We start from the raw sequence: 71,321 nt of genomic DNA, 5'->3' as shown, positions 1-71,321 counted from the left end.
GTCTCCAGGCAGCAGTGAAGATGGTGGAGGGACCTGGAGAGCAGTAAAATAATGAGGGTCTGCAGGCAGCAGTGAAGCATGGTGGAGGGTCCTGGAAAGTTTGGGGCTGCATTTCAGAAAATAGAGTTGGTCAGGATTATTGGTGTCCTCAATGCTGAGAAATACAGGCAGATACTTATCCAACATGCAGGGAGACGTCTGATTGGCTCCAAATTTATTCTGCAGCAGGACAACGACCCCAAACATCCGGCCAATGTCATTAAGAACTATCTTCAGTGTAAAGAAGAACGAGGAGCCCTGGAAGTGATGATTTGGCCCCCGCAGAGCCCTGATCTCAACATCATGGAGTCTCTCTGGAATTACATGAAGAGACAGAAGGATTGGAGGCAGCGACATCCACAGAAGATGTCTGGAGCAACCTCCCTGCCGAGTTCCTTCAAAAACTGTGTGCAAGTACCAAGAAGAATTGATGCTGTTTTGAAGGCAAAGGGTGGTCACACCAAATATTGATTTGATTTAAATTTTTCTTCAGTTCATTCACTTTGTATTTTGTTAATTGATAAAAAAACAACTTTTAACACGTCTATTTTTAAATCATTCTTACTGTGCGGCATTTCTCCACAACTGCCTAAAACTTGTGCACCGTACAGTGTGTGTGTGTGTGTGTGTGTGTGTGTGTGTGTGTGTGTGTGTGTGTGTGTGTGTGTGTGTATATATTCACTCCTCGACATTAAAATTCCAACACCAAGAAGGACCAGCCGTAAGGATGTGCAGGTCACAGGTGTCGCTAAGATCTGCAAATGATCACATTTTCCAATTGCTCTAATCTGTGGCATGTGTGAGGGGCATAAAACCCAGATTGAAAACAACGTTTTTTTAGCCTCATGAAACCTCAAAAGTCGGATCACGTGGTGTGGGATGATTGTGCGATGCCTCCTGTTCGTCGATGTGCCAGTTATCGCCACTTGTCCCAAACTGAGAGGGACAGAATCCTCAAACTGAGAGACCCCGGCAGATTGCTATGCGCCTAGGCCAAGATGTCAGCACTCTTCAACGTTGCGTGTCGCGGAGGTTGGGAGGACAACAACGAACTGGAATATCAGCAAGAGGTGCGCAGGGAACCTCTGCACGGACAGATCTTCTGATTGGAAGAATGGCGCGTAGTGATCCATTCTGTACTTCAAGTGAAATTGGACGTCACATCCCAAGCCTACGGCGGCAACCAGTGTCAACACAAATTATCAGAAGACGTGTGCACGACATTGGGCTACGAGCCAGACGTCCAGCTACAGGTGCTCTATTGACCACACGCCACCGCTCTCAAAGACTATCATGGTGCACAGCAAGACGGCAATGGAGGCTGGAATGGAGGTCTGTCCTCTTCAGAGATGAGTCCCGCTTTTGTCTCAGGCGCAATGATAGCTGGAGATCGGAAAGGAGACCACGTGGGCAACGCCATGAAGAGGCCTCCGCAAGGGAACATCAAACCGGTCCTACTCTCGGGATTATGGTGTGGGGTGACATATTGTACCGTAGCCGGACCCCTCCAGTCTTGATTTCAGGTACACAAACCGCTCGACAACGCCAAACTGCACGTTGCTCGTGCTACTGTGAGCAGCCTGCGTGGCCTAAATGTGCTACCATGGCCTGCAGGGTCTCCGGACTTGTCTCCCATCGAGCACAGCTGGGATGTCATTGGTCGGCAATTGCAAAGTGAGATGCCAGCAGCCAATCTTGATGATTTGCGTACTCCATACTGAATACATTTTCAATTTTTTTTATCATTTGCAGATCATTACCATGTCTATCCTCTGATTTCCACAATTCCAAAGCTTTTCCTTCTTGGTGTTACAATTTCAATGATGAAGAGTGTAGATATATTGTGTGTGTGTGTGTGTGTGTGTGTGTGCAGGGGCGGACATACCGCATGTGCAGCCGGTGCAGCTGCACAAGGGCCCCGCGTGGGAAGGGGGCCCGTTCAGTGGCGTAACTACCACAGTAGCAGCCGTAGCAGCTGCTACGGGGCCCGCGGCATGGGGGGGCCCGTGTCGCCCTGACAGGCACATTACATTTTATGTACCAGGCCTGGCGGCACGGGCCCCCTCATGCCTAGTAGCATCACAACACTAGGCATGAGGGGAGGGAGGGGGCGGGGGCCCGGTGATAGCCGCCACACTGCACTACCAATCGGGAGGGAGGGGGCGGGTGCCCGGGCCCGGTGATAGCCGCTACACTGCACTGCCAATCTGGCACAGATGAATAGGACAGGACGGCGATGCTGGTGGTAGGAGGAGCGCTCAGGCAGGGGAGAGGACAGGGGGCGGTGCGACGTAAGACTTCGGGCGGCTGGACAGTACAGTCAGGACTGCCGGAGAACTCATAGGATGAGCGGAGGACAGACACAGGACGAGTGGAGGACGTGCAGACTGCAGAGGACAGGTAGATGAAGTTAAAAAGTTCATGTCAGAAGGGAGAAGTTTTTATGTAGAAAAATCTGCCTCATAATTCCTTCCGGAATTTTGAGGCATATTTTGACCTGCCGGTAGAACACTTCCCGCGTTTTTCATTGCGTTTTTTTGTGGCGTTTTTCGGCCATCGGGCCGTGGGCAGGGAAACGCAGCAAAAAACGCATTTTCTGCCTGCCATTGTTGTCAATGGGAAGTCAGAGACAGAAACGCCCGAAGAAAGGGCATTGCGCTTCTTTTTCCCGCATGCGGTTTTTACTGCTCGCAGGAAAAATTTCATGGATTTCAATGGGAGGCACTTTCTGACGTTTTTCGCGAAAAAAACCTCAGTGTGAACTCCCCCTAACACAGGGGCGTAACTACTGCTATAGCAGCCGTAGCGGCTGCTACGGGGCCGCGGCATGAGGGGGCCCGCGTCACCTGCCGGCACGGGCCCCCACCTTGGCCGGAATCTCCGCTAGCTGCCGCTATGGCTGCTACAGCGCGATGCCACGGAACACTACGGCAGAGCAGGGAGTATCTCCCCGCTCTGCCATTAAACATAAGACATGTATCCCCTATCCACAGGATAGGGGATACGTGTGTGATCGCTGGCATTGATAGGGAGAACGGGGGACCGAAAGTCCCCTGAAGTTCTCCATCACAAACCTCGGACTTCCGGGGTCTGTGTCGGCAGCTCCGTAGAAATGAATGGAGCGCCGGTCACACTTGAGCTGCGCAGACACCGGAAGTCAGAGGTGAGTGATGGAGAACTTCGGGGGACTTTCGGTCCCCCGCTCTCCCTATCAATGCCAGCGATCACACATGTATCCCCTATCCTGTGGATAGGGGATACATGTCTTTTGTCTTTTCACACTGTAGGTCGCATTTTTTTGAGTGATTGGGGGTGTATGGCGTTCCCTACAGGGGGGGGGCTGTATAGCGTTCCCTACAGGGGGGGGCTGTAAGGCGTTCCCTACAGGGGGGGCTGTATAGCGTTCCCTACAGGGGGGGCTGTATAGCGTTCCCTACAGGGGGGTCTGTATGGCGTTCCCTAAAGGGGGGTCTGTATGGCGTTCCCTACAGGGGGGGGCTGTATGACTTTCCCTACAGACCCCCCCTGTAGGGAACGCCATACAGAACCCCTGTAGATAACGCCATACAGACCCCACTGTAGATAACGCCATAAAGTCCCCCCTGTAGATAACACCATACAGCCCCCTGTAGATAACGCCATACAGCCCCCCTGTAGATAACGCCATACAGCCCCCTCTGTAGATAGCGCCATACAGTCCCCCCTGTAGATAGCGCCATACAGTCCCCCCTGTAGATAGCGCCATACAGTCCCCCCTGTAGATAGCGCCATACAGTCCCCCCTGTAGATAGCGCCATACAGTCCCCCCTGTAGATAGCGCCATACAGTCCCCCCTGTAGATAGCGCCATACAGTCCCCCCTGTAGATAGCGCCATACAGTCCCCCCTGTAGATAGCGCCATACAGACCCCCCTGTAGATAGCGCCATACAGACCCCTCTGTAGATAGCGCCATACAGTCCCCCCTGTAGATAACGCCATACAGCCCCCTCTGTTGATAGCGCCATACAGTCCCCCCTGTAGATAACGCCATACAGCCCCCTCTGTAGATATCTTGAGATTCAGTCCTGCTTGATAGGTAACAGTGCAGTAAGCTAAGCATGATAAGATCATCTAAATTATTGCATCTCAGTTGCATGAGTGCTTTGTGTTATATTCAATGATTCAATTTAACCTAAGTCTCTAAATGTGGGCAAAGAAAATAAAAAAACTATACTCACCTCCTCCCTCGCCTCCGTTCACCCGCCGCAGCCCCCATCCTCCTGTCTCGGTCTGTGTTACAAGTGTACAAGGCTGCACTGGTGACGCGCTGCCGATGGCACGTGACCGCTGCTGCCAATAACTCCTCATTGGTGTGCTGCTGAGGACAGTAGTTCCACAGCAAATCGCTGTTGAGGGCATTGATTGGCTGCAGCGGTCATGTGCCATCGACCGCGCGTCACCACAGCAGCTTTGTAAACACAGAAAGGGATAGGGGCTGCGGAGGGGGAACGGAGGCGCCGGAGGAGGTGAGTATAGGTTTTTCATTTTCTTTGCCCACATTTAGGGACTTAGTTTAGATAAGAATTTAACCCGGAAAAAAATGTGTTACTTGTGTTCTAAACTGGTAATAAAATGTACAATATAAATCTTCCTTCATAATTTTTATTAGTAAGGTTTATTTTTATATGCATATATATGTTTAGGTAACTTTGTCGGTATTGGGGGGGGGGGCGGGGGGGCCCTGGCACATTATCTGCACAGGGGCCTTTTGCAGTCTGTGTCCGCCACTGCGACATTGGGCTACGAGCCAGACGTCCAGCTACAGGTGCTCTATTGACCACACGCCACCACTCTCAAAGACTATCATGGTGCACAGCAAGACGGCAATGGAGGCTGGAATGGAGGTCTGTCCTCTTCAGAGATGAGTCCCGCTTTTGTCTCAGGCGCAATGATAGCTGGAGATCGGAAAGGAGACCACGTGGGCAACGCCATGAAGAGGCCTCCCCAAGGGAACATCAAACCGGTCCTACTCTCGGGATTATGGTGTGGGGTGACATATTGTACCATAGCCGGACCCCTCCAGTCTTGATTTCAGGTACACAAACCGCTCGACAACGCCAAACTGCACGTTGCTCGTGCTACTGTGAGCAGCCTGCGTGGCCTAAATGTGCTACCATGGCCTGCAGGGTCTCCGGACTTGTCTCCCATCGAGCACAGCTGGGATGTCATTGGTCGGCAATTGCAAAGTGAGATGCCAGCAGCCAATCTTGATGATTTGCGTACTCCATACTGAATACATTTTCAATTTTTTTTATCATTTGCAGATCATTACCATGTCTATCCTCTGATTTCCACAATTCCAAAGCTTTTCCTTCTTGGTGTTACAATTTCAATGATGAAGAGTGTAGATATATTGTGTGTGTGTGTGTGTGTGTGTGTGTGTGTGTGTGTGTGTGTGTGTGTGTGTGTGTGTGTGTGTGTGTGTGTGTGTGTGTGTGTGTGTGTGTGTGTGTGTGTGTGTGTGTGTGTGTGTGTGTGTGTGTGTGTGTGTGTGTGTGTGTGTGTGTGTGTGTGTGTGTGTGTGTGTGTGTGTGTGTGTGTGTGTGTGTGTGTGTGTGTGTGTGTGTGTGTGTGTGTGTGTGTGTGTGTGTGTGTGTATGTATATATATATATGTGTGTGTGTGTGTGTGTGTGTGTGTGTATGTATGTATATATATATATATATATGTGTGTGTGTATGTTTAAATATATATATATATATATATACAGTCCAAAGATAGATGAACACAGCACTCCAATGGTTACAGGAAATCAGGCCATGTGCTCGTTACCTGGGGGTGAATCAATTCCCCAACATCCAATAGAGAGAGGTATAGAACACAGTAAGGGTATGTTCACACGTAGTCAACAAAAACGTCTGAAAATCCAGAGCTGTTTTCAAGGGAAAACAGACCCTGCTTTTCAGACGTTTTTTTACCAACTCGCATTTTTCGCGGCGTTTTTCACGCCTTTTTCGCTGCGTTTTTTACGTCCGTTTTTGGAGCTGTTTTCATTGGAGTCTATGAGAAAACAGCTCCAAAAACGTCCAAAGAAGTGTCCTGCGCTTCTTTTGACGAGGCTGTATTTTTACGCGTCGTCGTTTGACAGCTGTCAAACGACGACGCGTAAATAACAGGTCGTCTGCACAGCACGTCGGCAAACCCATTCAAATGAATGGGCAGATGTTTGCCGACGTATTGGAGCCGTATTTTCAGACGTAAAACGAGGCATAATACGCCTCGTATACGTCTGAAATTTGGCCGTGTGAACTCTCTCTCTCTCTCTCTCTCTCTCTCTTCTCTCCTCTCCTCTCTCCTCTCTCCTCTCTCCTCTCTCCTCTCTCCTCTCTCCTCTCTCCTCTCTCCTCTCTCCTCTCTCTCCTCTCTCCTCTCTCCTCTCTCCTCTCTCTCCTCTCTCTCTCGTGCTGCTGTCCACCATGCTATTTCTGAGGATTACATTACATCAGACTGGGTTTGTCTGACTTTACATCGTGACACCGCTCCTGATATCGGGATTTGTGCTGCTTCAAATACTTTAATTTTGAATAGTCATTGTTATGTCACAATCATCACTGTTATGTCAAAATCATCACTGTTATGTCACAATCAGCACTGTTATGTCACAATCAGCACTGTTATGTCACAATGGTCGTTATTGTGATGTCACATTGGTTACTGTTATGATGTCACAGTGCTCACTATTGTGATGTCATAATGGTCCCTGTAGTGATGTCACAATGGTCATTATTATGTCACAATCATCACTGTTATGTCACAATGGTTACTGGTTGTGATGTCATAAGTGTCATTATTGTGATGACGCAATGAGGACTTCATTTTGATGTGTATTTTGCACCCGGGTATTTAAGCAGATGGTTTTACACCTAGATATTTATCTTGGCAGAGGGTTAAACACCCGTCTATATATATCTTGATTGGAGGGTTATACACCCCGATACTAATTTTGATGGGGGTCATGCATCCGGGTATCTTGATTCGAAGACGGTTATACCACCAAAGTATTTTTCTTGATTGGGGAGGTTTTAAACTAAGAAATTCATCATACACCCGGGCATTTTTCTTGACAGAGCGTTATAAATGTGGGTATTTATCTTGGCAGCGGATTATACACCTGGGTATTAATCTTGATGGGTGTTGGTGACTCAGGTATTTCTCTTAATTGGAGGAGCTTATAAACACCTGGGTATTTATCTTGGCAGAGTGTTACATACTCGGGCATATATCTTGATTGGAGGGTTATATAGCTGGGTGCTTATAATAAAGACGGGTTATACAGCCGGGTATTTATCTAGATGAGGGGTGATGCATCCGAGTGTTTATCTTGATATGAGGGGGTTATACACCCGAATAACTTTTGTGGTGAAGGGTTATAAACCCGGGCATGTATCCTGGCAGAGGATTATACACCCGGGTATTTATTCTAATTGGATTTAAACGTCCGGGTTATACCCCTGGTAATCTTTTTTATGGCGTGTTATTCTCCCGGGTATTTATCTGGCTTTTACACCTAGATGTTTATCTTTGGTAAGGATTATACACCCGGGTATTTATCATGGCGGAGGGTTATACACCTGGGTTGTTATTTGTATTGTAGGGACATACACCTAGATATTTATCTTGATTGATGGGGCTTATACACCTGGGTATTTATCTTGGCAGATGATGATACACCCGGGTGTTTTTCTTGATTAGTGGGGTTAAAAAATTAGGTTTTTAATCCTAGCAGAGGGTTAGAGGGTTATACACTTAGGTATTTATCTTGGCGTTGGGCTCCGACACGGGTATTTATCTTGATGGGGTTACACACCTGGGTATTAGTGATTGTTAGGCTGGGTTCACACGAGCATGTTCGGTCCGTAAAGGACGGAACGTATTTCGGCCGCAAGTCCCGGACCGAACACACTGCAGGGAGCCGGGCTCCTAGCATCATAGTTATGTACGACGCTAGGAGTCCCTGCCTCGCTGCGGGACAATTGTCCTGGACTGTAATCATGATTACAGTACGGGACAGTAGTTCCACGGAGAGGCAGGGACTCCTAGCATCGTACATAAGTATGATGTTAGGAGCCCGGCTCCCTGCAGTGTGTTCGGTCCGGGACTTGCAGCCGAAATACGTTCCGTCCTTTACGGACCGAACATGCTCGTGTGAATCTAGCCTGAAAGTGCGCTCAGCCAGAGGTCGGTTAAACATTTGCGCCTGGGGGAGCAGACAATGACAATGTGGTGACGCACTTTTCCCAGCATGCACCAGCCGGCTGTAATGGACTTGGATTTCATTGAGTTTTGATGGGATATGGAAACACGTGCTCCACCTATCAGGGGCGCTGTGTCTACAAATTCCTAGGTCAGGATCTTATTGGGTGTCATCACTATTAAAAAAAAAACTAACAATAATTTCTTGTTTCTGTAGATTCCACTGGGGGGAGCTGTTCTATGTGACTCTTGGACGAGCAGTTCATAATAACAACAACGATAGGAGACAAGTCCTATGATAATTGTGGAGGTTGATGTGACATTTGTTGTAATATAAATCCTGACGCATGTGGACGCCGCTTATTTCTATCGCGATCGATGTAAATTCCACCTTAGTCATTGGTGTCTGTCCCTTCTGGGAGTTTACCCCTCCGGGACTGAATTATAGCAGAATTTATGTTACATGGTACCAGCCCTATGTCTATTTAAAGAGATTTCATAAAAATAAAGTGCCCTTAAGTAATCCCTGCCAGTAAGCAGCCATGTATACTCCCTCCACCAGTCAGTGACCAGGCTCAGGTATATCCTGGTGGTGAGTGAGGGGCAGACTGTGCGTCACAGGGTATATAGAGAGAAGAATCCCATGCTCTAGGTCATGAATTTCATTCCCTCGCCACTTGGATCCGCCTACCTGGCAGCCATTTTGAATAATTTACCTTTCGACCAATAGAAATGTGTACGATTTGCATAATTTCCCAGAATGCATTGCTGTAATTCTCCCTAAGTCTACTGAGACACAAAAATAATAAATTAAATGGGGGAAAAACTTGAAAATGCCGCTTCTGTGGGCCGGCGAGGTTTCTGGTGGGGATTTTGGTGGATCGAGGCACAGGTGCTCGTAGGCCACTCCCCGATATGCCCTGGCCCGTATAGACACGCCCAGCGATCCTTGGAAATTTTATAAAAAAAATAAATATTAAAATATTTTTTTTTGTACATTTAGTAGGAACACACAAACTCCATCATTTAAATTTTTTTGCAATTAGTCTACAACTTGGAACATTGTCATTTACTATTAAAAGCATTTACAGCGAATGCTCAAGCTCGGCCGGACTGCTCATACCAGGAGGCCTCTTGCCACCACATAGTGGCAGCTTAAAACCTCAACTAGTGAACACGACTCCAGCCCACAAGGCCTTCACAAGTGCAGAATAATACACTGTATACCACAACTAGAGCACTCTAATAGGGATACATTCAGAGGGAAATTTATTTAAGTTATGGCGAGTTTCAAGCAATGCACCATGGGAAAATATGCTAATCTAAAAGGTGTACGTTATATCCTTGTTACAGAGCAGGAAGAGGAGGGGTCACAGAGGAGGGGAGGTGCATCCCATGTTTCCATACAGTTTTTTCAGTAGCTAGGTTATGGCCCCAATTCTGGACCATGGGGTATTTTTTGGTACGTCTTGCAGGGAAACATCAATTCAATTACTTCAAATTTATTTCCATTAGTCTATAATTTGAAACATTTCACTATCTAATTAAGCACTTATATCACATGCTTAGAGAAGCAATAGATTTTTTTTTTGTACATTTCGTAGGAACACACAAACTCCACCATTTCAACTTTATTGCAATTAGTCTATAACTTAGAACAATGTCATTTAATATTAAAAGCATTTACATCACATGCTTAAGCTTGGCTGGCACCACACATAGTGATAGCTGAAAACCTCAACCAGTGACCACGACTCCAGCCCACAAAGCTTTCACAAGTGCAGAATAATACACTATATAACACAACCAGTGCACTCTAACAGGGATACCTTCAGAGGGACATTCATTTAACTTAAGGAGAGTTTCTAGCAATGCACAATGGGAAATTATGCTAATCTGAAGAGAGAGGGAATGTAGAGAGATGAAGCCCGTGTTCTAGGGCCTGAATTTCATATCCCCGCCAAATGAACCACCTACCTAGCACGATTCGCATAATTTCCCAGAATGCATTGCTGGAATTCTCCCTAAGTTTACTGAGTTTTAAAAAGAATAAGTTAAACGGAAACATATCGCATTCTTCTGTGGTCTGGTGAGGTTCTGCTGCTCTCAGTATATGCCCACACAGGATATGCCCACAAGCAGCAATCCATTTGATGAAAATTCTTTTTTCCTGTGTATTTAGCAGGGGAGCATAAAATCCATAATGTGAAATTTGTTGCCATTCTAAAATTTGCAGCCAATGATACATTTACATTACATTCTTAGAGAACCGATAATAGCCCATAAGCTTGTCTGGATAATCTCATACCAGGAAGCCTCCAGCCACCTCACAGCAGCAGCTGAAAACCTCAACCAGTGCACAAGACTCAAGCTTGTATGACCATCACAAGTGTAGAATAATACACTATAATATTACCACAGCACTCTAACAGAGATACCTTCAGTGGGACATTTATTTACCTTAAGGAGAGTTTCAAGCAATGCACCATGGGAAAATATGCTAATCTGAAGGGTGGCAGGTATAGTTGTTATATTCAGAGCAGGAGGAGTCACAGAGGGGCGGTGCATCACATGTTCCCTTCCAGTTTTTTCAGTAGCTCGGTTACAGCTACCGAATCAGCACCTTGGGGTGCGGCCAATGGATTTGACTAGATCAAGGCTCAAAGGGGATTGTGTCACTGATTTATCGTGTCAATATACTGAACAGTACAAGCAGCTTCACATGGTCAATGGAGGTCCTGTCCACGTTTAGTCAAGTTTCGCAGGAAACCTTTATTGATTTTCTGGATTGACCATCAATTGTCTGTCATTGGATCATCTTGTTTATTCACAGAAAACGTATTAGAAGCGCCAATAGTCATTGACCAAAGTCATCCCGCCCTCATAAGCAGCGGCAACCAATTGATTATGCGACAGACCACTTCACCCTCAAGAGCGCGAGACAGCCAGCTATATACTAGCATTATAGCCTCTTGGTATACCTAAAGTGGGACATTTATTTAACCTAAGGAGAGTTCAAGGTAATGCATCATGGGCATTTTTATTTTTTTTGCCTAGCATTGGTTTCAGAGGTCAGAGGCAGAACCACGGCAAGAAAGAACATGCTGCTTGTTTTCCCCCCACGAGCCGCCATTGAAAAAATACCACCACCGCCTCCAAATGAAATCAATGGGAGCCGGTTTTGGACGTTTTTTGGCGCTGATTCCGACGGTTTCCCCAGGTCAAAAAAAACTTACTGTGAACTGGACCTAAGTTTCATTCTTCTCCAATGGAGATGGCACTAAACAGCCGGGGGTGTCACACATTGAAGACTGACAGTGAATGGGTTAAAGAGGTGTTTATTAGATCCGCACGCTCAGATCTTTACACTTCTCCGTTTTTCTGCTTCTAACATCAACTTCAAGAACTGACGGGTCACTTGCTGCCTGATACCCCCTCCCCTCCCTTGGCTGATCGGTTATGTACACTCTTTCCAAAAGTATGTGCCCCCTTAGAAACTTCCAGAAGACACTTGGTGCGATTTGTGCTCATTTGTTACTTTGTCATTCATGTTTCAAGTGCAACAAAAAAAAAATCCTCTGTGCTGCGGCACATATAATAATAGTAATGATAATGATATATTTCGGCTTGATGTATAAAACGTCACTTTCAAGCCGGATCGGGAGCCGCGTGTGACTGTAATGTCACCTCGGTTTACTCTTACCGTCTTTTATCCGATACCGCGCCCTCCGCACGTACAGAGTGACAATGGAATTAAACAGTTAACCCTTTCCTGTTCAGACAGGTGAGTGAATCTTGCAGTCGCCAAACCCTCAATTTCGCGCCAATTATTGATATATGTGTGTGTGTGTGTGTGTGTGTGTGTGTGTGTGTGTGTGTATATTTCTGTTTTTTTTAAAGCAAAACACACACTATTTCGTTTCCATGCAAAGGCACTTTTTATTATAAGGAAGGGTCCTGGTGCAGAATCAGGGACATCCCCATGCTATGAAGTCACAGTGTACAGAGCAAAAGGGTATATAGATATGATACAGCTCACAGCATAGAGTATACACCCATAAAGACCATTCAGGGATTATTGCACCAACATAATATCTCTGTGAGGAGGAAATATACACGGTAATACTCCCTACAAAAATCTAATGGGTCCATATTACATATGGATTTATTAAAGGGACACTCTGGGCAAAAGTTGTGGAGGGCCTGAGTGGGCGGAGCATGACACAGGGATTCTCTTTGGTGTTCTTTGAATCCCTGTCATGCTCCGCCCTCTGCAGTAAGTAGAACACGGTATGAATTTTGCCTGGAGTGTTCCATTAAATGCTGCAACGCTATGTAGAAATGGACCCCAACAAATCTTCATGAACCCCGACTGATTTATAACGGGGTCACATTTGGTAACGGCACACAGCGCTAATGTTAACAGAACAGAGGAATTTCACAACGCCATAAACAGGAGACTGGGCAGAGAGAACCAATAAGGAAACTCCACTGAGACTTTTGGCTTCGACCATTCAGTAATCCGGCATATTGATGACGGATTAAAGGAATTTTGCTAAATACTAAAAAGTTTCCTTTATACAAAGATTGAGCTTTATTGACCGAAATCCGGAAAACCTTTTCAAATTCGACAGTCTTGGTTACGTGATCAGGTCACCAAAAATCACCAATGTCGGGCAAATATCGAGCTGGCGACGGGGCAAAGTCTTGGATGATCGGTTATTCAGCCTGTGAGATTGTATTGTCCTATTTATCTCCATGTTCCATGAAAGGGTTAAAAGTATCCCAGAATGCCCCCCTCCACCTGACAGGCCCCCTCACCTGTTCCTGCACAGTTTAACTGGACGGTCAATGATTTGCCCGCTGTCCAGGAGGGGCGCAGAGTCCGCTCGGAGCAGCTGATGTTTTCATTATTTGGCCATTTCCAGTATGTGCAGAGATCTCGCCATCACTTCCTAACGAGTGGAGGTCCGACTGCTGGGACCCCCATGATCCTCAGAAAGTGCGCTAATTAGGCCGGGTTCCCACGTAGAGTAAACGCTGTGGAATTAACTCAACGGGTTAACGTGCTGCGGGTTCCAGGTCAGAGACGCTGCGTAGTTTTACCCGTGGGAACCCGGACTTGAGCGCCGCGGCTCCTTCAATAATTTTCCCTACACAGCGACACTTCCGGTCACCAAGGAACATCTGTCCCTTTGTTTTAGGGATCGGTGGGGATCGACAGGTCAGACCCCCACTGATCGCTCTATCAATACGCCGCAACATTCCTTTAACCAGCCAATAGATGGACGACTGATCTCCTGCCGATACCACCACCAACATTTACAACCAGGCAGAGTTAAATATTGTCGGGCGCACCGAGCGCCTATATTAGGATTAAAATACACAATGAGAGATATTTATCAAACCGGAAAAAACAGGTCATTCACCCACAGCAACCAATCAGATCGCTGCTCTCATGTCGAAAAGTGCTTCAGAAATTGCTGGTTGCTATAGGCAACTAGCAGGTACCCGGCGTAGCAGCTTCCATATTATAGGACGGCAGCACTCAAAGTCTTCATAGATCTTAATGGGTACGTCGGAAAATGCAGAACACGCACGTTCAGCCCCATGCACGTGATTGCGTCTAATTTACCGATTATAAAACCCTTTAACCTTATATTCTGTGGTAGGAAACTTCTAAATGATGGAAATTGTTATAATTTATTGTCTGTATTAAATCTTAAAAACAGACAAATGTACAATTTGTATAGAAAAAATACGAAAGAAATAAAATAAAATTAAAAAAAAAAGTCGTTTGGAGATCATAAAAAAAAAAAAAGATCCCCCCCCAAAAAAAGCACCAAAGACATCACAGAAAAAAAAAAATCACTAAAACCAGATCTGGTCATGATGGCCCTAAATACCCCCAACCATGAAAGGGTTAAGTGGTTGTAGGGGAGAAGGGGGTTTAGGTCACATCATAGATGTTAGGCCTGGTAGCCAATGGCAACCAATCAGAGCGGAGCTTTTATTTCCTATACTGCTCTGTAGACATGAAAGCTGGACTCTGATTGGTTGCCATGGGAAACTGGTCTCTGAGGCAGTTCGGGCCACATGAGGCCTAATATTGTTGTCCCTTGGGGTATAATTCGGAACGTCCGGCCGCACAGCGCTCTCATGGTACAAGATTTAAGGGGTCGTCTGACATTTCTTTAAAACGCCCAAGATCGTTGGCTGCCATTAACCCCGTAAGGACAAGGCCCTTTTTCGTTTCTGCCCTCCCCGCTATAACTTTTTGGATTTTTCCACGGAGCGGTGTGAGGGCTTATTTTTTTGCAGGCCAAGCGGTCGTTCTATTGGCGTTATTTAATGTACCATATAATGTCCGGGGAAACTGAAAATAAATTCTTTGTGGGGTGGAATTACATAAAAACTGCGATTCCTCCATTGTTTTTTTTAGTTTCATTTTCTCAGCTTTCCCCGTGCGGTAAAAACAACAACTTAACTTTGTTCTGCGGGTCAATAGGATTACGGCGATACCAAATTTATATCGTTTTTTTATGTTTTACTTCTACAAAGAAAAAAAGAGCACTGACGTTTTTTTTTTCATCGATTGGGGGCTTCATTTTTGCGGGACGAGATGTACTTTTTATTGGTACCATTTTATTTTTTTTGGTACATACGATTTATTCATCACTATTACGTTTTTTTTTTAGAACTATGATGGCCAAAAAACATCACTTCTGTCGTATTTTTAAGGTGTTCACCCTGCGGGATAAATAATGTTAAGCTGTAATAGTCCGGAGTTTTACGGACGCAGCGATAAAAAAAAAAAAGTTTTTTTTTTTTAACACATTACTTTAGATTAAAAATAGGAAAAAGGGGGATTTTTTGGAACTTTCAGGCCTCAGTGACGTTGCATCTATAGTGGCGTAACGTACGATCTGTGTCACGAGATGTTGCATCACTATCTGATGGAAGCCTCGGCATATGGCGCTGTATAGAGTGGTATATGTCGCCCGCAGGCTTCTATGTTACAATAAAATGCGTACCGGGCCGTATATGCTTTTTTACGTGATGCCTCTATAAGGAATAGCGAAGTCGACTATACTATTCCATGCAGTTAAGAAAAAAACGTGTACTGACCCGACAGATGCCCACAGTAGTCTATTTGGCATCTGTCTTGTGAATGGGGCCCGTGGATATGTTTGGTGTACGCAGCAGGACCCTTAATGTATACACAGGTCCAAATGGGAATGGTGTGAAAGACCAGATCGCAAAGCAGTCACCCCCCCCCCCACCCAACCGATTGAGAAAAGTCACATGACCCCCTTATGAACAATCGGCAGAGAGGGGTGGGGCATGTTCTCTTACGCAATAGCGCCCACTAGCTTCCTGTTTAGGCATTCACAGTGGGAATCCAATAGCTTGGTCTGGTGACTGATACACTTCGGGCACCGCACACCTGACATTTTTTGTTGCAGCGGCCGCAGCGATTGTAGTGAAAGATTTCGAAAAGATATAACGCAGCATAAACATTCACAGCTTCTTTTACAAGTTTTGTGGGTATTTTGTTACATTTTATCTGCCCACCTTCAGAAAATAAAAAAAAAGTGTGGGAGCCCCATCCTGGAATGGTAAGACATGCGGGGGCTTCAAATCAGCATGGCATCCTTAATATGTACAGCAGAAGAAGATGAGAGTAGTAGTACAATTCAAACAGATACCCATGAAATAAACCCAGAAGCAGCTATAGGTGTGAGGACGTATTCCATCGTCAGATAACGTAATAAATTAATGTATGGTACACGGACATTTACATACAAAACAACATTTATAAAAACGGCTTTAGTGCCAGATACCCCTTCCGTGGGCACATTGAGCGGAGTATATATGGAGCGCTAAGGACCCAAAAGAAAAACCACTTCACACCTGAGATACCCAGTGCCAGTAAACAAAACCGCGCAGGAAGTGGAGGAATATATAAGGAGCGGGCATCATCACGTAACCGTGACCATACCCTGCAATACCGTGACTCTCCACCGGGGGCAGACTAAACAAGCATCACTGGAGGTTGTACACGGCGCTAATCTACACTGCAGTTTATCCAGCAGTTACCGCTGCAGATTAATACTTAACAGTCACGTCTTCAAAGCAATTTTTGTTCCTTCATTTAATTTCATACGGGAGGACAGCAGCCGCCTCCTTTTTGTTGTTCCTAAGTGCTCTGGTAGATCCGGATACGTTGGCTGATGTCTCTGCGGCACAAGGGGCAAGTCTGGAGGGCATCTCCGCAGTTGGAGCAGCAACAAACATGCCCACAGGGGAGGAATATCGATTGGGCCTGCAAAGAAGAAAGAGAGTAGTTACATTGAGCCGTCGCATTGACGCTAGCAGTTTTTGGGCCTGACGAAGCGGCCATGTCAGCGCTACTGGGGTTCTGATTGGCCGAGAGAGCTAAGCCTTTAGCATTGCTCATTGCCACCATGTACAGTATATATCCTACCTCTAGCTCCATGCACACCACACACTCAGAGATCCGGTTAGCCACATCAGGTAATGGGAGTGTGGGAGAGCTCGGGCCGGGCTGGCTGGCTGCGGGAGCGCTGGGTTCAGCCTCTGAAGGTGTCAGTTTGTCCAAGGATTTGGGGGATTCTGTATCCAGGTGGGAAAGATTTATATTACCACGACATACAGGAGAATAGACAATGAAACGTTCTTCACAACAGAGGAATAAGACGCGATCATATGAACAGAAGGAGTTGGAAACTGATATAGAAGGTACCAATTGATCCACTGATCATATCTCCCGGCTGGCGCCACATGAATACAGGAAGGTTTGCACATGATTTAAGCTTACAAGGGTTGTCCGGTTTGGGGAAGCCCTTTTTGTTGGAAAGGACTGACCATAAGGGTGCCCTACTCCCACTGAAATCATTGAGCCGTCCATGTAACGCATGGATGGTCTGGGTCTTTCAGAGCTTAGGGTGGCCATACAATTTGGATTATTGTCGGCCGAAACTACCAATCTTAGTAGGATCGACCGACCATCTAATGTGTATGTGGACCTTCCGACTCCCCCCAACGGATTTCAACATTCCCGATCCTTTTATTCTCAAGGGCGATAAACTGCCGCCAGGTGTGTCTGGCAGCGGCTTATTCCCCTCTCCTCATTCAGAATACACGCACATCCATGTGTATGAGGGGGATCGGGAGGAGTAGATGTCGGCTGAACGCTCAGCTATCTAGGGTGTAAGGCCGGTTTTAGCTATAGTGGAGGACCACTACACAGGTTCTGACAGAGAAGGGGGCTCAGATGGGATTATGGTAATAGGGTATTTTTGGAGGGTGCTGTCTGACGCTGACAATCCCTTAAAATATTACCATTCCTTCCCATCGCTCATGGCATTGAGCACCCCACCTTGCCGTTCCCCAATAATATTATATATCTTCAGGTTAGCCCGGTTGTCTCTTAAAGGAGTACTCCGGGCAAAACTGATACACTGGGTCTCATTTATGTAAACTGTAACAAATACGTCAGCTGTTTGCCCATAGCATCCAATCAGAGTTCAGCAAAGCATAACAGATAATTGAGGCGCACTGTGTTTTGCCAACTGTAGGGCCTGAGGGGGCGGAGCATGACTGGGATTCTCTCTTTGGTGTTCTTTGAACCTGTGTCAAACTCCGCCCCCTCCAGCACATTACATTACGGAAGAAGTCCTATAGAACCGTTGTGTACTGCCTTCTGTCCATCTCCTGTGAAAACAGATGCCAGCTCTCCATTGGCTACGCAGAACAGGACACATGAATTACCTCTCCTGAGTCTTCGAATGTCTCTTGCCTTCTCGATAATGGATATCTGCAAGCCAACTTCTTCAACGCCGATCTGCAGGGAGAGAAAGCTTTTGTAAACTTAAGGGCGATGTCTCACCACAACAACCCCCAGTTCATATGCCCAATAAGTCATATGGACATCACAGAATGGGGGGGGGGGAGCCGATATCGCTTAGGACCCGCTTCTATGTGCCAGAACAGAGAGCCGCTCTATAAGAATGGCTCCCGCTCTGGCGGACACGGCGTGTCCGTGTGTTACATGGACGGCCATTCACTAGAATGTTACACGTGTGGTCGGTCGCAGTTTCCCCTTCTTTTTAAAAAGGGTTATCTTCTTGAGACATTCCCTTTAAAGAGGATCTGTCACTAGTTTATTAATTCCCCGTCTCCTAACTAATCCAATAGGCGCTCTGATGCTGATGATTACAATGTCATTTGTTTTAAAAAACATTTATTATTTGCACAGTTCTGAGAATTTTTCTAAATCTGGTAATTTGGCTCTAATAGCCAAATAGGAGGCGACTCTTTCTATTCACTCTGGGCGGTGTCATGTTTTCTGTATGACGCTGTCCAATCAGCATCCAGCTTCTCCCTCTTCCCTGCCCAGCAACACAGCGTGATCATATAGTATACAGCTCCATTCCCGACTGTGTTTTCAACTGGTGATATCTCCGATTGTGTCACATTTAGAATCTCCTCTTTCATATGCCACCGGAGCCGCTGTTCTAGGTGGTCCACAGCCGGAGATATGGCTATTTGAAGTGATCCCCCTTCCCTCCAGCCTCAGTCTCTCACACTGTGTGAAGCAGCTTCATGCTGATAGGACAGCGGCAGCGGCTGGGAGGTGGCGCCACCTCAGGAGAATCGCTGCTGTTACCTCCCACTTGTCTAGTATAGCCTCATTTACATATTTAGAAATAAGCTCATAACGTCTAAAATAATAAACTTTTTGGGACACAATTTTCACTATTATTATCAGTGTGACAGCACCTATTAGATTTGCGAGGAGATTGGGCATTACTAAGGCCCCATGCACATGACCGTAACAAATATCCGGTACGGTCCGCAATTACTGACCCATTCATTTCCATTGGCCGCGGATACCCTTCCGTATCGCTACGGATAGGTGTCCGTGCAGTAGAACTGTGCCGGGAATTATGGTGCATGTCCTATTTTTCGTACTTAACGGGCCGTGCTCCCAAACTCTGTATGGGAGAATGGCCCGAAAATGCGGGCTGTGTCCACAATTGCAGGCCATGATTACGGGCACGGCCGTGTGCATGAGGCCTAAACTAGTGACAGATCCTCTTTAAGAATGTCCCATTCCATTGCGCAATTACCTTCTTAAGGTCGTCAGGAGACATCTTCTCCAGCATCTCCAGACAGAACCTATGGTGAGCAAATATAGGCAAATACTTCTCTGCAGAAAGCTCCTTCAGAAGATCCACCAGTTCTTGTTCCAGCCCTTCTTCCTAAGAAACCAATACAAGACCTTGAGTTTCGGTGAAGATCAAAGAGTTAACGAACGGTAAGGGGTGATCTAGAACCCACCTGCAGCCTGAGCGACAAAGGTTTCTGGTTCAAGAGCCTCTGGTACTGGATCAACCAATAGTTTTCTTGCCTGGCCTCACTCTTTGCGTCCAATGCCATCTGGAGAAAAGTGGAGGTGCACATTAGATACCCCGACTAATAAGATGCCCTGGATGTGTGACTTCAGTGGCCCCAAGGGGTCTAGTTGCACAAATACATGTATGCCAGGGTCACCGATTCCCTTAAAAAGATTGTCTGGTTTACAAAACCCATTGTCAAACACCCTTTTAGGGCTGAGTTAATAGAGGGGAGTCCTTGATTAGGGACCTTCATCAGTTAGCCAAAGTGGCTACAAAGAGTGTCTCTTACTCTGGAGGAGCCAGCATGCCCATGCATTACAAAAACAGTCCACTGGATTCAATGGGAACGATGTAATGCTTCATTTAACCAGTGGCGGTGCTGTAGGAAAACAACACTTGTTGCCAGGCTCTCGCACAGATAACAGCTGATCGCTGGAGGTTCCAGCAGCAGAACAAATTGTGATCAGATAATCTAAGTGTCAAAGTGAACAACCCCTTTAAGATCACAAAAGGCTTGAAGGAAACAAGAACTCACTAGTACGGCCAACAACTCCTCTTCTCTCTGCTTCTTGTCCTTAAGCAATTGCTGCAGGAGGTCACTTAACGCCCTGCGCTGCTCCGCTATCGCCCACTGGTACAACAAAAACAGAGTCAAATACAGGAGGTAATGGAAACAATCATCAAGTAGGTTTGCAAAGAAAACTCAGCTTGGGGAGGGGACATGCCATGCCTTCAGGAACATGATTCTTAACCCAACAGGTCAACAATATTGACAATGGACTAGATGTTGCTCATGAGGAGGGGTGGGTTTGGGGTATTGGGGGCAGCAGTAGGACAAGCGTGATCTATGAATAGGGGTGAGCCATGATGCAAAAAGAACCCAAAAAGCGAATGAAACGAGACATTCTTCTACCTGCCTTCCCAATAATTCACAAGGAGGAGTGCATTCTGGGAAACGTGGTATACAGCAAAAAAGGGGATAGCGGAGTATTGGGATACAGAAGCCGAGTGCTGGAATATAATAGTATAATAGGGTACACAAGGCATGACTAGCTGCTAGGGTGATAGGGTTTTTGGGTTGTGCTCGGGGCCGGGCGGTTCTACGGGTCGGGATTTGCGCTTAGGTTGGAAATATAGTATACAAAGTTTTGCTTGGATCAGTTTAAGAAGCCGGATTCTATGTAACCCATGCTTAATATACACACAATTGTATTCTTCAAATAAATCCTACATTTTATGAATCACCCAATGGTTAATTAGACATAAAAATATATAGCGGTGAGAGAAAGTATTACTCCAACCGAAACAATGCGTCATGCAGTACCACTTTTCACCATCCAGGAAGTGGCGCTTCTTTTCCATAGACAACCATGGAACAGCGCCACCCTCTATGGTTGTAAATTCCGACATGTTAACGGCCGTAAGCGTATGTTCACACAGGCTATTTTCAGCCATTTTTCGGGCCGTAAACGTCCTGAAAAACGGCTGAAAAATCGGAAGCAGAACGCCTACAAACATCTGCCCATTGATTTCAATGAAAAATACGGCGTTTTGTTCCGACGGGGCCCGTAAAAAGAAGTGCATGTCACTTCTTGAGCCGTTTTTGGAACCAGTCTCTCATTGACTCAATAGAAAAGCAGCTCCAAAAACAGCCGTAAAAAACGTTGCAAAAAACGCTTGATGCTTAAAAAACGGCTGAAAATCAGGGGTTGTTTTCCCTTGAAACGATCTCCGTATTTTCAGCCGTTTTTTGTTAAGCCTTACTGTGGTATCTGGTAAACCATAGAAATGAAGAACAGCTCTGCAATATGCAGATCTGACGAACACAGGAGAAGCTGCTCCTATACATGAATGAGCCCTAATGCGGAGGATACAAACGTTCACTCACCACCACATATAATAAGGATGACATGATATTTAGAATTATTTTACCAGTGACACAAAACAATAAAACATACAGGAAAGAAGAACACAAAAAAACATAAATCTAGGAAAATTTAGGAAATGTACAGCAAGAAGCAACCTAAAATTACAAACACGATTTCTCATCCTAATCCAATTCAGTCGTGTCACTGCATTAAAGGAGGCCAGCTAACATGCTAGGGGTGCGTCCATCAACAAGCGTGCTGACGATTGTCAGTAGCAACCAGCAGAATAGTGAGTGCAGCTCTAGAGTACAATACAGGCTGTAACTGTGGATCACTAATGTAATTTATGTATATAGTGACTCCACCAGCAGAATAGTGAGTGCAGCTCTGGAGTATAATACAGGATGTAACTCAGGATCAGTACAGGATATGTAATGTAATGTATGTACACAGTGACTCCACCAGCAGAATAGTGAGTGCAGCTCTGGAGTATAATACAGGATGTAACTCAGGATCAGTACAGGATAAGTAATGTAATTTATGTACACAGTGACTCCACCAGCAGAATAGTGAGTGCAGCTCTGGAGTATAATACAGGATGTAACTCAGGATCAGTACAGGATAAGTAATGTAATTTATGTACACAGTGACTCCACCAGCAGAATAGTGAGTGCAGCTCTGGAGTATAATACAGGATATAACTCAGGATCAGTAAAGGATAAGTAATGTAATTTATGTACACAGTACCTCTACCAGCAGAATAGTGAGTGCAGCTCTGGAGTATAATACAGGATATAACTCAGGATCAGTACAGGATAAGTAATGTAATGTATGTACACAGTACCTCTACCAGCAGAATAGTGAGTGCAGCTCTGGAGTATAATACAGGATATAGCTCAGGATCAGTACAGGATAAGTAATGTAATGTATGTACACAGTGACTCCACCAGCAGAATAGTGAGTGCAGCTCTGGAGTATAATACAGGATGTAACTCAGGATCAGTACAGGATAAGTAATGTAATGTATGTACACAGTGACTCCACCAGCAGAATAGTGAGTGCAGCTCTGGAGTATATTACAGGCTGTAACTCCGGATCAGTACAGGATAAGTAATGTAATGTATGTACACAGTGACTCCACCAGCAGAATAGTGAGTGCAGCTCTGGAGTATAATACAGGATATAACTCAGGATCAGTACAGGATATGTAATGTATGTACACCGTGACTCCACCAGCAGAATAGTGAGTGCAGCTCTGGAGTATGATACAGGATGTAACTCAGGATCAGTACAGGATAAGTAATGTAATGTATGTACACAGTGACTCCACCAGCAGAATAGTGAGTGCAGCTCTGGAGTATAATACAGGATATAACTCAGGATCAGTACAGGATAAGTAAAGTAATGTATGTACACAGTGACTCCACCAGCAGAATAGTGAGTGCAGCTCTGGAGTATAATACAGGGTATAACTCAGGATCAGTACAGGATAAGTAATGTAATGTACACAGTGACTCCACCAGCAGAATAGTGAGTGCAGCTCTGGAGTATGATACAGGATGTAACTCAGGATCAGTACAGGATAAGTAATGTAATGTATGTACACAGTGACTCCACCAGCAGAATAGTGAGTGCAGCTCTGGAGTATAATACAGGATATAACTCAGGATCAGTACAGGATAAGTAAAGTAATGTATGTACACAGTGACTCCACCAGCAGAATAGTGAGTGCAGCTCTGGAGTATAATACAGGGTATAACTCAGGATCAGTACAGGATAAGTAAGGTAATGTATGTACACAGTGACTCCACCAGCAGAATAGTGAGTGCAGCTCTGGAGTATGATACAGGATGTAACTCAGGATCAGTACAGGATAAGTAATGTAATGTATGTACACAGTGACTCCACCAGCAGAATAGTGAGTGCAGCTCTGGAGTATGATACAGGATGTAACTCAGGATCAGTACAGGATAAGTAATGTAATGTATGTACACAGTGACTCCACCAGCAGAATAGTGAGTGCAGCTCTGGAGTATAATACAGGATATAACTCAGGATCAGTACAGGATAAGTAAGAACGCTAAGAGCATGGCCAGTCAGGCATGTCCCCTGCAGCGGAAGTATTACATGCAGCTATTCAAATTAAGAAGTTACCATGTAATACAAAGACGTACTGAGTGCGCCATAGTGGGAGACGCTGCTTGTAAGCGGTTATAAGCTCATTGAGGTGGGTCCCAAACAGGAAGAAACTAGTAAGACATTTGAACAGAGTTTGTCTTGATGTGACAACCTCCGTAAAGTACGACTCCAGTCACCATATAACTTGATGGTAATATCACGCCTGAAGGATGGCAATGATGACAAAACTTGAAATCTATACAATTAAAATATTCTACTCAGTAAGGCTAAAAAAAGGGGGCGGAGCTGTGACAACCTGCCATGCATATCCATGGTTATCAATAACAAATGAGATTGTACGATGAGTGTGTGACGTGGATGTGATGAACGCCATAAACAAGCCAACAATTAATAGGAGAACTTTATCTTTTAGGTGGAGAAACTTCATGTTTTTATTGACTTTCTATGTTTTAAACTTCACGTTTAATTAGAGACGATTCTGCCGAGAAAATAAAATCGAAAAAGGACGAGACAGAAGACCCCCAAGTGTTAGTGATGGACAAATTCTGGAAATGTCAGAAGAAGTCGACAAACACGACAGACTCAAGACCAGGAAGAAACGACACACGTTAGGACTGGAGACTGGTACGCGGTACAGGCGGCCATATTGTCAGTATGATCAGTGGGGCACGAGGCATGGGTCACCTTGTGCCTCAGTGAATCGGCTGTATACATGGTTGCCTCTGCTGTGTACAGTCACTGGGATACAATGAATTATTCCACCAGCGCTCGTCCTTCATTGGAAATCTACCCCCAGCTCATATTTCCGGGATTTTTTTTGGATTTTTTTTTTAACCCCGGGATAACCACATACCTGAAGTTCCTCGGTTTCCAGTTCTTGCCTCTTTACCTCCAGCTGAGTCAGTTGCATTAACTCAACTTCTATTAATAAAATCTAGACAGAAGATGAGACAGCAGGGTTCGGATGAACAGGATCTCACTACAAAGAGCGATCGTGCTGACGGAGCAAAGCCATGGGGGGAGGGGGAGGGGTAATCTTTGCGGCAGCCTAGGGGTTAACCGCCATTGTTGCATTAGGATATTGCGACGCATGCATCGGAAGTTTCATGTTACCTGCACGTCTAGATAACACACGGGGTTCTAGGGAACTATTACTTAAAGGGCCCTGGCCCTCCGAAGCAAAGACGTCTCCTGCAGATGGGAATCGTCCTGTCTTGTAGTTAAAATGTTTCTACGGCTCCATCCGGAATTTTATATTGATGGGTTATCCTTAGGATAGGTCATTGATATTAGATCGGTGGGGGTCCGACACCCGGCACCCCCACCGATCAGCTGTCTGAAGGGGCCGCGGCCTCTTCAGTGTATACCAGGCACAGCGTTGTACGCTTCTGTAGCGGCTGTGGGGCCGAAAATGAAATCCCAGACACAGCCGCTACCGGACGGTATGGTGAAGTGCCTGTAAACATTAATCAGCTGATCGTCGGAGGTGCCGGGAGTCAGAACCCCACCGATCTGATATTGATGTCCTATCCTAAGGATAACCATCTATAAACTTCTCCTTTGCCCTCTTGACAGTTTGTTACAATGTATCAGCGCGGGTAAAATGTATCAGTCTGGAGTCCAGGATGTTTAGCGCGCAGCTTGTTTTAACGGGATATAATTGTAACAACCTCCCAGATGTGAGAAGTATTAGGTCACAAGAGGTTTTCAGATGTAAAACGAAAATGTCGCTGTTTGCTGACAGCAAGTAGAGATCTTGAAAACGGTGAGAATTTAAAACACAAAGTATATTAGAAAATTGGAAATAAAGGAAAATTATTTTATGCTGTTTTATAAAATTGTTAAGATTTGCGCACAATCTAGTATGGGGGGGGGGTGGACGACCTGTCCGTCCCCCCTCGCTGTGGGAAACACTGTGAACGTATAAGTAGAACTTTAACCAGTCAAAAGTTTTGTTTTCCAGAGATAAGCGGCAATAGAGGTGCCTAGTAGCTGCTAATCTCTGCATAGAAGTAACAATGTCGGGGTATAGAGCGGTCGCCAATCATTCACGTTCCCTTGGTTTTTACGGCCGCCGTGCCTATAACTTCCACACCGGGAATAATTCACACTATGCAAACAGATGCCCCGCATTTTCCTGACCGTAGATGTGGCGAAAGCGTAAAACGAAAAATAGCAAAGCCAGACGGAAGGAGAGAGCAAAACAATATGCTAAAATGTCAGCGATGAAGGGGAGGAGAGCGAACATTTAACTACGTCATACAATAAAACTGCACGTCCCAATGTCAGGCTGCAGCCCACGCAATTGTGTCGTTGTATCAAACGGGTCGTCCTGTCTTATATAAATAAAGTTTCATAATTGTAAAATAAAAAGTTCTGCAACATTCTCATATACTTTGTGCTGCAATTCTTCAACATTTGTAAGACCTTTGCTTGCAGTCAGTGAAAGGGAACATCCTTGCTTACCCTAAGTGTCTAAAAACCTGTATAGACCTGTCGCCGTACAGACCGAACACTTCTCAGAGTTGAGGGTGTGTTACAATTGCATCCAGTTCAGACAATCCTGTGTGAGCTAAACATATTAGCAGCACAAATCTCGCTTCTGTCCTTTTTGCTACAATGTATCAGAGCAGGTAAAATGTATCAGTCTGGAGTCGCGACTATTCACCTTAGGCCTCAGGCACACGGCCGTGTCCGTAATCACGGTCCGCGATTACAGGTACCGCCGGCCGCGGACAGCCACCTCCATTTTGGTCTCGTGCTCCCATATAAAGTATTACAGTCCGCAATTACGGATGAAATCTATAGTCGTGAGCATGGGGCCTCACAGAGGATGGTCTAGGCTGAATACAAATGTAGCAAAGCCTCAGCTGTAAAAAGTATTAGGTCTTTAAAGATTTTCAGCCTCCTAATGTAAACCATGTTTCTATTCACTTACAGATAGCAGGGGTCTTGATGAAGAAATTAAGTCTATTAGAACGTTGCAGGGCATTTCATTATACAAAAATTCAACTCTATTTATATAAAACCTGAATATCATTTTAAAGGGGCCCTATAGTGTAAGGCAGTGGTTTGCAACCTGTGGCTGCCCCTGTTGTCGCAAAACTACAACTCCAAGCTTGCCCTGAATACCGCATGCTGGGAGTTGTAGTCTTGAGAGCCACAGGTTGCATACTACTGCTGTAAGGCAAAAGTGATACACAGGCAAGAATGGGGGCGGGGTGCACCTTTATATTAATATACCCTCCTCTCCGGCGCAGTCGCCTTACACGTAGACCCACCTGTTCACGGATCTGCCTATGCGTAAGATCTTTCTTCAGCTGCAGGGCCTCGAAGGCGGCCTTCTGGATTTCGGACTGGAAGGGAAAGAGTTAACAATGGTTAGGCAGGTTCTCCGCTGTGCAGGGGCAGAGTTGGGGGTGTCAGCGAGGGGGCCGTTCATACCTCCTGCAGGATCTGGCTGATGGCTTTACTCTGATCCAGCTGCTGCCACATCTGGATCTTCTGGATCTTGCGATCCATTTCCGCCAAGCTGTGAACAGAAGGGGTTAATCGGCACGTATGAGACAGGATGAGAATCCACGAAACGCTCCGCAGTCAGGACGGCGGCGACAACAGGAGGGTCTGATGTATGGAGAAGAAATCCCTTTAATCCGGCAATGAGAGATTGTCAAATAATCTAGATTATTGGACGGTGGGAATATTTCTGCGCTGGCAGCGGTCACAACTTTTTTTTGCCAATCCCTTGACGTCAAGTGCCGAGCGGAGAACCCCTTTAAGTGTACGGGTCCTCGAAGTGTCGACATGTTACTGATGTTATCTCACCGTTTTTTTCAGCAATTGCTACTCTGAATATATTTCTCCGCAATATTCTATAGGCCGTCGTGTCTCTTTATCGTACGTGATGGTTTTCGCTTGTACAAAGTGCAGGGGAAGGAAATTCTCCGGAGGCCGTAATCATTTATGGCTGTTCCTCCTCTTTCTGTGACTACAATACTTATATATGGCAAAGGTGTCTTCTGCTCTATGATATGGAGGGGATATCACGGACTGATAATGGATGGGGCAGATGGCCATGACAGCACAGAGTATTTCAGGAGCTGATCTAGAGCTGTCCTATCATGCTATAATCTTAGTGTGGACAGAGCTGCATGTGACAGGGGCAGTGCCATGATGTGATGAGGGGGATGGAGACAAGTGGGAGGTCACAGACTAAAAGTGGAAGACGCCCCAGCAGCACAGAGTATGTCAGCAGAGAAGTGTGCGGTTCTGATCTAGTCAAGTGAATTATTATTATTATGAAACATTTATAACTTACTAATGGACTGTCTTTCAGATATCTGCTTGCTTTTAGTGAATGGAAATATTTTTTTATTACATTCAGGGGTTGATAACCTGTCCTCACCTTCATGCAACTGAGGGTTTGTTACAATGTATCATTGCAGACAGTTTTCTGTGAGCTAAACACAACAGCAGCACCCCAAATCTCTCTCATCTGGGACTCCAGAATAATACAGTTTACCTACACTGATACACTGTAACAAACTGCAGCTGTGCAAAAGTAGGACTACTTTCACACTGCACGGCCACCTGTATATTGAGAATTGACCCTCTCAGTATGGCTGGACCCCGATGGACGTCATAAAACGGAAACTTCTTCTATGTAATGCCACCCTTGTCTCCGTACGGCTGTGCTCTAGTGGGGGGGACACTTTTCCTCTGCTTTTATGTGAAGGTTTGTTACAATTGCATCCAGTCTAAACAATCCTCTATGAGCGAAACACATCAGCACAAATCTCTCTACTGTCCTGATAGTTCGCTACAATGTATCAGTGCAGGTAAAATGTATCAGTCTGTAGTATAAACTGTTCAGCTCCCACAGAATTGCTCTGGATACAATTGTAGCAAACTGCCAGCTGTGAAAAATATTAGTTTTTGTGGCTTTTTAGTCCCTTAGGCCCCATGCACACAACCGTGCCCGTAATCACCGTCTGTGATTACAGGCAATCTGGCCGTGGACAGCCACCCGCATATAAAGTATGGGAGCACGATCTGTAAAAAGCAAAAAATAGGACGTCCTATCTTTTGCGGAGCTTTCTACGGCACGGACGCCTTCCTGTAAATATACGGAAAGGTGTCCGTCGGCCACAGAAATGAATGTATCCGTAATTATGGACGAAATCTACGGTCGTGTGCATGGGGCCTAACCGTTAACTAAGGGTCGCAATTAAAGGGTTTTTACACCTTAAAAGGCAATAGTGATACACCGGGGGGGGATTTACTAGGCAAAATGCGCCAAAAAAAGCGTCAAACATGGCGCGCTCCAAATTAATTATGTGTCTAAGAAACTTTTTTCAACTCCCCTGACAGTTTGGAAAAGTGCCTAAAAAAGGGGAGTGGCTAAAACGAGTCGTAAAATGTACGAGATTTATTAACAACGTGCGCCATATCTTTGGTGCAAAATACTGCTGTAAAACATGCCAGCCACTAGGTGGCGTAAGTTAGAGAAAAGTGTCTAACATATTATATAGAAGCGCCAAACTTATCATAAAGTGTGCGCCAGGGTGGTAAATTTGGCGCCGCTTCTATCCATCTGGTTATATGTCTGTGTCATGCATCATCAGAACACTATCAGTTTTGCCCGGAGTGTCCCTTTAAACATATCCTCACATCCAATCACAGCATTGCAATTACATTGATTTCAATGAGAGTCTGTGCAGAGGTCTCCGTGCATAAAACCCACGGATAACACCTCCTGTCATAGGTCTCTAAGACTTGTTGGAATATTCTTAAAGGTGTACACACCCTTTAACATTGTGGTTTGTTTTACATCATTAATTATCGATTTAAAGGGGTACTCTGAATTTTCCCCCAAGTTTTTTTTTACAGAAACAGTGCCACTCTTGTTCTGGCCACGGACCAGGGTGGCGCTGTTTGTAGGAAAACAACAAGCAGATCCTTTTCTTTTAACATCCCCTTTAAGTTATATCCCCTATAAGCGTTTGCTGATCATCACGGCTGCGCCGAGCAGACATGGGAAATAATTGTTGGATAATCACATAAGTAGAATCATTATCAAACGCTAACAGCTCCCTGGTTACTCTGCGCAATCATTGACAGCTCTCGTGTGGCTCTGGTCAGTCGTGGATTTTTCCATCTCACCTGGAACAGGCCTGATAGACCATCTCCTGGCGTCGGGACTCGTACGCCATCTGCAGCAGTTTGTTCTTGTAACTTTCCTCCAACATCTGCTGCATCGCGGCTGGAGGGGGGGAAGGAGAGGGAAACTCCATCATGACTTGTAGTTTTGTGTAAATGTAATGAAGTTTGGAGCAGGTTTTAGTGCAACCATCAGAGGTGTAGCTATAGGGTAGCAATTGCAACTGGGCCCCAATGCTTGAGCGCCCATAGGAGGACAGAAATATGGCGACCTGATGTAATCCTGCTCGTTATCTTTATAGATATTGAGCACCGCCTGCCCATGATGGTCCAAGCTCTTCTGACATATAAGAAATTCACGGTTGCCAGGACTTCCCCTTTAAATAGCATTTACCCCATTAGCTCAACAAAAATATCTCAGCCCTTTCTTGGTTACATCAGTTCCTAGGAAAGCTGGGTGACAATATAGCCACTCATATCTCCTATAGGGTTTGTTACCCAGCTTTCTGAGGCACCTGAATGGCACTATGAAGTAATACTGGAGCGAGAGAGGAATTACTTCATAAGTAGTCAGATCTGCCATTCCTTAGTTGAGGAGAGACAGGTGACGGGTGAAGACAGGTGACGGGTGAAGGCAGGTGACGGGTGAAGACAGGTGACGGGTGAAGACAGGTGACGGGTGGAGACAGGTGACGGGTGAAGACAGGTGACGGGTGAAGACAGGTGACGGGTGAAGACAGGTGACGGGTGAAGACAGATGCATTACTTACATGCCACTTCTTTACGGCGCAGATTTTCAGCCTCTTCCTGGGTAATTGCCATAAGATGATCCATTTTAATCCTGCAAAGCAGATCATGTCTATTTTGTATCCTAGAGTGTTTCTAAGTCAAGTACCCCCAACTCAAATAAGTGACACCATAGGACCCCCAGGGCTGTGGTCATACACTGTGCCGCATATTAAAGTGTAACTAAACTTTTAAAAAACATTTGACATGTCAGAAGTTTTGATCGGTGGGGATCCGAGCACCGAGACCCCCACCGATCGCTAAAACGAAGCGGCAGAAGTGCTTGGGTGAGCGGTGTGCCGTTTAGTTTCTGATCGGCTTTCCTCTATGAGTGAGTACGCCGCTCGCTGGTTTTCCCTGAAAATCCAATCAGAAACAAAGCGGCACACTGCTCATCCGCTTCGTTTTAGCGATCGGTGGGGGTCTTCCTGCTCGGACCCCCACTGATCAAAACTTCTGATACGTCACTATGATGCCCATACATATTAGATTACCGTCAGCTGATTTTGGCAGGACTAGCCGACCCTCTAAGGCCTCATTTACACGAGCGTGTGCGTTTTGCGCGCGCAAAAAACGCTGCGTTTTGCGCGCGCAAAAGGCACTTGGCAGCTCCGTGTGTCATCCGTGTATGATGCGCGGCTGCGTGATTTTCGCGCAGCCGCCATCATAGAGATGAGGCTAGTCGACGCCCGTCACTGTCCAAGGTGCTGAAAGAGCTAACTGATCGGCAGTAACTCTTTCAGCACCCTCGACAGTGAATGCCGATCACAATCTACACCAACCTGTGAATAAAAAAAGACGTTCACACTTACCATGAACTGCCTGCTTCCTCCAGTCCGGTCTCCCGGCCGTTGCCTTGGTGACGCGTCCCACTCTTGTCATCCGGCCCCACCTCCCAGGATGACGCCGCAGTCCATGAGACCGCTGCAGCCTGTGATTGGCTGCAGCCTGTGCTTGGCCTGTGATTGGCTGCAGCCTGTGCTTGGCCTGTGATTGGCTGCAGCTGTCACTTGGACTTAACTGTCATCCCGGGAGGTCGGACCGGAGTTATCGGTAAGTCAGAACTTTTTTTTTTTTTTACAGGTTCATGGATTTTCGGAGCGGAAGTCACTGTCCATGGTGCTGAACCAGTTTAACGCTTTCAGCACCGTGGACAGTGACTGTCTCCTGACGTCGCGTACCCGAACATTTTTTACCGGTTTCGGTCAAAACGAGTTTGGCCGAACCCGGTGAAGTTCGGTGCGCTCATCTCGAATTTGACACTCCGTTTGGATGTTTGTAACCAGAAAAGCACGTGGTGCTTTTCTGTTTACATTCAGGAGTTTGACAGCTCTTGCGTGATTTTCGCGCATGCAACGCAGGACCGTCAGTGTGGCATGCGTTGTTTTCACGCACCCATTGAAGTCAATGGGTGCGTGTTGCGTGAAAAACGCAAGAATATAGAACATGTCGTGAGTTTTACGCAACGCACTCACGCAGCGCAAAAATCACGCATCGTCTAAACAGCCCCATAGACTATTATAGGTGCGTACGACACGCGTGAAAAGCACGCGCGTCGCACGCGCGTATAATACGCTCGTGTAAATGAGGCCTAATAGTATCGGGGTGTCCCTAAGGATATAAGAAATAAGGATCGGTCAAGTTGGATTTCAACATGTCTAATCCTTTATTCTCACGGCAGCGGCTTGTTCCCCTCTCCCCATTGACTACACATGTACGTTGGGCTGAGTCAAGCGTTCATGTGTATGGGGTAGTCGGACAGCGATCCCGCGAGCATAGCCACCTTTACACTCTTACCTTTTCTTACTGAGAGTATTAATGGCACCCACCTCTCATCCTCCAGGGATTTCAGAATAGATGAACTCTGCTTCTGTCTGCAAATGAATGAGAATAACGAGATCCGACTTAATTAGAAACAGATCCTAGAGTAAAGAAGACGATGAAAGAAATAACGGTTTGCCTATATAATAGCGCTCATGCATGTTTTTTTTTAATCAAAGTACCCCCATAACAAAATCAATGGAGGACCCTCACTACTTTACTAATGAAAGCTGCTCTGCATTACTCGTCGGTGTAAGGTGGAGAAGCTGCGTCCAGTCTGAGCGCCATTTTGATTCTCTCCTAATCCGACAAGTGTCCTGATATCTTCTGTGATACTACAATTCCCCCGTCAGAGGCCACTGCAGCCGGTAATAACAATATGCTGGGCCAGCTTCAACTTGTCAAACCAGAAGTTGTCCAAGATTAGAGAAACATGGCCGCTTTTGTTTTTTTTAGAAACAGCGCCACTCCTGTCCATGGGTTGTGTCTGGTATTACACATCGGCTCCATTGAAGTGAATGGGGCTGAGCTGTAATATCACAAACATCCTGTGGTAAAAACGGGTTGTTGTGATGGAAAAAAAAACCTTTAAGGCATGTCAATTTGAAGTGCCATAAATGTCTGATCTATAGGGATCCAATCACTGGGACTCTTACTAATTTAAAGAACGGGGGAGCTACACCTCCCGATCCAATGGTGAACAGGAAGTACATAAATGAAGTGAGTATGCTCTGCTCCTCCAGTGATCTTACCGGTGAGCCACCTCTCTGCCTAATAATGGGGACTGGGCACTTTTGCTCTCAGGATCGGCCCAGCAGTTGGACCGCCACCGGTTATATATTTATAGCAAATTAATTGAATAAATCATATAGGTAATTGATAATAATACTTGTTTAACACATTGCTCACCTGCGGTTCTCTTCTAGCAGATGAGAGATCCGATATGAGATGCCCTTCTCCATCTGTTTCAGCTGTTCCTGCAGCTTCTGTCGGTCACTTTGCAGCTGCCGTTGATGCTCATTTAGACCTTTCTCCAACCGCGATTGCTCCTGAGCAAAAAAGAGAAACGGACTGAATATATCTACACCTACCCGTCTCCATACGGATCTGGATGCTGCCTGCTGGACACTCACCTCCCTCACAGTCTGTAAAATCTCATTTTTTTGAGAGTTGTTCTGTATTAAAAGCTGAGCGTGTTCTCTCTGCCCCAGGTCCAGCCGACGCTCAAAATCCAGTTTTTCAAGCATTTTCTTTTCCTAAGAAATAAAGAAATTCGGTGTCTAAAAAAAATGAAACCAAGGATAATAATACGCAATAAATGTCATTGAAAGCCAGAACTGTCAGCTCTCCTGTGTGGTGTAGTATAGTAGAGAGGAGCTGTCAGTTCTCCTGTGTGGTGTAGTATAGAGGAGCTGTCAGTTCTCCTGTGTGGTGTAGTATAGAGGAGCTGTCAGCTCTCCTGTGTGGTGTAGTATAGAGGAGCTGTCAGCTCTCCTGTGTGGTGTAGTATAGAGGAGCTGTCAGCTCTCCTGTGTGGTGTAGTATAGAGGATCTGTCAGTTCTCCTGTGTGGTGTAGTATAGAGGAGCTGTCAGCTCTCCTGTGTGGTGTAGTATAGAGGAGCTGTCAGCTCTCCTGTGTGGTGTAATATAGAGGAGCTGTCAGCTCTCCTGTGTGGTGTAGTATAGAGGAGCTGTCAGCTCTCCTGTGTGGTGTAGTATAGAGGAGCTGTCAGCTCTCCTGTGTGGTGTAGTATAGAGGAGCTGTCAGCTCTCCTGTGTGGTGTAATATAGAGGAGCTGTCAGCTCTCCTGTGTGGTGTAATATAGAGGAGCTGTCAGCTCTCCTGTGTGGTGTAGTATAGAGGAGCTGTCAGCTCTCCTGTGTGGTGTAGTATAGAGGAGCTGTCAGCTCTCCTGTGTGGTGTAATATAGAGGAGCGGTCAGCTCTCCTGTGTGGTGTAGTATAGAGGAGCTGTCAGCTCTCCTGTGTGGTGTAGTATAGAGGAGCTGTCAGCTCTCCTGTGTGGTGTAGTATAGAGGAGCTGTCAGCTCTCCTGTGTGGTGTAGTATAGAGGAGCTGTCAGCTCTCCTGTGTGGTGTAGTATAGAGGAGCTGTCAGCTCTCCTGTGTGGTGTAGTATAGAGGAGCTGTCAGCTCTCCTGTGTGGTGTAGTATAGAGGAGCTGTCAGCTCTCCTGTGTGGTGTAGTATAGAGGAGCTGTCAGCTCTCCTGTGTGGTGTAGTATAGAGGAGCTGTCAGCTCTCCTGTGTGGTGTAGTATAGAGGAGCTGTCAGCTCTCCTGTGTGGTGTAGTATAGAGGAGCTGTCAGCTCTCCTGTGTGGTGTAGTATAGAGGAGCTGTCAGCTCTCCTGTGTGGTGTAGTATAGAGGAGCTGTCAGCTCTCCTGTGTGGTGTAGTATAGAGGATCTGTCAGTTCTCCTGTGTGGTGTAGTATAGAGGATCTGTCAGTTCTCCTGTGTGGTGTAGTATAGAGGAGCTGTCAGCTCTCCTGTGTGGTGTAGTATAGAGGATCTCTCAGCTCTCCTGTGTGGTGTAGTATAGAGGAGCTGTCAGCTCTCCTGTGTGGTGTAGTATAGAGGAGCTGTCAGTTCTCCTGTGTGGTGTAGTATAGAGGAGCTGTCAGCTCTCCTGTGTGGTGTAGTATAGAGGAGCTGTCAGCTCTCCTGTGTGGTGTAGTATAGAGGAGCTGTCAGCTCTCCTGTGTGGTGTAGTATAGAGGAGCTGTCAGCTCTCCTGTGTGGTGTAATATAGAGGAGCTGTCAGTTCTCCTGTGTGGTGTAGTATAGAGGAGCTGTCAGCTCTCCTGTGTGGTGTAGTATAGAGGAGCTGTCAGTTCTCCTGTGTGGTGTAGTATAGAGGAGCTGTCAGCTCTCCTGTGTGGTGTAATATAGAGGATCTGTGAGCTCTCCTGTGTGGTGTAGTATAGAGGATCTGTCAGCTCTCCTGTGTGGTGTAGTATAGAGGAGCTGTCAGCTCTCCTGTGTGGTGTAGTATAGAGGAGCTGTCAGCTCTGCTGTGTGGTGTAGTAAAGAGGATCACCCATTATGTTAGTGAAGGACTCACCTTTCTCATCTCGTATTCTGAAAATTTGTTCTGCAAGACAAAAAAGAAGACGAAATTATAAGAATCTTCACTTTTCATTCACTCCGAGAACGTGTCCAAATAAAAAAAACTGCCAGTACGTGGTAAAAGTAAGTTTTCTGGTTTTATATAAATAAAGCCCAATCAATATACAATGAACAGTTCTGGAACATTCAATTATCCTTTGATTTCAATTACTCACATTTTCAAGACCTCTGCTTGCAGTCAGTGCATAGAAAAACTATTTTTTTTTTAAATCCAGAAGCCGAAAAACCCTATTCTGATCAAGTCCGCCCGATACAAACAAACAGCTTATTACAATGTAGCTGAGCTCTCTGAGCCAGCTGCGATAGCAGGAATAGGTTAGAAAGGGTTTTCCGCCTTATAGGATTTCGCTAATAGGTATAGATCAGGGAAACAACATAAATGCCATTCCCTATTATATAAGTCACGGCGCGTCAATTGCGGAGTGTCGCACCCCCATCGATCGCTGCACAACTTACCTGCCATTCACTTTCCTCTTTCAAAGACATTAGAAGAGCGCCATCTACTGTATCAGCTGCTGCATCGCAGGTGTCGTTCTCCAGGACAGAGAGCAAGTACTGAGAGGGTGGGCAGTACTCAACGCCAAGATCTGCGGGGGGGGGGGGGGGATAAATATCTGATTAAACCGCTGCACATACACACGACTGCCTGGATATAAGAAGACGCCTCGGAGTTATGATATCTAGTTACCCCTGCATAGAAACTGCTGGATCGCCTCCGTCCCCTCGCTGCACACGGAGGCTGGAGGGAAGACCATCCCCAAAGCGTCCAGAGTCAGGGTCTAGAAAGAAAGGGTGAGGGGATATTCATGGATTATATTCTATGGATAATGTAACAGAAACACCTCGAGATGTGACGTACAGTAAAGATATTGTAATTCAGCAAAATGATTCAAAGCTCCTTTAACCCGTTGCAGCAGATCGTCTCGAGCGGGCCGGATCGAAATCAACATCCATCCCGCCCGTTCAACCCCTCGGATGTGGCGGCCAATAACGACCGCCTGCCGCATCGGAGTGGTTTTGGAGGGAGGGGGCTCCCTCTCTCACCCCATCGGCACATCCGCGGTGCGATCGCAGGGTGTCGGTGGTATCAGTGGCAGCTGGGGGCCTAACAAAGGTCCTGGGGTCTGCCTCTAGTGAATGCCTGTCAGTTTTACACTGACAGGCAGTCATCCACCAATGCAGAAGTATTTCAGTGTATTATAAAAGAGTTCAAATGATCGCACAGTGAAGTCCCGCGGGGGACTAAAAAAAAAAAAAAGAACAAAATGTAAAAAGTTTAAAAAGTTAATAATAAAAAAAGATGACATGTAAAAAAAAATTAAAAAAAATAATTAAAAAGCCACTTTTTCCCCTTGCAAAATACTTTATTGTAAAAATAAAATAAAAATTACACATATCTGGTATCGCCGCGTCTGTAACGACCCCAAATATAAAACGATTACGTTATTTAACCCGCACGGTGAACGCTGTAAAAAAAATAAAATAATAAATAACGCCAGAATTTATGTTTTCTGTTCATCCAGCCTTAAAAAATTTTTGATAAAAAGTGATCAAAAAGTCACCCACGGCGATCAGCTGAAATCGGTGGGGAAACCTGGCATTAAGTGTTCAATTTCCCCACAGCGCCACCACATGGGAAATTGAGTATTACACATTCATATCAATGGGTTGTGTGTGTAATGCGGGACAGGACGGGTCCTCCAGAGACGCTCTATATAACCGCTCTCCACACTGACAAAGAGATGGGGGTCCTCTGTTTCATGATCCTCATCTAAGTCTAGTTATGCAGCGACACATCCGATAGGAAGTTCAGGCCCCTTATACAGATTTGCCATTCAGGAGAGTGGGAAAGCTGGGTGAGAACCCCTGTGGGAGCGGTGATGGAGGCCATATTGGTTGATGACAATTTACCAAAAATAACTGGACTGACTTTGTAGCAGCTTGACAGATAAGGACATTATGAGAATTTTTGTTTGTGGGTGACTTTTTAATTTTAGGGTGCAATATTCTTAAATAGTAAGTGGGGTGTGTACGGAGCAGTAAATATTGAGATATCGGAAGGTGTGTAGGATATACTATATTTTGATATTATTACACATATTTTATCAATTACCTCTAACGTGCGGACATTAGCCAGAGACGGAGGAAGCTCGCTGAGACGATTTTCACTGATGTTCAATGTACGGAGACAGCGCAGACCACCAACAGTCGGTGGAAGCAGCTTCAGCTTGTTCCCTGGTAAGGTAATCATTTACAGAAATGTTAGACAAAAATTGCATAATAGTGAGATAAGCGGCTACCAGACACCTGACGCCGCTTATCTTGGAAAACAAATATGATTGGACAGATTCTTCGTAGAAAGATTGTCTGGGTATACTGAAAAGTTCTGCAACTTTCTAATACACTTTGTTTATCAAATCCTTACCATTTGTTTGACCTCTAATTACAGTCAATGAATGGAAACATTCTGGTTAACCTCAAGAGGCTGAAAAATGGTCTTGAACTCGAGCTGCTAAGACAGGTGCAGGGACTGTTAACACTCTATCAATTGTGTGAGCATGACAGGTTTTGAAACTCGGAATGCAAGCAATGAGTGTTCCCATTTACTGACAGCAAGCAGAGATTTTAGAAATGTTAAGGAACGGAAATACAAAATGCAGAACTTTTCCTTATACAATGATTCATTTCTACGGAGTTCTATGACACTTACCATTCACATTCAAGGTCTGTAGTTGGATTAAGTCCCCGATGGAGTCAGGGAGGGAACGCAGGACGTTCCGCTCCACGTTCAGCACCTTAAAGATGAAAAATGTCACAAGGGATTAATGTGGAGATCCCAATGACACAAGATGAACACTGTGCATGGAAGTCTTACGGCCGTACTACCGGATTACAGGACTTTTACCGCATCCATTTTCAATTATTTAAATTATTACTGCAATAAATTCTGCTCCATCTGTATAGGGTCCTTCCCAAATATAAAATGCCGATGTCTTTACCCGTAAGGATTTCAGTTGTCCAATGTCTGCAGGAAGGGACGTAATCTGGTTGTCATGGAGATCAAGAACCTAGAAAAAAAAGACATTTGCTTTGGAATAATCATATCTCGGGGTCTACGAAACATCGGGCATTGGACACTCACCTTTAAGGTGTCCAAGTCGAGGATTTGGCAGGACTTGGGGATCAGCTGAGTTAAAAAATTGCTATGAAGAATCAACACCTGTGAAGAGAACCCCATCAGTGTTAAACGTCCTCCCCTAAAACACTCTGTGCTGCTGTGTGACATTGCTCTTTTCACTATTTAAAGTAAAACGTTCTCCTTTGGTGAAATATTTCTCCATTTCCAATATTTTAGGTTGGAGATTCCACGAGATCAGCACACTCCTCTCCTGAAATACTCTGCGCTGCCTAAAACCTGCCATCTGGAACTATCCTACTGTGACCTGACACTCGTCTCCATTCCCCTCCTCCCATCATGACACTGTCGGTGTAAAATGCAGCCCTGTCCTCGCTAACATCACAGGGGAGGCCAGGTCACAGTCGACCAAAACATAAGCACACGTTTCCTGAAACACTCTGTGCTGCTGAGGACCCTACTCTTCCCACTATCCTCCTCCTTCTCTACATATGATGACGCTGCCACGTAACAATCAGTGCAATGGATTCTATTACTGACCTTCTTCTGCAGGACCCGACAGGTGGAGAAAGCAGCATCGGGGGCCTGAAATCAAGACAGAGCGAGAGGATGGGGGTGATTGTTATTTACAATTATCAGACTGTTTACAGTTCCTCAGAGACTTCCGGCGGAGGTAAATGTTGGGAGTATTCCTCAAAGTATCCTTCCGACATATGCCACGGTGAAATACGTCGGTCATTGGCCCCAATGTAAAAAAATATACCGATCAATTATACTGGATAGACCGCTATGAGATTGATGATAGATAGATAGATAGATAGATAGATAGATAGATAGATAGATAGATAGATAGATAGATAGATAGATAGATAGATAGATAGATAGATAGATAGATAGATATGAGATAGATATGAGATAGATAGATAGATAGATAGATAGAGAGATAGATAGATAGATAGATATGAGATAGATATGAGATAGATAGATAGATAGATAGATAGATAGAGAGATAGATAGATAGATAGATAGATATGAGATAGATATGAGATAGATAGATAGATAGATAGATAGATAGATAGATAGATAGATAGATAGATAGATAGATAGATATGAGATAGAGAGATAGATATGAGATAGATAGATATGAGATAGATAGATATGAGATAGATAGATAGATATGAGATAGATAGATAGATAGATAGATAGATAGATAGATAGATAGATAGATAGATAGATAGATAGATAGATAGATATGAGATAGATGACCCTCCGGTGTTGTTACCTCTGATATTTCACATTTGGAGATGTCCAGGATTTCGTCCGCTCCCGCTTCTTTTGCCTGGAAATAGAAGACATTACTAATTCTGATTACAAGAACCAATCAGATTACACGTCTCATTTTTCAAAGGCCCTTTAAAAGAAATTAAAGCAGTGATGTGATTGGTTGCCATGGGCAGCTAATCCACTTTCATCAACTTTAAAACATCTCCCCCGGTGATGGATGTAGCAGAGCTGAATATGTCATTGATCTCTTTTGCTTCTGACATTTGATGTACCTGACGTTCCTATGTAAACCCCCGATAACCCAACATGACTTTGTATATGGACAAAGCTCTGCTGCACCTGTTTATAAGGGAAAAACACAGTTTTCATTCTGATCTGTGTCACACGTCTGATCGAGGCTGCTGAATCACTGTGAGAACAGCACATAATGAAGCGAATGATGATAATGTGACGGCACCTCAGACCTGGAGTGCAAGCTCCTCAGCCCACTATACTGCTACAGTAAATAATAACTCATCTCCTCTACATATCTGATCTATTGTCAGATCCGCTTTATGTCCACACAGAGATGGTAAGAAGTTACGTTATGATGTCATCGCCTGGCTCAAGATAAGCGTCATCAATTTTACATTCATGTTAGATGAAAAACAAGCGGCATGATTAGCCGGCGGTCAGAGCTTACCAGGCACATCTGATATTCAAGGCGTTTTCTCGCCTCCCCGCTTTGCTTCTGCTTCCTGAAGAAAAGAGGCATCATATCTGGCACCGCGTCCTCTCTCTCTCAGACACGGAGCTGGAATAGAAAACGTGCAAAGCTCAATCCTCTGGGAGAACATAAAACCCAACAACACCGTTATACTAAAAAAAAAAAAAAGAAAGAAAGCGAGCGCACACTGACAGTCAGGAGACATCTAGAACCGGCGGAGGAGAGAAAGAGCAACCGCACACTGACAGTCAGGAGACATCTAGAACAGGCGGGGGAGAGAAAGAGCAACCGCACACTGACAGTCAGGAGACATCTAGAACCGGCGGAGGAGAGAAAGAGCAACCACACACTGACAGTCAGGAGACATCTAGAACAGGCGGAGGAGAGAAAGAGCAACCGCACACTGACAGTCAGGAGACATCTAGAACAGGCGGAGGAGAGAAAGAGCAACCGCACACTGACAGTCAGGAGACATCTAGAACAGGCGGAGGAGAGAAAGAGCAACCGCACACTGACAGTCAGGAGACATCTAGAACAGGCGGAGGAGAGAAAGAGCAACCGCACACTGACAGTCAGGAGACATCTAGAACAGGCAGAGTAGAGAAAGAGCAACCGCACAGTGACAGTCAGGAGACATCTAGAACAGGCGGGGGAGAGAAAGAGCAAGCGCACACTGACAGTCAGGAGACATCTAGAAAAGGCGGGGGAGAGAAAGAGCAAGCGCACACTGACAGTCAGGAGACATCTAGAACAGGCGGAGGAGAGAAAGAGCAACCGCAAACTGACAATTAGGAGACATCTAGAACAGGCAGAGGAGAGAAAGAGCAACTGCACACTGACAGTCAGGAGACATCTAGAACAGGCGGAGTAGAAAGAGCGACTGCACACTGACAGTCAGGAGACATCTAGAACAGGCGGAGTAGAAAGAGCGACTGCACACTGACAGTCAGGAGACATCTAGAACAGGCAGAGGAGAAAGAGCAACCGCACACTGACAGTCAGGAGACATCTAGAACAGGCAGAGGAGAGAAAGAGCAACCGCACACTGACAGTCAGGAGACATCTAGAACAGGCGGAGTAGAAAGAGCAACCGCACACTGACAGTCAGGAGACATCTAGAACAGGCGGAGTAGAAAGAGCGACTGCACACTGACAGTCAGGAGACATCTAGAACAGGCAGAGGAGAGAAAGAGCAACCGCACACTGACAGTCAGGAGACATCTAGAACAGGCGGAGTAGAAAGAGCAACCGCACACTGACAGTCAGGAGACATCTAGAACAGGCAGAGGAGAAAGAGCAACCGCACACTGACAGTCAGGAGACATCTAGAACAGGCAGAGGAGAAAGAGCAACCGCACACTGACAGTCAGGAGACATCTAGAACAGGCAGAGGAGAGAAAGAGCAACCGCACACTGACAGTCAGGAGACATCTAGAACAGGCAGAGAAGAGAAAGAGCAACCGCACACTGACAGTCAGGAGACATCTAGAACAGGCGGGGGAGAGAAAGAGCAACCGCACACTGACAGTCAGGAGACATCTAGAAAAGGCGGGGGAGAGAAAGAGCAACCGCACACTGACAGTCAGGAGACATCTAGAACAGGCGGAGGAGAGAAAGAGCAACCGCACACTGACAGTCAGGAGACATCTAGAACAGGCGGAGGAGAGAAAGAGCAACCGCACACTGACAGTCAGGAGACATCTAGAACCGGCGGAGGAGAGAAAGAGCAAGCGCACACTGACAGTCAGGAGGCATCTAGTTTAGGCAGAGAAGAGAAAGAGCAACCGCACAGTGACAGTCGGGAGACATCTAGAGCAGGCAGAGGAGAGAAAGAGCAACCGCACACTGACAGTCAGGAGGCATCTAGTTTAGGCAGAGAAGAGAAAGAGCAACCGCACACTGACAGTCAGGAGGCATCTAGTTTAGGCAGGGTAGAGAAAAAAATGCTGTTGACAGGCAAAAGGCACCACCCGAAGAATGTCTAATAATGAAATGGTTCCAGATTTACGGCATTGCTGACATAGATTCCATATGAGACATATAACACAGCGCAGGCAGCAAATACTCCCCCTCCCCACATTACTATTCAGTGATTCAGTGTAACATGCAATAATAACAATATACAGGATAAGACCTCTGCTATCCCGAAACTTGTCATCAGCGAGCTGCATATACACAAATCATAAAATGTCCAGCATCACTGCCTCCATGCTCCACTATTCCACAGCCGTATCTTAGGCGAGGGCTACACAGCAACAGATACTGTATACAGATACAGTCATGGTGACCGATAATCCGGCAACATCAGGCGAGGAGCGGAAACAGGAATATACATACGTCTCATGTCCGCTAAACGCCCTGCGACACATCCTTTAATAAGACCCTAAACAATCGGGCAGCTTCCCATCGAGATATATTTACAGTAAAAGTCCATTAGTCCGACACCTAATACTCCAGTTATCCTGATAATCCAGCACAGGAGCAGATTAACAGTGACCCCCAGGAGGGCGAATTATTATCATTTTACCGAATATCTATCTATATTGTATATACATGCATCTGTGTAATGTCCTTTCATCTGGCATCTGATAATCCGGAATTTATCTTCAGCACAGAACTGCAAAAAAAAATAAAAAAATACACACACACACAATTATACATATATACACACACACACACACACACACACACACACACACATGTATACACACACACATATATATATATATATACACACACATATATATACACAAACACACATATGTATACACACAATTACACACACACACACATATATACACTGATCAGCCATAACATTACAACCACCCGTCTAATATCGTGTAGTGCCCCTCGTGCCCCCATACGGCTGTGGCCCGTTGAGGCGCGGACTATACAAGATCATGTAAAGTGTTTGTCCGGGCTGGGGCCGTTTTTTCATACTGATGACCTATCCACAGGAGAGGTGATCAGTATATGATTGCTGGGGGTCTCGCACTCGGACTCTGCACCGCTCAGCTGTTGCGGCTGCCTCTGGTTCCGGATGTTATGCGGTGGCCGGTGTCGGAAGCAGAAGGCTCAGTGCACTGTACAGCGGCCGTTGGGTCTGGGCAGTTAATCTGTTAAATAAAAAAAAACGAAATTCGGCGCAGGTAACCGAGATCATCTTGGGCATTTCATTTTTTTCCACTGAACTTCTCCCATATACCGGCGTTTCAAGCAGATTATTGGGCAACGGAGTCCTAAATGCCCATCTCAAATGGTATATACAGGGATGATTGGGATTATATAGAGGGATGATGGGGGTTATATAGAGGGACGATGGGGGTTATATACAGGTATAATGGGGATTATACACAGTGATGATGGGGATTATACACAGGGATGATGGGGATTATACACAGGGATGATGGGGATTATACACAGGGATGATGGGGGTTATACATAGGGATGACGGGGGATTATATACAGGGACGATGGGGGTTATATACAGGGACCCCCATCTTCCCTGTATATACTGATCTGCCATCATCAGTGTATATACTATAGAGGCATAATACTGTCTGTGGGCAGCTATATGGGGCATATTACATACAGTTGTATACAGCAGGCTCAGGGGATAAATATTAATTTAATGGCATAGCATGCAAATAGGTGGTGTGGCATACAAAAGGGGTGTGGCCTAAAATAGTTTATTCTTCTTAATCGATCACATGTTCAATTAATCATGATTTTGATTTAGGTCACAATCACCCAGCCTTAGCGGCTGCTATGCTGTGACCGGTGGGGGTCCAGAGGCATCTGGACCCCAGCGATCATATACTGATGACCTGTCCTGTGGATAGATCATCAGTATATAAAACCGCCCCTGTGCCCGGACAACCCCTGTAAATCGTGAGGTGCGGCCTCCAGGGATTGGTTTTCTTGTTTTTCCAGCACATCCCACAGATGATTGATCAGATTGAGATCTGGGGAATTTAGAGACAACACCTAGAAGTCTTTGTCATGTTCCTCATCATTCCTGAACAATGTCGGCAGTGTGGCGGGGGCTTTATCCTGCAGCGTGGCGGGGGCGTTATCCTGCAGCGTGGCGGGGGCACTGCCATCAGGGAATACCGCTGCCATGAAGGGGGCACTTGGCTGCAGCAATGTTTGGGTCGGTGATACGTGTCACCTCCACATGAATGTCAGGACACAAGGTTTCCCAGCAGAACATTGCCCAAATCATCACCCTGCCCCCGCCGGCTTGTCTTCTTCCCATAATGCATCCTGGTGCCGTCTCTTCCCCAGGAAAACTACGCACCCGGCCGACCACATGATGTAAAACGTAATTCATCAGACCAGGCGCCTTCTTCCATTACTCCACGTCCAGTTCTCATAATCACGTGTCATTGTAGGCGCTTTCGGAGGTGGGCAGGGTCGGCATAGGCGCTCTGACCAGTCTGCAGCTACGCGGCACCATATACAGCAAGCTGCGATGTTCTGCGTATTCTGACACCTATATATCATAGCCAGCAGCAAGTTTTTTCAGTAATTTATGGTACAGTATTTCTTCTGTGGGATCGGACGCACACATTTTATATATATATATATACATATATATACACACATACATGACCCTATACAGAGCAGCCATAGATTATATAGTGTTATAAAAATTCATATTATTAATAAGGGAATTAGTCTATAAGAGCCAAATAGTGTGAAAGGGGCGGTCATGCCCGTACTCACCGCTAGGAGGGGCTATAAGTACACTCCGGGACCCCTCAGCTTATCATCCGCTCCTGCAGCTTCACCGCAGCCATCTGACGCTTCCGGGTCCCTTGTCGTCACGTGATCTACACAACACTAATAGAGCTCCCCCTAGCGGGCCGTCAGTGCATAGCGTCTTGCTGGGACATATATAGTTCTAAACTAAGTTTCTAGAGGTAAATGATACGTCAGATATTAAATCTAATTTAGATTATAAATGACCCGTCACGTTTCCAGTAGTCTAGGATGCCAGATACCAACATGGCTGCCAGTAGCGGTGAATGGGCTATTCTCGCGAGATTTGGAGCATTAAATACGTAGTGCCGCTTAGACTCCACCCTCTTTCTCTTTACGCTTCCCAGCTGGTGGAGGTGCAACTGTCTTCGGTCGTCCCGAATCCGGGTTCATCCGACGCCAAAACCGGTCAGAGTGAAGCGGACCTCCTTAGTCCGGCACAGACATGCCTCCTAAGTTCGATCCCACCGAAATTAAAGTCGGTACGTGAGGCGGGAGAGGGAAATGTGAGTCGCCGAGCGGAGCCCCCTGCACCGGGCAGGCCGCAGCACAGGAGCTGGGCGTGTGGCTCTCACGGTACTTGTCTGCCTGAGTAATGTGGATGGAGGCTCGTCCCAGGGGAGTGTGGGGACGGCGGTGACGGTAGGGTTTATTACGGTATTTCAGTAGGCCCGAGTGGAAACCGTATTTAATGTAACATACGCGCATGTGCACACGCTCTTATGACTTTAGCACTATCATGGGAATCTCAGTAAATACGGTATTCCTTCTGCGCATGCTTTGTATGGCTGGTCCTGCTTCTAGACCCGGAGTATTATATTGGGGGGGATATTGATGGCTTTGTGCCAGTTTATATTCTGAATCTGTGTCCCCTTGCACCTATAGCACGTGATTCCAGATAGTTAATTGTATTGTTACCAATGTAAATGCCAGAACACCAGGGACATTGAGTGTGATTTTGCTACTTAAAGGGTTTCTTATTAGGGCATGTGGATGTCATGGAGGGGAATCCTTTAAGCCAGAGGAGATGTATGGGTTAAAAAACATGGCTGCTTCCAGGAACCGCGCCAGTCCTGGATATGGCTTGTCTGGTATTGCTGCTAATCTCCATTGAAGTGAAGCTGCAATACCACCCACAACCTGTGGACAGGGGTGGTGCTGTTTTGTTGAAGTCTTTCTAATACTGGACAATCCCATTAAATATGCCAGTATTCATTGGCTGACTTCTCATGGGATGTGGGTATTTTCTAGCCACCCGCCACTATGCCAGTCTGCTGTGTCTCGGTATTGTCCAGTGGTGAGCTTAGAGCGACCTCCTCTTAGGAAACAGGGCTGCTCTGTGTGTGGTCTGCCCTGTGCCGAAAGATGGAGTACACTGCTACACAATGACCGGTCGTGTACCGGACGTCTCTTCTCTATTGATCTCACGCTCGTCTCTATTGCTCTTAGTTTTCTTGAGATGCACCGGTGGGGAGGTAGGAGCCACCTCTGCTCTAGCCCCTAAAATCGGACCTCTGGGTTTGGTAAGTTAACTTTACTTATGTCTTCAAATTCCCTTTTCAACTGGATAATGTCCGATCCAAATTGGTTTCCCTGAAGATAAGCGGTTATACACATTGGGCGCCGCTTATCTGCAAATATAAGTGCCTTTGACCAAACCGCATTGTAATGGATTGGGGCCTGAACAGCCACTATTCTGACGGCTATTATGTCTATGGCCGAGCTGAGCAACCACCATCTAATATAGTTTTTCTTCTTTCAGTCTCCCAAGAAAGTTGGTGATGACATTGCAAAGGCTACCGGTGACTGGAAGGGGCTGAGGATCACCATCAAACTGACCATCCAGAACAGGCAGGCCCAGGTAATGTGTCCACAACTGTGTGCCATCTGTATGAAGGTGTTCACTTGACTGGCGCTGCCCAGTCTAGCAGGACAATGGTGCTAGAATAGTTTTCCTAATCCTCCGTGAAGTTGTGCGTCTTCACAGGGGTTATGTAATAAACAATAAAGGTAAAAAAAAAAAATGGGGCCGAGATGCAATACCCAACGCATCCCATGGGCAAGAGCGGCGCATCTCCACGTCCCATAGTTGTGGCAATCACCGTGACTTGCGGGTGGCACCATGGAGTCCTAGTCTCGAGTACTTGTAAGTGCCCCATGCCCTTAATTTCAGTGGGACTGTGCCCCTCTTAGTGCCCAGCGTGCAGGAGCATCTCAATGACTGTCAGTTTGGGAGATCACAAGTGGAGATGCAGTTGTCCGGATTCAAAGTCTACCTTCCAGAAACAGCGCCACACTTGGGTTGTGTCTGGTATTGCAGCTTAGTCCATCAAAATGAATGTGGGTGAGCTGCAATACCATTCACAACCTGCGGACAGATGTGGCGCTGTGGCATGTTTGTCTAATCCTGGACAAGCCCATAGAAGTCATGCTTATGGAGTAGCCACCCGCCACTATGCTGGTCTGCCAGTGACCAAGTGTAATCCAGTGGTGAGCTAAGAGTAATGCCCCAGCTTAGGAAACAGGGTCATTCTCTGTGATTGACTTTGTGCCGAAAGACTGGGTACATCTTCACCTTCGCAGGCCGAATGTTTTTCTGATCTGGTTATAACTTGACAATATAAATCTTGTGTACATTGACTTGTTCTTTCAGATTGAGGTCGTGCCATCTGCCTCCGCCCTGATCATCAAGGCCCTGAAAGAGCCTCCTCGTGACAGGAAGAAGCAGAAGAACAGTAAGTGTCCCGTGTAACAAGTTTCTAAGTAGTTCTATAACTTCCTGTATAGACTAGGGGCATGGTCTCCATTAATTTATATTTCCAGGAGTAATAACAGAGGAATGTCACATAACTACATAGTTATGTGGATGCTTCAGATTTGTTTCATGGTATTTACTATGACGTGTCAGGAGAGGTGACTGGTCCTCTACATAGTCTTTCACTGAAATTGCCCCTTGCCTCGGTTAACCCCTTCATTCCTGCGGTCTTGTACAGCCACCCGCCACTATAACAGTCTGCTGTGGCTGTGTATAATCCAGTGGTGCGCTAAGAGGAGACTCCACCTTAGGAAACAGGTTCACCCTACTAGTGAGTGGCTCTGTGCCGATAGGATGGGGACATATTCATGGAGGATGACCGAGCTGTACTCAACTGCAATTTTCTGCTTTGTCAACAGTCAAACACAGCGGCAACGTCTCCATGGATGAAATTATCAGCATTGCCCGTCAGATGAGGCACCGATCCCTCGCTAGAGAGCTGTCAGGTGAGTCTCTGTGAATGGCGTCCTATAGTAACTTCACCTAAGTATATACTAATGCAGGGATCTGCAACCGTTGGCACTCCAGCTGTTGTGAAACTACAATTCCCAGCATGCTCTTGACAGCCTTTGGCTATCTGTGCATGCTGTAGTTTCTGGGTGCATTTGGCCCAATAACTATACTATGGAAGGGCTAAGTGTGACATTAAAGGATACACTACTGGATCTGACACAACAAACTGCTTTTCTTTAGGAACCATCAAGGAGATCCTGGGCACAGCGCAGTCTGTGGGCTGTAATGTGGACGGCAGACACCCACACGATATCATCGACGATATTAACAGCGGTGCGGTGGAGTGCCCAGCAGTAAGTGTCGCACTATTACTCTACTAGTTCCACATTATTACAGCTTTGGTGACCGCTGACCTGTTTTTCTTTTTTTCCCTGCAGAGTTAAATCTATGAAGAAGACTACAAAATTGAATAAAAGTTTTTGAGCTACACAATCTGTCTTGTCTTGATATACAGCGGGTTAAAAATGAGTAATTTATGTTATGAATGAGGCTCTGGTCTGGGCACCCCTCCTGATGCCCTAAAATACATTATGGGTATTAATGGCTTTTCTAGAATCTGCTCCGGGATTGAGCGGTTTATGGAGGGGACGTATACCAAATTTTAACAGGTCAAAGGTGGAGAAAGTGGTCACTACATGGATCTGTAAAATATCCTTGCAGTTCATCTTGTTGTCACTAGGTGGTGCTATTAGTCAATATCCAGTATTCTAAAAGTTCTTCTGCAGTTTCAGGCCCCATGCACATGACCGTGCCCGCAATCCCGGCCCGCGATTGCGGGCACGGCCGGCGACAGCCGCATTTTCGGGCCGTGCTCCCATACTTGGCCGTGCTCCCATACAAAGTATGGGAGCACGGCCCACAAAATGCGAAAGAACGGACATGTTCCATAATTCCCGGAACATTTCCACGGCACTGACACCCTTCCGTAGTGCTACGGAAAGGTGTCAGTGTTCAATGAAAGTGAATGGCTCCGTTTTTTGCTGTCGTGTGCATGGGGCCTCAGTCTGTGATTTCCCTCTGATTTTCATTCTCGCACATCACAGCCCTGTCCATAACATAATCACGAGTGGACAGTTTCTTCCAAAAGGTTAATATATACTGGACACAGAACTAAAAGTGCACCAGTGTTATAGGTTACAATGGGTAATGAAAGCAGAACTGGATTATGGTGGTCTTCTCCATGCCCATCACACCAGAACTGGAACAGTGATCTTGAACCACCCCAACCTATCAAATGGTGACCTGGTTTAAGAACGGATTCTGTAAATTTGACTCTGGACCTGTGGTCGGTCTGACTTGCGGCCCAGAGAGGGATGCTGAAATGTGGCAGCGTTTTACTGTCCGTATTATGGCCGCCAGTCAGCACCTCGGTGGTTATACCACATGTAATGCCATGGTTTTATGTGCTGTAGATCCACAGGCTGTTGCAGCCATAATACTGGCACTATAATGCTGTCACAGTGGTCATCAACAGTCATGGTGAATTACTATAACACGGCCTCAAAGTTTAGCGGTGCTGATGTGATGCCCTTTTCTACATGTGCCCTCTTGGTGCAGCAGTAATGTTTGGCATCCTATAAAGTCATCAAAAAGCTGATTTACCATTAAAGATGGCAATTGGCAGTCTTGCTCAGGGCACGATTTTTCACAGGCATGTTCACATAGGTTCTGCTCATAGACCTCTGAGCTCGTCGGGGGATTTGGCTGTTGGCAGGAGTCTTTGTACTCTGCTCTGGCAGTGGGAAGCTTTACATAGTACTTCTGCTGGGTCAGCACCATCGCAGTTATTCATGTGTTATCCTCAATAGTTGGGGAACCAGCTACCCGCCTCATGCCCTAGGGGAAGCCCGGGCATAGGAAGAGGAGTAAATCCTTCATATGTAGCAGCTAAAACGTCTCATGTCAATGTAGCAGCACTACAGTAATAGCAAGGAAGGGAGATCCAGCCCTGCGCCTCCGAGAGCACGTTGTCCTAAAAAATGGGTGTAAAATATGGACCCTAAAATTATATTCTCGTTCCAGCGCTGCGTAGGAAACCTTACACCTTTGTCGCTGTCGATTTATTGCTCATATTTATATAAAATTAAATAATGCTGTGGTATTGGTAAGTCTGCCGTTTTGTGTACACAGCTCCTGTTTCTATGATTATAAACAATCCCTGTGTAGCCGGATTACGAAATTACACTCCCATCTATCTGCCCCCTTATCGATGTACATTTAGTAGTTCAGCAAGTTAAGACAAAACTTACATGGTCCAAGTGAAGTTATTGGGTGGGTTGTAGTAAACTTAAAGGGACATGCCGCCTGAAAGTGCAGGAGCACAGGGTGATGCGGGTCATTGCGGCATTCCATCTAGTTACACAAGACAACGTGGAGGGTATAAGCGTGGACCTCCATTCTCTTGGCATCCAACTTGCCAGGTAATACATCGGGTAGGGGAGTGCCGTGTCCAGGATTTTTCTCAGTGTTTTTTTATAAAAACCTGAATACTTCTCACAGCTGATGGTCTGTTACACTTGTATCCAGTCTAGGTAATTCTTTGGTCTCCCAAATAATGTTTTACCTTTTTAGTCGGGTCACACGGCCGGCATTGGAAATAATGAAAGTAAATGTAGTGCTGCGAGTAGCAAAAAAATAAATAAAAATTGCAGCGGTTTTAGATTTCTTACGACTCCCGACGCGGCTACTTTCACTACCTGTGTAATCCGAGCCTTAATAATACATTGTTGCAAATGTATGAAACATTTTTGAATTTACAATGTTTGCACGAGATGGCAGCTCATCCTCCTGCTGCCTAAAACTTTAGCGTGCCATTTTGCGCAGAAAGTGAAAGGTAATTCTAGTCTACCTAAACTACTACATGGTTTCCAACCTGTAATGAAACTACAACTCCCACCATACCCAGCAGTTCTCCAGATTCTGTGAAACTACAACTCCTGGCATGTTCTGTATGATGCGAGTTATGCCTCACAACATCTAGGGAGCCGTAGGCCGCTGACCACAGCTCCAGAACGTATATAACAAGTAATGGCGTATTCCGTGGACCAACCACGTGGTTTCTGACCCGTACCCAAACTACTGCCCCTTTAAACCCTGACACCTGTTCCTCCAGCACCTACGTCACTTGTAGGCGCCCAAAAATCTTTTTCCCCGCGAAACTGACGCCGATTTGCAGACCGTCCCGCCTCTTCCCCTCGTAGCGTCGAAAGAATGCGACTGGCTCCGCCCACCGATCGCTCTGATTGGCTCGCATGTACCGGCTGCGCACAGTAGCCCTTGGTTCGCTGGCTTCTTTGATTGGTTTGTCGGCTTCCGCGACCCTCCCAGACCCCGCCCCTTCTGGGTGTCGCCTCCACGCGCGGTAGGGGGAGAGGCGGTGCGTGGCATCCCAGGTCTCCCTCGTGTGGCGTCGGGGCGAGCCTGGTCGGTCGATACCTCACGTTACCGGCGAGGTGGGAGGAGCTTCGCCAACCGAGGACGGGGATTAACCGCAGGAGGGAAAAGCTTGGAAGCGGGCGAAAGAGGGGGGGAAAGCGGCGTGCGTCTGTCACTCCCTCACCTTACACCAACCATGACTGACTTCAAGCTCGGCATCGTGCGACTCGGTCGTGTGGCCGGCAAGGTGAGACCCAGGGTCGGGGCACCTCCTGATTAATCTCTCACGTATCGATTTATTAAGACTTAATTGACAGGTTAAACACGTTGATACGTAGATCTGCTGTAGACACACCCGCTTATGGGAGGAGACTAGCTTGCTCCTCCCCCGACCGGCGTGGTGTTAGGGAATGGCATCTCTTATGATGCTACTAATAACGTGCTGGTTTCATAGCGCCCTCTAGTGGTGAACTCCACTACTGGATTCATGTTTACTTGCACCACCATCAGGGGGCGCTTGTTGTGTGTGTTGTTTTTTTTTTTTTTTTTTTTAAATCCCCATCCAGAGGGGGGCACACTGTGTAGCATGCAGCCCCCTGTTAGGTGTTTCACTCTTACATCTTCTTTTGGGAACGATGGGTGAGAGCGAGTGTGGCCGCCATCAAAATAGGGTTTTCACCCGGCGTTACCAGACTCTCAAATTACTCAATAATACATATTATTCTAGGTCAGTGATCTGCCAGTGGCTGATAACAGTGAGCAATAGACTGCATTCCGCTACAGAAGAGATATATATATATACACACACACGTACATAAGCTATATGTGCTCTGTAGATCCAGGTAGTGGGAGCTTTGGGGGATATTAGTGAAAATCGTGTGGTGTCAACCAACTTGTGGCGTTCCTGCTGTTGCAAAACTACAACTCCCATCATGATGAGCGTTGCAATTTAGCAACAGCTGAGGAGCTAGATATTGGGGAATTGGTACTATGTAACCGTCCTATAGATGTGGCGGTCTCTCTAAACCCCCCCCCCCCCCCCCCCCCGGGTTCCTATTAACCCCTGGCTTTATAGGGTGGTGTCTGGTTTGGGATTGTGTAAGATCTGGAGATTGTTCCCACGCGTTGGGTGTGTCTGTACCTAAAGCGTCACGTGCCAACCAAGTCCAGATAAAAGTTCTGCAACTTTCTAATATGCTGTGCTTCAATTCCTCAACATTTTTAAGATCACTTCTTGTTGTCAGTGAATGGAAACATTCTTGTTCACGTCCAGAGGCTGAAAACCTGTACGAAACCTTAGGCAATGTTCACACAGTTTTTGGCAGCCAGAAAAAAAATCTGCCTCGGGATTCCGTAAGGAATTGTGAGGCAGGTTTTGAACACCTTCAGGTGTTTTTTTGCGGCGTTTCCACCCGCAGCCATCGGAGCTAATGCAAGGACAGCGGCCAAAACCGATCAGAAACGAGTGGCGTGGGATTTTTTCTGACTCGCCTTGATTTCAATGGGAGGTCACAGGTGAAAAACCGCGGCAAGAAAGGACACAACGCCTTTTATTTTTTTCAGCAATTGGCCCAATAAACGCCTCTGCCTCTCAATCAAATCAATAGGGGGCAATTTTGGCGCCGATTCCAAAGCGGTCTCCGCGTCAAAAAAACAATTGTGAACTGACCCCAATGCTTCTCACAGCTGAAAGTTTGTTACAATTGTATCCAGTCTAGACAATCCCCTGTGAGCTAAACAGACTGGACTCCAGACTGATACATTGTAACAAACTATCAGTACAGGAGAGAGATTTATGCTGCTGATGTATTTAGCTCACAGGATTAGATACATTGTAACAAACCCTCAGCTGTCAAAACCATTAGATCTGTACAGGTTTTTAGCCTCTGGATGTAAACAAATATACTCCCATTCACTGACAGCAAGCATAGCTCTTGAAATGGTGAGGTTTTAAAGCGCAGATTATCCAGTGACTAGACATTTAACTTTTTTTTTTATGTTTTCAGATAAAGTATACACTAATTGATGAACAGGACATCCCTCTGGTGGACAACTATTCATTTGAAGTAAGCAGTTGTATTGTATTAAAGGGGTCCCACGTCATAGATGATATCTCCCTCTATGAGCAGTGGCAGCACTGAGCTTCCCTGGGGGGGGGGTATGCTAAGAAGGGTTGTCCAATTAGAGCCACAGCTGTTGCTATACTACAACTCTCAGCATGCTCTGACGTCCATAGGGGCTGTGTTCCTGCAGAACGTCATAGAGGAGGGGTCCCCAGAATGCGCTGTGTCCTGTATAGATGTTCCAGGTAATATTTGCCTAATTTTGCCCTCCCTCCCCTCCCCCAGGCTCGGATGGAGGTGGATGCTGACGGAAACGGTGCCAAGATATTTGCATATGCGTTTGACAAGTACAAGGGGAGAGGGTCCGGCCGCCTGCTCCATGAATTGTTATGGTAAGTGCCCCCCCCCCCTCCCCCCTCCCCCCGGTTCGTAATGGATGTAGCGCCTCGCTATGGTGGCTGCATATGTAGACTGTGGCGCTGCGGGAGTTAATGTACTCCCTTGGGTGTTATTTATTTAAGCTGATCTTCCCTTTTTTCTAGGCAGCGGCATAAAGGGGGGATCGCACCCGGATTCCAGGTCCTGCACCTCAACGGAATCACCGTGGATAATAGACTGGACAATTTACAGTTGGTGCCTTGGGGCTGGAAACCTGAGATAGAAGAGGTGTCGAGCAAGCAACGGTGAGGCGATGGCGGGGGTGATGTACCCCATTGTAACCTGGGACGAAACTGCAACTCCCAGCATGCCCTCTCAGTCACAGCCTGAGGGATAGAGGCATGGCTAGATTTTATCTGGTGGCTGGTTTTCACTGTCCAACCTGCCCACCCCATAAGAGAGAAAAAGAAACACTGCTGCCAATGTCTAGTGCCAGGCAGGGGCAGAGCCCACCATAAACGTTTACTGCACTTATCCCTCACCCGACAGTGCCATAATGTATTCACTTCTTGTCTATATATTACTTATCCTGTACTGATCCTGAGTTATATCCTGTATTATACTCCAGAGCTGCACTCACTATTCTGCTGGTGGAGTCACTGTGTACATACATACATTACTTATCCTGTACTGATCCGGAGTTATATCCTGTATTATACTCCAGAGCTGCACTCACTATTCTGCTGGTGGAGTCACTGTGTACATACATTACATTACTTATCCTGTACTGATCCTGATTTACATCCTGTATTACACTCCAGAGCTGCACTCACTATTCTGCTGGTGGAGTCACTGTGTACATACATTACATTACTTATCCTGTACTGATCCTGAGTTACATCCTGTATTATACTCCAGAGCTGCACTCACTATTCTGCTGGTGGAGTCACTGTGTGCATACATTACATTACTTATCCTGTACTGATCCTGAGTTACATCCTGTATTACACTCCAGAGCTGCACTCACTATTCTGCTGGGGGAGTCACTGTGTACATACATTACATTACTTATCCTGTACTGATCCTGAGTTATATCCTGTATTATACTCCAGAGCTGCACTCACTATTCTGCTGGTGGGGTCACTGTGTACATACATTACATTACTTATCCTATACTGATCCTGAGTTACATCCTGTATTATACTCCAGAGCTGCACTCACTATTCTGCTGGTGGAGTCACTGTGTACATACATTACATTACTTATCCTGTACTGATCCTGAGTTATATCCTGTATTATACTCCAGAGCTGCACTCACTATTCTGCTGGTGGAGTCACTGTGTACATACATTACATTACTTATCCTGTACCGATCCTGAGTTATATCCTGTATTATACTCCAGAGCTGCACTCACTATTCTGCTGGTGGAGTCACTGTGTACATACATTACATTACTTATCCTGTACTGATCCTGAGTTACATGCTGTATTATACTCCAGAGCTGCAGTCACTATTCTGCTGGTGGAGTCACTGTGTACATACATTACATTACTTATCCTGTACTCATCTTGAGTTACATCCTGTATTATACTCCAGAGCTGCACTCACTATTCTGCTGGTGGAGTCACTGTATACATACATTACTTATCCTGTACTGATCCTGAGTTACATCCTGTATTATACTCCAGAGCTGCACTCGCTATTCTGCTGGTGGAGTCACTGTGTACATACATTACATTACTTATCCTGTACTGATCCTGAGTTACATCCTGTATTATACTCCAGAGCTGCACTCACTATTCTGCTGGTGCAGTCACTGTGTACATACATTACTTATCCTGTACTGATCCTGAGTTATATCCTGTATTATACTCCAGAGCTGCACTCACTATTCTGCTGGTGGAGTCACTGTATACATACATTACTTATCCTGTGCTGATCCTGAGTTACATCCTGTATTATACTCCAGAGCTGCACTCACTATTCTGCTGGTGCAGTCACTGTGTACATACATTACATTACTTATCCTATACTGATCCTGAGTTACAGACTGTATTATACAACAGAGCTGCACTCACTATACTGCTGGTGGAGTCACTGTGTACATATATTATATTACTTATCCTGTACTGATCCTGAGTTACATCCTGTATTATACTCCAGAGCTTCACTCACTATTCTGCTGGTGGAGTCACTGTGTACATACAATACATTACTTATCCTGTACTGATCCTGAGTTATACCCTGTATTATACTCCAGAGCTGCACTCACTATTCTGCTGGTGGAGTCACTGTATACATACATTACTTATCCTGTACTGATCCTGAGTTACATCCTGTATTATACTCCAGAGCTGCACTCGCTATTCTGCTGGTGGAGTCACTGTATACATACATTACATTACTTATCCTGTACTGATCCTGAGTTATATCCTGTATTATACTCCAGAGCTGCACTCACTATTCTGCTGGTGGAGTCACTGTGTACATACATTACTTATCCTGTACTGATCCTGAGTTACATCCTGTATTATACTCCAGAGCTGCACTCACTATTCTGCTGGTGGAGTCACTGTGTACATACATTACATTACTTATCCTGTACTGATCCTGAGTTACATCCTGTATTATACTCCAGAGCTGCACTCGCTATTCTGCTGGTGGAGTCACTGTATACATACATTACATTACTTATCCTGTACTGATCCTGAGTTACATCCTGTATTACACTCCAGAGCTGCACTCACTATTCTGCTGGTGGAGTCACTGTGTACATACATTACATTACTTATCCTGTACTGATCCTGAGTTACATCCTGTATTATACTCCAGAGCTGCACTCACTATTCTGCTGGTGGAGTCACTGTGTACATACATTACATTACTTATCCTGTACTGATCCTGAGTTACATTATGTATTATACCCCAGAGCTGCAGTCACTATTCTGCTGGTGGAGTCACTGTGTACATACATTATATTACTTATCCTGTACTGATCCTGAGTTATATCCTGTATTATACTCCAGAGCTGCACTCACTATTCTGCTGGTGGAGTCACTGTATACATACATTACTTATCCTGTACTGATCCTGAGTTACATCCTGTATTATACTCCAGAGCTGCACTCGCTATTCTGCTGGTGGAGTCACTGTGTACATACATTACATTACTTATCCTGTACTGATCCTGAGTTACATCCTGTATTATACTCCAGAGCTGCACTCACTATTCTGCTGGTGCAGTCACTGTGTACATACATTACTTATCCTGTACTGATCCTGAGTTATATCCTGTATTATACTCCAGAGCTGCACTCACTATTCTGCTGGTGGAGTCACTGTATACATACATTACTTATCCTGTGCTGATCCTGAGTTACATCCTGTATTATACTCCAGAGCTGCACTCACTATTCTGCTGGTGCAGTCACTGTGTACATACATTACATTACTTATCCTATACTGATCCTGAGTTACAGACTGTATTATACAACAGAGCTGCACTCACTATACTGCTGGTGGAGTCACTGTGTACATATATTATATTACTTATCCTGTACTGATCCTGAGTTACATCCTGTATTATACTCCAGAGCTTCACTCACTATTCTGCTGGTGGAGTCACTGTGTACATACAATACATTACTTATCCTGTACTGATCCTGAGTTATACCCTGTATTATACTCCAGAGCTGCACTCACTATTCTGCTGGTGGAGTCACTGTATACATACATTACTTATCCTGTACTGATCCTGAGTTACATCCTGTATTATACTCCAGAGCTGCACTCGCTATTCTGCTGGTGGAGTCACTGTATACATACATTACATTACTTATCCTGTACTGATCCTGAGTTATATCCTGTATTATACTCCAGAGCTGCACTCACTATTCTGCTGGTGGAGTCACTGTGTACATACATTACTTATCCTGTACTGATCCTGAGTTACATCCTGTATTATACTCCAGAGCTGCACTCACTATTCTGCTGGTGGAGTCACTGTGTACATACATTACATTACTTATCCTGTACTGATCCTGAGTTACATCCTGTATTATACTCCAGAGCTGCACTCGCTATTCTGCTGGTGGAGTCACTGTATACATACATTACATTACTTATCCTGTACTGATCCTGAGTTACATCCTGTATTACACTCCAGAGCTGCACTCACTATTCTGCTGGTGGAGTCACTGTGTACATACATTACATTACTTATCCTGTACTGATCCTGAGTTACATCCTGTATTATACTCCAGAGCTGCACTCACTATTCTGCTGGTGGAGTCACTGTGTACATACATTACATTACTTATCCTGTACTGATCCTGAGTTACATTATGTATTATACCCCAGAGCTGCAGTCACTATTCTGCTGGTGGAGTCACTGTGTACATACATTATATTACTTATCCTGTACTGATCCTGAGTTATATCCTGTATTATACTCCAGAGCTGCACTCACTATTCTGCTGGTGGAGTCACTGTGTACATACATGACATTACTTATAGGTAAATACTGTGTGAACTAGAATAAAATAGCTGACTGAACGTTTTCCTTCTGTAGGGAGCAGTCCCTCTATTGGTTGGCAATACAGCAGCTCCCGACTGACCCAATTGAAGACTTGTTTCCTCTGCTGAACGTCACTCGCTGCTACAACGCTAACGGAGAAGTGGTCCGAGAAGAGGAGAATTCCTGTACTTACTACGAATGTCACTACCCCCCATGTACAATGATAGAGAAACAGGTATGTACAGAACTCCCCGGAACAGGGCGATCAATGTCTGATTATTGGGGTCCGACCGCTGGGATCCCTAACAAAGGACAATCTGAGGCCTATTGGTGTGTGTGTGGGGCTGTCCTGATGCCAATGCCAGTGAGGGACTATTAGGTAGTGGTCAGGGACCTGTCTCCCCAGCTAATGTGAACTTGTACATGATGGTGATCAGGAAGTCACCTAGTAGAACAAAAAAACCTAAGCAAATACAGGGAATTCAGCAGATCTGCTGTATTTGCAGAAACAGCGCCAGTCAATGGCTGTCCTTGGTATTGCAGCTCAGCCCAATTTAAGTGTGTGCAATACCAGACACTACCCATGGACGGAAGTGGCGCTGTTCTGGCCATGTCTTCTCATCCCGTGAAAAACGGATAAAACTTTCCGGAATGATTTTGAGGTTATTTAAAACTTTTTTTCCTTTTTTTTTTCTTTTTTGCAGTTACGTGAATTTAATATATGTGGTAGATGCCAACTAGCGAGGTACTGTGGTACCCAGTGCCAACAGAAAGACTGGCCCGCTCACAAAAAACATTGTTCTGAGAAGATACGGATTATGCACTGCGAGCCGGACCCCGAGCGGTGACTGCGTCGGCGCAGCTCTTCCTTCGCTGTATTTGCTCCATTGTTTTTGGATATGGAGGCCGGGATGTGTTTTTTGCACACGTACAAGGGACTGGTCATGGAGGCCAGAGGCACTGAAGATTATCCTGCCACGCTTGAGTGGACGTAGGGCTCGGACGCTGGACTATGCCACCTGTGACTTTACCAGGAGTGGGACCCTCCACGCCAGTATTACACGGACTACTGTGAACGCTCCGGCCGGGGGCTCGTAACTTATGTTGTTTGTAAAGTTTCATGTACAGTCGTTACTTTTCGTTGTTTTATAACGTTTGAGGCTACCGCCGGTTTTGATTCCAAACGCCGAGTTCTTGGAACGGCGTTTGCCAATTTTTGTGCCCGTTTTTACCAGCTTTCCTGAAACGAGGCACGATCCATCTGGATGCATAAAGTCTGGTCGATTGGGATCTGAAATATTATGCATGTCAAATTAAAAGACGAGTAGATGGTTGCTGCCTGCACTGACGCTGATTTATTTAATACCGCTACTTATTCAGCAGGTCACATGGTCTTAATGATTTTCAATACTTAATACTTATTGTAATACTATAGACATCAATGGACATGGGATTTGATAGTCAAGCTTGATTTTTTTAAATTTTATTTTAAGAAACAGCGCCACTGTTGGCAGTGGTTTTGTCTGGTATTGCAGCTCAGTCCATTTTACTTCAAGTGTAGTTAAATGTTCAACAAACTTCTGACATGTCAGAAGTTTGGATTGGTGGGGGTCTGAGCACGGAGACCCCCACCAATCACTAGAACGAAGTAGCTGAAGTTCTCGTGTGAGCGCTCAGCCGCTTTGTGTCTGTTCGGCTTTTTCCGGAAAGCCGATGTACCGGGTCATAGACTTTCTATTTAGTCCGTACACCGATACATTTATTTCCGGAAAAAGCCGAACAGACATGAAGCGGCCGAGCGCTCACATGAGAACTTCAGCTGCTTCGTTCTAGTGATTGGTGAGGGTCTCAGTGCTCGGACCCCCACCAACCCAAACTTCTGACATGTCAGAAGTTTGTCGAACATTTAGCTACACTTTAAGGCCTGATTCACACGAGCGCATCCCCCATAGATGTCTCGAATCCCCCATAGTTGAGTCTATGGAGTGATGTGTAAAAAGAACGGACATGTCCTATTTTCCCACGGACCCTTCACACGGTCCGTTGAAACAACTGCTGTGTGAACGGCCCCATTGAATTACATAGGTCCGTGGGACGGCTGCTGTTTCAGCGGCCGTCCCACGGACGTTTAACACGTTCGTGTGAATAAGGCCTAAATACCAGGCACAGCCCATGGAAAATAGTGGTGCTGTATCCGTGGAAGAATTTTTACATTTCTTTCGGCTCTGCGTCATAAGGGTATGTTCACACGCCCGTTTTTCGGTCTGTAAGCCCCCGAAAAACGGCCGAAAAATCGGAAGCAGAACGCCTCCAAACATCTGCCTATTGACTTCAATGGGAAAACGGCGTTCTCTTCCGACGGAGCGTTTTTCGCAGCGTTTTTTTAACGCGTAAAAAAACGGCCGCGAAAAACAAGTGCAGGACACTTGGGACGTTTTTGGAACTCCAAAAACGAAGAGAAAACAGCCCCGGATTTTCAGAAGGTTTTTTGTTGCACTCGCAATTTTGGTGGCGTTTTTTACGGCCGGTTTTGGAGCTTTTTTCAATAGAGTCTAAGGGGATGTTCACACGGAGTATTTTGCCGAGTTTTTTGACGCGGAAACCGCGTCGCAAAACTCGGCAAAAACGGCCCGAGAACGCCTCCCATTGATTTCAATGGGAGGCGTCGGCGTCTTTTTCCCGTGAGCAGTAAAACTGTCTCGCAGGAAAAAGAAGCGACATGCCCTATCTTCGGGCGCTTCCGCCTCTGACCTCCCATTGACTTCAATGGGAGGCAGAGAAAGCGTATTTCGCGCTGTTTTATGCCCGTGGCGCTCAATGGCCGCGGGCGAAAAACGGCGTGCAGGGAGAAGAAAATCTGCCTCAAACTTCCAAACGGAATTTTGAGGCAGATATTCCTCCTCCAAAATACTCCGTGTGAACATAGCCTAAGGAAAACGGCTCCAAAAACGTCCCAAGTGTCCTGCACTTCTTTTTCGCGGCCGTTTTTAAAAAAAAATGGCCCATCGGTAGAGAATGCTGTTTTTCCCCATTGATTTCAATGGGCAGATGTTTGGAGGCGTTCTGCTTCCAATTTTTCGGGCGAAAAACGTCCGAAAATAGGCCGTGTGAACATACCCTATTGTGCCGCCCGAAAAAATATGAATTCCAGTTGTTCAGTACTTTATATGTCCTGTAAAATGGCGCTAAACAGCAGAGACAAAGCGCACGTCAAATGTATAGGAAAAAGCCGCAGAGAGGTGATCTGTTCTGCTGACCAGCTTGGTTTCGCTAGGAGCACAACATCCTTGAAAATGTGTTTAAAAATATTGCTGCAGTGTGTGTTCCGATCCAGATCCAAAGGTAAATGGTAAAAGAAGTTTGAGGAAAAAACGGATATTCCCTGGCGCTACTACATGGAAAAACCTTCTTGAGTAATGATGTAAAACGAGCAAATGTAATATCCGATATTGTTTATTTATGACGCGTTTCGAGATCGAACCGTCCTCTTCATCAGGTAAAATACATAGCATGTAAGGACTAGTTCACACGACCGTGTTCAGTCCGCGATATACGGTCCGCAAATCGGCTGCGTTTCCCGGACCGATCACACTGCAGGGAGCCGGGCTCTTAGCATCATAGTTATGTACGACGCTAGGAGTCCCTGCCTCGCTGCGGGACAACTGTCCCGTACTGTAATCATGTTTTCAGTACAGGACAGTAGTTCCACGGAGAGGCAGGGACTCCTAGCGTCGTACATAACTATGATGCTAGGAGCCCGGCTCCCTGCCGTGTGTTCGGTGCAGGAAATGCGGACCGTATATTACGGAACGAACACGCTCATGTGAATTAGGCCTTAGAGTACGACACAGCGTAAACACTGCAGATTTTCCACAAGGGATTCATTGCGGAAAATCCACAACGTTTTGCAGTAGCAGCAGAGTGGCTGATATGTCAAGAAATCTCGTCCCCACACTGCGTAAAGAAACCGCCGAAAAAAACGCACATACATTGACTGGCGGCGCGGTTTGAACCGCAGCATGTCCGTTAATGATGCGTATTCGCAGCTCTTCTATTGCGGGTTTTCCCATTGTATTCGATGGGGTGCTTCAACCCGCAGCAAAGCAGTGCGTGTGTTGCGATATTTGCGGCAGAATCACAGCGTTTACGTCGCAAAAATCGCAAGTAAGATAAAAATAAAGTTCTGCGTACCCAGAGTTCCCTGCTTCTCCAATGCAGCCTCCCTGGATGACGTTGCAGGCCATGTGACCGCTGCAGTGGTCGAAGTCCAAATTCTGGTCTCGTGACAACTCTATATGGTGCTATTAAATATTACAACTTCTCGCACAACAAGTACGCCCCCATGTGGCTACATCCGTAGAAAAACAGTTATGGTTTGAGATGAAAAATAACAAGAAAATTGCTGCAGAATTGATATTTATCTCTTATCCATAGAATAAGTGTCTGTTCGCTGGGACCCCACAGTTCACAATAATATGGATCCGGAACCCCCCGCAGTGAGAAGGAGCAGCGGTTGAGCATGCGCCCTGCTACTCCATTAAATGTATATGGGACTGACGGAAACGGACAAGCGCTGTGCTCTGCTGTCTCCATCAGTCCCATAGACTTTCAATAGTGCTCAAACGAACAACAGCACACTGAGGAATGGGGGGTTTGGGACCCCTGTTTTAGTGATCAGTGGGGCCCCCAGCGATCAGACACTTATCACCTAGCCTGTAGTCTGTTACCGTGGAGACACAGATTTGCTTCGGAACTTTGTGTGGATATTTTTAATTACGAGTATTTGCAACGTTGCTTTATTTTAGATACATTGTAGCAATAACAAGGGTGGACACAAATATTTTACAGGGTAGAAGGAATGACTGTAAGGGTGTGTGCACACGACCTATTTTCCAACGTAATGGAGGCGTTTTACGCCTGAAAAGACGGCTCCAATACGTCGGCAAACATCTGCCCATTGCCTGCAATGGGTTTTACCATGTTCTGTGCAGACGAGCTGTCATTTTACGCGACGCTGTCAAAAGACGGCGCGTAAAATTACGCCCGCGTCAAAGAAGTGCATGTCGCTTCTTGGGACGTTTTTGGAGCTGTTTTTCATTGACTCCATTGAAAAACAGCTCCAATAACATCCGTGAAAAACGCGAGTTGTTAAAAAAACTTCTGAAAATCAGGAGCTGTTTTCGCCTGAAAACAGCACCGTATTTTCAGACGTTTTTGGTCACTGCGTGTGAACATAGCCTAAGGCTATGTTCACACGGGGTATTTTGCAGGAGGAATATCTGCCTCAAAATTCAGTTTGGAAGTTTGAGGCAGATATTCCTCTCCCTGCACGGCGTTTTTCGCGCCGTTTTTCGCCCGCGGCCATTGTGTGCCGCGGGCATAAAACAGAGCGAAATACGCTTTCTCTGCCTCCCATTGAAGTCAATGGGAGGTCAGAGGCGGAAGCGCCCGAAGATAGGGCATGTCGCTTCTTTTTCCCGCGAGGCAGTTTTACTGCTCGCGGGAAAAAGACGCCGACGCCTCCCATTGAAATCAATCTCGGGCCGTTTTTGCCGAGTTTTGCGACGCGGTTTCCGCGTCAAAAAACTCGGCAAAATACCCCGTGTGAACATAGCCTTAGAGTGGCAGAGTTCTTCATTGCAATGGACTACTACTCTCATTTTTTAATATAGTGGAGCACGGGTGCCGTATTATAGATCCACACAATACTGATCCGTAATATGATTATGCGCGTGAAAACTCTGCTTCATAAACCTCACCCAGTGTTTACGGCCCGTCCCATCTCTACCCTCTCCTACACCCCCAAATAAAATGTACCGAATACTCCACACTCCAGTACTGAGGAGCATCTGACAGGTTCCTCTACAATATGCAGTAGGTGGTGATAGCAACGGCAGGTAAGTTATACACAGTACCAGTATAGAGGATAATGCAGACACTAATGAATGATTTCTGCTCAGAAGACAGCAGAATAGTGAGTGCAGCTCTGGAGTATAATACAGGATATAACTCCGGATCAGTACAGGATAAGTAATGTAATGTATGTACACAGTGACTCCACCAGCAGAATAGTGAGCGCAGCTCTGGAGTATAACACAGGATATAACTCAGGATCAGTACAGGATGAGTAATGTAGTGTATGTACACAGTGACTCCACCAGCAGAATAGTGAGTGCAGCTCTGGAGTATAATACAGGATATAACTCCGGATCAGTACATGATAAGTAATGTAATGTATGTACACAGTGACTCCACCAGCAGAATAGTGAGTGCAGCTCTGGAGTATAATACAGGATGTAACTCAGGATCAGTACAGGATAAGTAATGTATGTACACAGTAACTCCACCAGCAGAATAGTGAGTGCAGCTCTGGAGTACAATACAGGATATAACTCCGGATCAGTACAGGATAAGTAATGTAATGCATGTACACAGTGACTCCACCAGCAGAATAGTAAGTGCAGCTCTGGAGTATAATACAGGATATAACTCAGGATCAGTACCGGATAAGTAATGTATGTACACAGTGACTCCACCAGCAGAATAGTGAGTGCAGCTCTGGAGTATAATACAGGATGTAACTCAGGATCAGTACAGGATAAGTAATGTATGTACACAGTAACTCCACCGGCAGAATAGTGAGTGCAGCTCTGGAGTACAATACAGGATATAACTCCGGATCAGTACAGGATAAGTAATGTAATGTATGTACACAGTGACTCCACCAGCAGAATAGTGAGTGCAGCTCTGGAGTACAATACAGGATATAACTCCGGATCAGTACAGGATAAGTAATGTAATGTATGTACACAGTGACTCCACCAGCAGAATAGTGAGTGCAGCTCTGGAGTATAATACAGGATGTAACTCAGGATCAGTAAAGGATAAGTAATGTAATGTATATACACAGTGACTGCACCTGCAGAATAGTGAGTGCTGCTCTGGAGTATAATACAGGATATAACTCAGGATCAGTACAGGATAAGTAATGTAATGTATGTACACAGTGACTCCACCAGCAGAATAGTGAGTGCAGCTCTGGAGTATAATACAGGATATAACTCAGGATCAGTACAGGATAAGTAATGTAATGTATGTACACAGTGACTCCACCAGCAGAATAGTGAGTGCTGCTCTGGAGTACAATACAGGATATAACTCCGGATCAGTACAGGATAAGTAATGTAATGTATGTACACAGTGACTCCACCAGCAGAATAGTGAGTGCAGCTCTGGAGTATAATACAGGCCGTAACTCAGGATCAGTACAGGATAAGTAATGTAATTTATGTACACAGTGACTCCACCAGCAGAATAGTGAGTGCAGCTCTGGAGTATAATACAGGCCGTAACTCAGGATCAGTAAAAAGGATAAGTAATATAATGTATGTACACAGTGACTCCACCAGCAGAATAGTGAGTGCAGCTCTGGAGTATAATACAGGATGTAACTCAGGATCAGTACAGGATAAGTAATGTATGTACACAGTGACTCCACCAGCAGAATAGTGAGTACAGCTCTGGAGTATAATACAGGATATAACTCAGGATCAGTACAGGATAAGTAATGTAATGTATGTGCACAGTGACTCCACCAGCAGAATAGTGAGTGCAGCTCTGGAGTATAATACAGGGTGTAACTCAGGATCAGTACAGGATAAGTAATGTATGTACACAGTGACTTCTCCAGCAGAATAGTGAGTGCAGATCTGGAGTATAATACAGGATGTAACTCCGGATCAGTACAGGATAAGTAATGTAATGTATGTACACAGTGACTCCACCAGCAGAATAGTGAGTGCAGCTCTGGAGTATAATACAGGATATAACTCAGGATCAGTACCGGATAAGTAATGTAATGTATGTACACAGTGACTCCACCAGCAGAATAGTAAGTGCAGCTCTGGAGTATAATACAGGATATAACTCAGGATCAGTACCGGATAAGTAATGTATGTACACAGTGACTCCAGTAGCAGAATAGTGAGTGCAGCTCTGGAGTATAATACAGGATGTAACTCAGGATCAGTACAGGATAAGTAATGTATGTACACAGTAACTCCACCAGCAGAATAGTGAGTGCAGCTCTGGAGTACAATACAGGATATAACTCCGGATCAGTACAGGATAAGTAATGTAATGTATGTACACAGTGACTCCACCAGCAGAATAGTGAGTGCAACTCTGGAGTATTATACAGGATATAACTCAGGATCAGTACAGGATAAGTAATGTAATGTATGTACACAGTGACTCCACCAGCAGAATAGTGAGTGCAGCTCTGGAGTATAATACAGGATATAACCCAGGATCAGTACAGGATAAGTAATGTAATGTATGTACACAGTGACTCCACCAGCAGAATAGTGAGTTCAGCTCTGGAGTATAATACAGGATATAACTCAGGATCAGTACAGGATAAGTAATGTAATGTATGTACACAGTGACTCCACCAGCAGAATAGTGAGTGCAGCTCTGGAGTATAATACAGGATATAACTCAGGATCAGTACAGGATAAGTAATGTAATGTATGTACACAGTGACTCCACCAGCAGAATAGTGAGTGCTGCTCTGGCGTACAATACAGGATATAACTCCGGATCAGTACAGGATAAGTAATGTAATGTATGTACACAGTGACTCCACCAGCAGAATAGTGAGTGCAGCTCTGGAGTATAATACAGGATATAACTCAGGATCAGTACAGGATAAGTAATGTAATGTATGTACACAGTGACTCCACCAGCAGAATAGTGAGTGCAGCTCTGGAGTATAATACAGGCCGTAACTCAGGATCAGTACAGGACAAGTAATGTAATGTATGTACACAGTGACTCCACCAGCAGAATAGTGAGTGCAGCTCTGGAGTATAATACAGGATGTAACTCAGGATCAGTACAGGATAAGTAATGTATGTACTCGGTGACTCCACCAGCAGAATAGTGAGTACAGCTCTGGAGTATAATACAGGATATAACTCAGGATCAGTACAGGATAAGTAATGTAATGTATGTGCACAGTGACTCCACCAGCAGAATAGTGAGTGCAGCTCTGGAGTATAATACAGGGTGTAACTCAGGATCAGTACAGGATAAGTAATGTATGTACACAGTGACTTCTCCAGCAGAATAGTGAGTGCAGATCTGGAGTATAATACAGGATGTAACTCTGGATCAGTACTGGATAAGTAATGTAATGTATGTACACAGTGACTCCACCAGCAGAATAGTGAGAGCAGCTCTGGAGTATAATACAGGATATAACTCAGGATCAGTACCGGATAAGTAATGTAATGTATGTGCACAGTGACTCCACCAGCAGAATAGTGAGAGCAGCTCTGGAGTATAATACAGGATATAACTCAGGATCAGTACCGGATAAGTAATGTAATGTATGTACACAGTGACTCCACCAGCAGAATAGTGAGTGCAGCTCTGGAGTATAATACAGGGTGTAACTCAGGATCAGTACAGGATAAGTAATGTATGTACGCGGTGACTCCACCAGCAGAATAGTGAGTACAGCTCTGGAGTATAGTACAGGATATAACTCAGGATCAGTACAGGATAAGTAATGTAATGTATGTGCACAGTGACTCCACCAGCAGAATAGTGAGTGCAGCTCTGGAGTATAATACAGGGTGTAACTCAGGATCAGTACAGGATAAGTAATGTATGTACACAGTGACTACACCAGCAGAATAGTGAGTGCAGCTCTGGAGTATAATACAGGCTATAACTCAGGATCAGTACCGGATAAGTAATGTAATGTATGTGCACAGTGACTCCTCCAGCAGAATAGTGAGTGCAGCTCTGGAGTATAATACAGGATGTAACTCAGGATCACTACAGGATAAGTAATGTAGTGTATGTACACAGTGACTCCACCAGCAGAATAGTGAGTGCAGCTCTGGAGTGTAATACAGGATGTAACTCAGGATCAGTAAAGGATAAGTAATGTAATGTATGTACACAGTGACTCCACCAGCAGAATAGTGAGTACAGCTCTGGAGTATAATACAGGGTATAACTCAGGATCAGTACCGGATAAGTAATGTAATGTATGTACACAGTGACTCCACCAGCAGAATAGCGAGTGCAGCTCTGGAGTATAATACAGGATGTAACTCAGGATCACTACAGGATAAGTAATGTAATGTATGTACACAGTGACTCCTCCAGCAGAATAGCGAGTGCAGCTCTGGAGTATAATACAGGATGTAACTCAGGATCACTACAGGATAAGTAATGTAGTGTATGTACACAGTGACTCCACCAGCAGAATAGTGAGTACAGCTCTGGAGTGTAATACAGGATGTAACTCAGGATCAGTACAGGATAAGTAATGTAATGTATGTACACAGTGACTCCACCAGCAGAATAGTGAGTACAGCTCTGGAGTGTAATACAGGATGTAACTCAGGATCAGTACAGGATATGTAATGTAATGTATGTACACAGTGACTCCACCAGCAGAATAGTGAGTGCCGCTCTGGAGTGTAATACAGGATATAACTCAGGATCAGTACAGGATAAGTAGTGTAATGTATGTACACAGTGACTCCACCAGCAGAATAGTGAGTGCAGCTCTGGAGTATAATACAGGATATAACTCAGGATCAGTACAGGATAAGTAATGTAATGTATGTACACAGTGACTCCACCAGCAGAATAGTGAGTACAGCTCTGGAGTGTAATACAGGCTGCTGTGTATAGTTTTCTGCTGGATACACAGGACAACAGAAGGACATGTTAATGATGTGATTAGTGTTGGAGGGCTCCAGATAATAACATTAAATTAGGGAATCACTATTTAAGCAAAAATATTTGAATTAATGAAAATAAATGATGTAATCTTCTCTCTCTTGTGGAACAAGTGTCAGGCTGCCCAGTACACAGTGGTGATGTTGCAGTGATGCTTTATATTAGGGGTTCACTTATATTATATGTATGGGACTATGGATCCGGTCTCCAGGAAAGATCATTATGGTCAAGATCAGCCAATCAGGAAAGGTGAAACCTTATTGGCTGAAGTTCCTGTCAGTCATCTAGTAAGGAGGAGGTCCCTCTGCTGGCGACCTGGAAGTAGTTGCAGAGGGTGTGATTCTGGACGTTCCGCATGCTGGTGAGTGTGTCTGACTGTGACGTCATCACTGTACATTATATACTATATTAGAACCTTTGCGTGCTTATGACTGTTCCCGAGTGTGAAGTTGTCTCTGTATTATAACCTCTGCATGCTTGTGTGTCTTTATATGATATCATCACTGTACATTATATTCGGTATTATAAACTTTGTGCGTCCTAGTGTGACGTCATAATTTTACATTATACAGTATTATAACCTCTGTATGCTGGTGAGGGTGTCCTGTGTATATAATCACTCTACATGATTATATACAGTATTCTAACCGCTGTATGCCCGTGTGACATCATAACTATACATTATATACGGTATCATAACCTCTGTATGCCCGTGTGACATCATCACTGTACATTATATACGATATTATAATCTCTTTATGCTCCTGTGTGACATCACTATACATTATATATAGTATTATAACCTCTGTATGCTCCTGTGTGATGTCATCAGTGTACATTATATACAGAATTATATCCAATGTATGCTGGAGTGTCCCATATATGACATCATCACTGTACATTATATACAGTGTTATAACGTCTGTATGCTGGAGTGTGTCCCTGTGTGATGTCATCACCGTACATTATATACAGTGTTATAACGTCTGTATGCTGGAGTGTGTCCCTGTGTGATGTCATCACTGTACATTATATACAGTATTAGGCTCTGGACACATCATGCTGGGTCTATATGTCGGAGGTATAAGTTGAGCGTACTCTCTGACGTTTGCCACTGTACAGTCAGATAATTAGCACAATGTTGAAAAAAAAACGCACTTTTTTTGCGGTGGTCCAGTGTATAGGAAAGCGCTTCCTCTTCCTGTGCCACAAATTGACACAGGATGACGAATCTCCCACCCGGCAGACGCGATCTATATAACCGATTGATACTGCTGGATTATCAGAGTTTCTGGACGATGCCGGATGAAAGGACTTGTACTGTAGTAATAAGAGGCGCGTCTGTAACGTGCCGTGCTCTGTGTTATCAGGAGAAGTGATGTGGAGA

The 71,321-nt window shown here is 45.4% G+C and overlaps 4 protein-coding genes and 3 non-coding genes across 9 annotated transcripts in view; 6 read left to right on the top strand and 1 right to left on the bottom strand.

The window, feature by feature from the left end:
• Nucleotides 1–12,185: 12,185 nt before the first annotated feature.
• LRSAM1 (leucine rich repeat and sterile alpha motif containing 1) lies at nucleotides 12,186–46,142 on the bottom strand. Of its 3 annotated transcripts, XM_075834797.1 has the most exons (25): nucleotides 45,474–46,140; nucleotides 40,722–40,832; nucleotides 40,038–40,094; nucleotides 39,296–39,340; nucleotides 38,762–38,839; nucleotides 38,619–38,687; nucleotides 38,330–38,414; nucleotides 37,733–37,854; nucleotides 36,308–36,398; nucleotides 36,076–36,206; nucleotides 35,555–35,584; nucleotides 33,604–33,726; nucleotides 33,380–33,519; nucleotides 32,479–32,523; nucleotides 30,634–30,704; nucleotides 29,867–29,966; nucleotides 27,149–27,236; nucleotides 26,986–27,060; nucleotides 24,558–24,638; nucleotides 20,233–20,328; nucleotides 19,639–19,737; nucleotides 19,428–19,559; nucleotides 18,067–18,139; nucleotides 16,760–16,908; nucleotides 12,186–16,597 (listed from the first exon to the last, which is right to left on the bottom strand). In XM_075834797.1, the coding sequence occupies exons 2-25, from the start codon at nucleotides 40,794–40,796 to the stop codon at nucleotides 16,472–16,474; spliced, it is 2,181 nt and encodes a 726-aa protein (XP_075690912.1). In that variant the 5' UTR covers nucleotides 40,797–40,832; nucleotides 45,474–46,140; the 3' UTR covers nucleotides 12,186–16,471. The 3 variants fall into 3 exon arrangements, with proteins under 3 accessions (XP_075690912.1, XP_075690913.1, XP_075690914.1); XM_075834798.1 differs by lacking the exon at nucleotides 24,558–24,638 and having other exon boundaries at nucleotides 45,474–46,141; XM_075834799.1 differs by lacking the exons at nucleotides 20,233–20,328; nucleotides 24,558–24,638 and having other exon boundaries at nucleotides 45,474–46,142.
• On the top strand, nucleotides 45,859–49,269 carry RPL12 (ribosomal protein L12). The gene is made up of 7 exons (XM_075834801.1): nucleotides 45,859–45,991; nucleotides 46,959–47,032; nucleotides 47,272–47,370; nucleotides 48,163–48,244; nucleotides 48,684–48,770; nucleotides 49,018–49,130; nucleotides 49,215–49,269. The coding sequence occupies exons 1-7, from the start codon at nucleotides 45,955–45,957 to the stop codon at nucleotides 49,218–49,220; spliced, it is 498 nt and encodes a 165-aa protein (XP_075690916.1). The 5' UTR covers nucleotides 45,859–45,954; the 3' UTR covers nucleotides 49,221–49,269.
• On the top strand, nucleotides 46,764–46,887 carry LOC142660104 (small nucleolar RNA SNORA65). Its single transcript, XR_012850420.1, has one exon. It is a non-coding gene; the product is annotated as a small nucleolar RNA SNORA65 (small nucleolar RNA).
• LOC142660105 (small nucleolar RNA SNORA65) lies at nucleotides 47,956–48,080 on the top strand. The gene has a single exon (XR_012850421.1). It is a non-coding gene; the product is annotated as a small nucleolar RNA SNORA65 (small nucleolar RNA).
• LOC142660106 (small nucleolar RNA SNORA65) lies at nucleotides 48,506–48,630 on the top strand. The gene has a single exon (XR_012850422.1). It is a non-coding gene; the product is annotated as a small nucleolar RNA SNORA65 (small nucleolar RNA).
• Nucleotides 49,270–52,153: 2,884 nt separating the features above from the next.
• Nucleotides 52,154–60,514, top strand: ZMYND19 (zinc finger MYND-type containing 19). The gene is made up of 6 exons (XM_075834143.1): nucleotides 52,154–52,459; nucleotides 54,219–54,278; nucleotides 54,561–54,667; nucleotides 54,818–54,958; nucleotides 59,225–59,405; nucleotides 59,875–60,514. Exons 1-6 carry the CDS (start codon nucleotides 52,409–52,411, stop codon nucleotides 60,016–60,018), a joined length of 684 nt encoding a protein of 227 aa, XP_075690258.1. The 5' UTR covers nucleotides 52,154–52,408; the 3' UTR covers nucleotides 60,019–60,514.
• Nucleotides 60,515–70,227: 9,713 nt separating this feature from the next.
• DPH7 (diphthamide biosynthesis 7) overlaps nucleotides 70,228–71,321 on the top strand; it is a 9,658-nt gene continuing 8,564 nt past the window's right edge. The window contains exons 1-2 of the mRNA XM_075834796.1: nucleotides 70,228–70,295; nucleotides 71,305–71,321. The exon at nucleotides 71,305–71,321 is cut by the window's right edge and continues 148 nt beyond it. The gene's annotated coding sequence lies outside the window, so the exon portion shown is untranslated. The remainder of the gene's footprint in view (nucleotides 70,296–71,304) is intronic.

This window comes from Rhinoderma darwinii, chromosome 8 (assembly GCF_050947455.1).
Source record: "Rhinoderma darwinii isolate aRhiDar2 chromosome 8, aRhiDar2.hap1, whole genome shotgun sequence".
NCBI lineage: Eukaryota > Metazoa > Chordata > Amphibia > Anura > Rhinodermatidae > Rhinoderma > Rhinoderma darwinii.
This window is presented reverse-complemented; position numbering and strand designations above follow the sequence as displayed.

Coding starts and splice junctions, on each gene's coding strand:
- LRSAM1 (XM_075834797.1), bottom strand. CDS start 40,796: ATGATGCCTCTTTTCTTCAGGAAGCAGAAGCAAAGCGGGGAGGCGAGA. Junction 38,840..39,295: donor GTCGGGTCCTGCAGAAGAAG/GTCAGTAATAGA, acceptor TTCTCTTCACAG/GTGTTGATTCTTCATAGCAA. Junction 35,585..36,075: donor AAGAGGAAAGTGAATGGCAG/GTAAGTTGTGCA, acceptor TTTGTCTTGCAG/AACAAATTTTCAGAATACGA.
- RPL12 (XM_075834801.1), top strand. CDS start 45,955: ATGCCTCCTAAGTTCGATCCCACCGAAATTAAAGTCG. Junction 47,371..48,162: donor TCCAGAACAGGCAGGCCCAG/GTAATGTGTCCA, acceptor TTGTTCTTTCAG/ATTGAGGTCGTGCCATCTGC. Junction 48,771..49,017: donor CCTCGCTAGAGAGCTGTCAG/GTGAGTCTCTGT, acceptor GCTTTTCTTTAG/GAACCATCAAGGAGATCCTG.
- ZMYND19 (XM_075834143.1), top strand. CDS start 52,409: ATGACTGACTTCAAGCTCGGCATCGTGCGACTCGGTCGTGTGGCCGGC. Junction 52,460..54,218: donor TCGGTCGTGTGGCCGGCAAG/GTGAGACCCAGG, acceptor TTATGTTTTCAG/ATAAAGTATACACTAATTGA. Junction 54,959..59,224: donor GAGGTGTCGAGCAAGCAACG/GTGAGGCGATGG, acceptor TTCCTTCTGTAG/GGAGCAGTCCCTCTATTGGT.